This window comes from Ambystoma mexicanum, chromosome 8, assembly GCF_040938575.1.
Source record: "Ambystoma mexicanum isolate Mex_15411 chromosome 8, UKY_AmexF1_1, whole genome shotgun sequence".
In the NCBI taxonomy this organism is placed as follows: domain Eukaryota; kingdom Metazoa; phylum Chordata; class Amphibia; order Caudata; family Ambystomatidae; genus Ambystoma; species Ambystoma mexicanum.
Window position 1 is genome coordinate 951,083,860 of NC_090929.1, and position 71,793 is coordinate 951,155,652.

Consider the following 71,793-nt stretch of genomic DNA (forward strand, 5'->3'; position numbering starts at 1 on the left):
GTGTACCCAATTGCATTTAGAAGTTGCACCCAATAGCCTCTCTGAAAAAAGTTGAATTAGAAGTGTTCCCAATTGCATCTAGAAGTGTACCCAATTGCATTTAGAAGTTGTGACCAATAGCCTCTCTGAAAAAGCTGAATTTAGAAGTGTACCCAATTGCATTTAGAAGTTGCACCCAATAGCCTCTCTGAAAAAGTTGAATTAGAAGTGTTCCCAATTGCATCTAGAAGTGTACCCAATTGCATTTAGAAGTTGTGACCAATAACCTCTCTGAGAAAACTGAATTTAGAAGTGTACCCAATTGCATTTAGAAGTTGCGCCAAATAGCCTCTCTGAAAAAAGTTGAACTAGAAGTGTTCCCAATTGCATCTAGAAGTTAACCCAATTGCATATAGAAGTTGCGCCCAATAGCCTCTCTGAAAAAAGTTGAATTAGAAGTGTTCCCAATTGCATCTAGAAGTGTACCAAATTGCATTTAGAAGTTGTGACCAATAGCCTGAGAAAGCTGAATTTAGAAGTGTACCCAATCGCATTTAGAAGTTGCACCCAATAGCCTCTCTGAAAAAGTTAAATTAGAAGTGTTCCCAATTGCATCTAGAAGTGTACCCAATTGCATTTAGAAGTTGCGCCCAATAGCCTGTCTGAAAAAGTTGAATTAGAAGTGTTCCCAATTGCATCTAGAAGTGTACCCAATTGCATTTAGAAGTTGTGACCAATAGCCTCTCTGAGAAAGCTGAATTAGAAGTATACCCAATTGCATTTAGAAGTTGCGCCCAATAGCCTCTCTGAAAAAAGTTGGATTAGAAGTGTTCCCAGTTGCATCTAGAAGTGTACCCAATTGCATTTAGAAGTTGTGACCAATAGCCTCTCTGAGAAAGCTGAATTAGAAGTGTACGCAATTGCGCTTAGAAGTTGTGACCAATAACCTATCTGAGAAAAGTTGAATTAGAAGTGTAGCCAATTGCGCTTAGAAGTTGTGACCAATAACCTATCTGAAAAAAGTTGAATTAGAAGTGTACCCAAATGCATCTAGAAGTGTACCCAATTGCAAATAGAAGTTGTGACCAATAGCCTCTCTGAGAAAAGCTGAATTGAGAAGTGTACCCAATTGCATTCGAGAAGTTGCGACCAATAGCCTCTCTGAGAAAGTTGGACTTAGAATTGTACCCAATTGCATCTTTAAGTGTACCCAATTGCACATAGAAGTTGTGACCAATAGCCGCAGAAAGCTGAATTTAGAAGTGTATCCAATCGCATTTAGAAGTTGCGCCCAATAGCCTATCTGAAAAAGTTGAATTAGAAGTGTTCCCAATTGCATCTAGAAGTGTACCCAATTGCATTTAGAAGTTGCGCCCAATAGCCTCTCTGAAAAAGTTGAATTAGAAGTGTTCCCAATTGCATCTAGAAGTGTACCCAATTGCATTTAGAAGTTGTGACCAATAGCCTCTCTGAGAAAGCTGAATTAGAAGTGTACCCAATTGCATTCGAGAAGTTGCGACCAATAGCCTCTCTGAGAAAGTTGGACTTAGAATTGTACCCAATTGCATCTTTAAGTGTACCCAATTGCACATAGAAGTTGTGACCAATAGCCTCAGAAAGCTGAATTTAGAAGTGTATCCAATCGCATTTAGAAGTTGCGCCCAATAGCCTATCTGAAAAAGTTGAATTAGAAGTGTTCCCAATTGCATCTAGAAGTGTACCCAATTGCATTTAGAAGTTGCGCCCAATAGCCTCTCTGAAAAAGTTGAATTAGAAGTGTTCCCAATTGCATCTAGAAGTGTACCCAATTGCATTTAGAAGTTGTGACCAATAGCCTCTCTGAGAAAGCTGAATTAGAAGTGTACCCAATTGCATTTAGAAGTTGCGCCCAATAGCCTCTCTGAAAAAAGTTGGATTAGAAGTGTTCCCAGTTGCATCTAGAAGTGTACCCAATTGCATTTAGAAGTTGTGACCAATAGCCTCTCTGAGAAAGCTGAATTAGAAGTGTACCCAATTGCATTTTGAAGTTGCGCCCAATAGCCTCTCTGACAAAAGTTGAATTAGAAGTGTTCCCAATTGCAGTAGAAGTTGTGACCAATAGCAATAGCCACTCTGAGAAAAGCTGAATTAGAAGTGTACCCAATTGCGCTTAGAAGTTGTGACCAATAACCTATCTGAGAAAAGTTGAATTAGAAGTGTAGCCAATTGCACTTAGAAGTTGTGACCAATAACCTATCTGAAAAAAGTTGAATTAGAAGTGTACCCAATTGCATCTAGAAGTGTACCCATTTGCACATAGAAGCTGTGACCAATAGCCTCTCTGAGAAAGTTGGACTTAGACGTGCACCCAATTGCATCTAGAAGTTGTGACCAATAGCAATAGCCACTCTGAGAAAAGTTGAACTTAGAAGTGTTCCCAATTGCATCTAGAAGTTAACCCAATTGCATATAGAAGTTGCGCCCAATAGCCTCTCTGAAAAAAGTTGAAATAGAAGTGTTCCCAATTGCATCTAGAAGTGTACCAAATTGCATTTAGAAGTTGTGACGAATAGCCTGAGAAAGCTGAATTTAAAAGTGTACCCAATCGCATTTAGAAGTTGCACCCAATAGCCTCACTGAAAAAGTTGAATTAGAAGTGTTCCCAATTGCATCTAGAAGTGTACCCAATTGCATTTAGAAGTTGCGCCCAATAGCCTCTCTGAAAAAGTTGAATTAGAAGTGTTCCCAATTGCATCTAGAAGTGTACCCAATTGCATTTAGAAGTTGTGACCAATAGCCTCTCTGAGAAAGCTGAATTAGAAGTATACCCAATTGCATTTAGAAGTTGCGCCCAATAGCCTCTCTGAAAAAAGTTGGATTAGAAGTGTTCCCAGTTGCATCTAGAAGTGTACCCAATTGCATTTAGAAGTTGTGACCAATAGCCTCTCTGAGAAAAGTTGAATTAGAAGTGTACGCAATTGCGCTTAGAAGTTGTGACCAATAACCTATCTGAAAAAAGTTGAATTAGAAGTGTACCCAAATGCATCTAGAAGTGTACCCAATTGCAAATAGAAGTTGTGACCAATAGCCTCTCTGAGAAAAGCTGAATTGAGAAGTGTACCCAATTGCATTCGAGAAGTTGCGACCAATAGCCTCTCTGAGAAAGTTGGACTTAGAATTGTACCCAATTGCATCTTTAAGTGTACCCAATTGCACATAGAAGTTGTGACCAATAGCCTCAGAAAGCTGAATTTAGAAGTGTATCCAATAGCCTATCTGAAAAAGTTGAATTAGAAGTGTTCCCAATTGCATCTAGTACCCAATTGCATTTAGAAGTTGCGCCCAATAGCCTCTCTGAAAAAGTTGAATTAGAAGTGTTCCCAATTGCATCTAGAAGTGTACCCAATTGCATTTAGAAGTTGTGACCAATAGCCTCTCTGAGAAAGCTGAATTAGAAGTGTACCCAATTGCATTTAGAAGTTGTGCCCAATAGCCTCTCTGACAAAAGTTGAATTAGAAGTGTTCCCAATTGCAGTAGAAGTTGTGACCAATAGCAATAGCCACTCTGAGAAAAGCTGAATTAGAAGTGTACCCAATTGCGCTTAGAAGTTGTGACCAATAACCTATCTGAGAAAAGTTGAATTAGAAGTGTAGCCAATTGCGATTAGAAGTTGTGACCAATAGCCTATCTGAAAAAAGTTGAATTAGAAGTGTACCCAATTGCATCTAGAAGTGTACCCAATTGGAAATAGAAGTTGTGACCAATAGCCTCTCTGAGAAAAGCTGAATTGAGAAGTGTACCCAATTGCATTCGAGAAGTTGCGACCAATAGCCTTTCTGAGAAAGTTGGACTCAGAATTGTACCCAATTGCATCTAGAAGTGTACCCGATTGCACATAGAAGTTGTGACCAATAGCCTGAAAAAGCTGAATTTAGAAGTGTACCCAATCGCATTTAGAAGTTGCGCCCAATAGCCTCTCTGAAAAAGTTGAATTAGAAGTGTTCCCAATTGCATCTAGAAGTGTACCCAATTGCATTTAGAAGTTGCGCCCAATAGCCTCTCTGAAAAAGTTGAATTAGAAGTGTTCCCAATTGCATCTAGAAGTGTACCCAATTGCATTTAGAAGTTGCGCCCAATAGCCTCTCTGAAAAAGTTGAATTAGAAGTGTTCCCAATTGCTTCTAGAAGTGTACCCAATTGCATTTAGAAGTTGTGACCAATAGCCTCTCTGAGAAAGCTGAATTAGAAGTATACCCAATTGCATTTAGAAGTTGCGCCCAATAGCCTCTCTGAAAAAAGTTGGATTATAAGTGTTCCCAGTTGCATCTAGAAGTTTACCCAATTGCATTTAGAAGTTGTGACCAATAGCCTCTCTGAGAAAGCTGAATTAGAAGTGTACCCAATTGCATTTTGAAGTTGCTCCCAATAGCCTCTCTGACAAAAGTTGGATTAGAAGTGTTCCCAATTGCAGTAGAAGTTGTGACCAATAGCAATAGCCACTCTGAGAAAAGCTGAATTAGAAGTGTACCCAATTGCGCTTAGAAGTTGTGACCAATAACCTATCTGAGAAAAGTTGGACTTAGACGTGCACCCAATTGCATCTAGAAGTTGTGACCAATAGCAATAGCCACTCTGAGAAAAGTTGAACTTAGAAGTGTACCAATTGCAGTCTAGAAGTGTGACCAGTAGCCACTCTGTGAAAAGTTGGACTTAGAAGTGTACCCAATTGCATCTAGAAGTGTACCCAATTGCACATAGAAGTTGTGACCAGTAGTCTCTCTGAGAAAAGTTAAACTTAGAAGAGTACCCAATTGCGTTCTAGAAGTTGTAACCAATAGCCACTTTGTAAAAAGTTGAATTTAGAAGTGTACCTAATTGCATTCGAGAAGTTGTGACCAATAGCCTCTCTGAGAAAGTTGGACTTAGAAGTGTACCCAATTGCACTTAGAAGTTGTGACCAATAGCCTCTCTGAGAAAAGCTGAATTGAGAAGTGTACCCAATTGCATTCGAGAAGTTGCGACCAATAGCCTCTTTGAGAAAGTTGGACTTAGAAGTGTACCCAATTGCATCTAGAAGTGTACCCAATTGCACATAGAAGTTGTGACCAATAGCCTCTCTGAGAAAAGTTGAATTTAGAAGTCTACCCAATTGCATTTAGAAGCTGTGACCAACTGCATATAGAAGTTGTGACCAATAGCCACTCTGTGAAAAGTTGAATTTAGAAGCCTCCCTGAGAAAAGTTGAACCTAGAAGTGTTCTCAGTTGCATATAGAAGTTGCGCCCAATAGCCTCTCTGAGAAAGCTGGACTTAGAAGTGTACCCAATTGCATTTAAAAATTGCGCCCAATAGCCTCTCTGAGAAAGTTAAATTCAGAAGTCTACCCAATTGCATCTAGAAGTGTTCCCAATTGCAAATAGAAGTTGTGACCAATAGCCTCTCTGAGAAAAGCTGAATTGAGAAGTGTACCCAATTGCATTCGAGAAGTTGCAACCAATAGCCTCTCTGAGAAAGTTGGACTTAGAAGTGCACCCAATTGCATCTAGAAGTGTACCCAATTGCACATAGAAGTTGTGACCAATAGTCTCTCTGAGAAAAGTTAAACTTAGAAGAGTACCCAATTGCGTTCTAGAAGTTGTAACCAATAGCCACTTTGTGAAAAGTTGAATTTAGAAGTGTACCTAATTGCATTTGAGAAGTTGTGACCAATAGCAAATCTGAGAAAGTTGGACTTAGAAGTGTACCCAATTGCATTCGAGAAGTTGCGACCAATAGCCTCTTTGAGAAAGTTGGACTTAGAAGTGTACCCAATTGCATCTAGAAGTGTACCCAATTGCACATAGAAGTTGTGACCAATAGCCTCTCTGAGAAAAGTTGAATTTAGAAGTGTACCCAATTGCATTTAGAAGCTGTGACCAACTGCATATAGAAGTTGTGACCAATAGCTACTCTGTGAAAAGTTGAATTTAGAAGCCTCCCTGAGAAAAGTTGAACCTAGAAGTGTTCTCAATTGCATTTAGAAGTTGCACCCAATAGCCTCTCTGAAAAATTTGAATTAGAAGTGTTCCCAATTACATCTAGAAGTGTACCCAATTGCATTTAGAAGTTGCGCCAAATAGCCTCTCTGAAAAAATCTGAATTAGAAGTGTTCCCAATTGCATCTAGAAGTGTACTCAATTGCATTTAGAAGTTGCGCCCAAGCCTCTCTGAAAAAAGCTGAATTAAAAGTGTTCCCAATTGCATCTAGAAGTGTACCCAATTGCATTTAGAAGTTCCGCCCAATAGCCTCTCTGAAAAAAGTTGAATTAGAAGTGTTCCCAATTACATCTAGAAGTGTACCCAATTGCATTTAGAAGTTGCGCCAAATAGCCTCTCTGAAAAAAGCTGAATTAGAAGTGTTCCCAATTGCATCTAGAAGTGTACCCAATTGCATTTAGAAGTTGCACCCAATAGCCTCTCTGAAAAAAGTTGAATTAGAAGTGTTCCCAATTGCATCTAGAAGTGTACCCAATTGCATTTAGAAGTTGTGACCAATAGCCTCTCTGAAAAAGCTGAATTTAGAAGTGTACCCAATTGCATTTAGAAGTTGCACCCAATAGCCTCTCTGAAAAAGTTGAATTAGAAGTGTTCCCAATTGCATCTAGAAGTGTACCCAATTGCATTTAGAAGTTGTGACCAATAACCTCTCTGAGAAAACTGAATTTAGAAGTGTACCCAATTGCATTTAGAAGTTGCGCCAAATAGCCTCTCTGAAAAAAGTTGAACTAGAAGTGTTCCCAATTGCATCTAGAAGTTAACCCAATTGCATATAGAAGTTGCGCCCAATGGCCTCTCTGAAAAAAGTTGAATTAGAAGTGTTCCCAATTGCATCTAGAAGTGTACCAAATTGCATTTAGAAGTTGTGACCAATAGCCTGAGAAAGCTGAATTTAGAAGTGTACCCAATCGCATTTAGAAGTTGCACCCAATAGCCTCTCTGAAAAAGTTAAATTAGAAGTGTTCCCAATTGCATCTAGAAGTGTACCCAATTGCATTTAGAAGTTGCGCCCAATAGCCTGTCTGAAAAAGTTGAATTAGAAGTGTTCCCAATTGCATCTAGAAGTGTACCCAATTGCATTTAGAAGTTGTGACCAATAGCCTCTCTGAGAAAGCTGAATTAGAAGTATACCCAATTGCATTTAGAAGTTGCGCCCAATAGCCTCTCTGAAAAAAGTTGGATTAGAAGTGTTCCCAGTTGCATCTAGAAGTGTACCCAATTGCATTTAGAAGTTGTGACCAATAGCCTCTCTGAGAAAGCTGAATTAGAAGTGTACGCAATTGCGCTTAGAAGTTGTGACCAATAACCTATCTGAGAAAAGTTGAATTAGAAGTGTAGCCAATTGCGCTTAGAAGTTGTGACCAATAACCTATCTGAAAAAAGTTGAATTAGAAGTGTACCCAAATGCATCTAGAAGTGTACCCAATTGCAAATAGAAGTTGTGACCAATAGCCTCTCTGAGAAAAGCTGAATTGAGAAGTGTACCCAATTGCATTCGAGAAGTTGCGACCAATAGCCTCTCTGAGAAAGTTGGACTTAGAATTGTACCCAATTGCATCTTTAAGTGTACCCAATTGCACATAGAAGTTGTGACCAATAGCCGCAGAAAGCTGAATTTAGAAGTGTATCCAATCGCATTTAGAAGTTGCGCCCAATAGCCTATCTGAAAAAGTTGAATTAGAAGTGTTCCCAATTGCATCTAGAAGTGTACCCAATTGCATTTAGAAGTTGCGCCCAATAGCCTCTCTGAAAAAGTTGAATTAGAAGTGTTCCCAATTGCATCTAGAAGTGTACCCAATTGCATTTAGAAGTTGTGACCAATAGCCTCTCTGAGAAAGCTGAATTAGAAGTGTACCCAATTGCATTCGAGAAGTTGCGACCAATAGCCTCTCTGAGAAAGTTGGACTTAGAATTGTACCCAATTGCATCTTTAAGTGTACCCAATTGCACATAGAAGTTGTGACCAATAGCCTCAGAAAGCTGAATTTAGAAGTGTATCCAATCGCATTTAGAAGTTGCGCCCAATAGCCTATCTGAAAAAGTTGAATTAGAAGTGTTCCCAATTGCATCTAGAAGTGTACCCAATTGCATTTAGAAGTTGCGCCCAATAGCCTCTCTGAAAAAGTTGAATTAGAAGTGTTCCCAATTGCATCTAGAAGTGTACCCAATTGCATTTAGAAGTTGTGACCAATAGCCTCTCTGAGAAAGCTGAATTAGAAGTGTACCCAATTGCATTTAGAAGTTGCGCCCAATAGCCTCTCTGAAAAAAGTTGGATTAGAAGTGTTCCCAGTTGCATCTAGAAGTGTACCCAATTGCATTTAGAAGTTGTGACCAATAGCCTCTCTGAGAAAGCTGAATTAGAAGTGTACCCAATTGCATTTTGAAGTTGCGCCCAATAGCCTCTCTGACAAAAGTTGAATTAGAAGTGTTCCCAATTGCAGTAGAAGTTGTGACCAATAGCAATAGCCACTCTGAGAAAAGCTGAATTAGAAGTGTACCCAATTGCGCTTAGAAGTTGTGACCAATAACCTATCTGAGAAAAGTTGAATTAGAAGTGTAGCCAATTGCACTTAGAAGTTGTGACCAATAACCTATCTGAAAAAAGTTGAATTAGAAGTGTACCCAATTGCATCTAGAAGTGTACCCATTTGCACATAGAAGCTGTGACCAATAGCCTCTCTGAGAAAGTTGGACTTAGACGTGCACCCAATTGCATCTAGAAGTTGTGACCAATAGCAATAGCCACTCTGAGAAAAGTTGAACTTAGAAGTGTTCCCAATTGCATCTAGAAGTTAACCCAATTGCATATAGAAGTTGCGCCCAATAGCCTCTCTGAAAAAAGTTGAAATAGAAGTGTTCCCAATTGCATCTAGAAGTGTACCAAATTGCATTTAGAAGTTGTGACGAATAGCCTGAGAAAGCTGAATTTAAAAGTGTACCCAATCGCATTTAGAAGTTGCACCCAATAGCCTCACTGAAAAAGTTGAATTAGAAGTGTTCCCAATTGCATCTAGAAGTGCACCCAATTGCATTTAGAAGTTGCGCCCAATAGCCTCTCTGAAAAAGTTGAATTAGAAGTGTTCCCAATTGCATCTAGAAGTGTACCCAATTGCATTTAGAAGTTGTGACCAATAGCCTCTCTGAGAAAGCTGAATTAGAAGTATACCCAATTGCATTTAGAAGTTGCGCCCAATAGCCTCTCTGAAAAAAGTTGGATTAGAAGTGTTCCCAGTTGCATCTAGAAGTGTACCCAATTGCATTTAGAAGTTGTGACCAATAGCCTCTCTGAGAAAAGTTGAATTAGAAGTGTACGCAATTGCGCTTAGAAGTTGTGACCAATAACCTATCTGAAAAAAGTTGAATTAGAAGTGTACCCAAATGCATCTAGAAGTGTACCCAATTGCAAATAGAAGTTGTGACCAATAGCCTCTCTGAGAAAAGCTGAATTGAGAAGTGTACCCAATTGCATTCGAGAAGTTGCGACCAATAGCCTCTCTGAGAAAGTTGGACTTAGAATTGTACCCAATTGCATCTTTAAGTGTACCCAATTGCACATAGAAGTTGTGACCAATAGCCTCAGAAAGCTGAATTTAGAAGTGTATCCAATAGCCTATCTGAAAAAGTTGAATTAGAAGTGTTCCCAATTGCATCTAGTACCCAATTGCATTTAGAAGTTGCGCCCAATAGCCTCTCTGAAAAAGTTGAATTAGAAGTGTTCCCAATTGCATCTAGAAGTGTACCCAATTGCATTTAGAAGTTGTGACCAATAGCCTCTCTGAGAAAGCTGAATTAGAAGTGTACCCAATTGCATTTAGAAGTTGCGCCCAATAGCCTCTCTGACAAAAGTTGAATTAGAAGTGTTCCCAATTGCAGTAGAAGTTGTGACCAATAGCAATAGCCACTCTGAGAAAAGCTGAATTAGAAGTGTACCCAATTGCGCTTAGAAGTTGTGACCAATAACCTATCTGAGAAAAGTTGAATTAGAAGTGTAGCCAATTGCGCTTAGAAGTTGTGACCAATAACCTATCTGAAAAAAGTTGAATTAGAAGTGTACCCAATTGCATCTAGAAGTGTACCCATTTGCACATAGAAGCTGTGACCAATAGCCTATGTGAGAAAGTTGGACTTAGACGTGCACCCAATTGCATCTAGAAGTTGTGACCAATAGCAATAGCCACTCTGAGAAAAGTTGAACTTAGAAGTGTTCCCAATTGCATCTAGAAGTGTACCCAATTGCATTTAGAAGTTCCGCCCAATAGCCTCTCTGAAAAAAGTTGAATTAGAAGTGTTCCCAATTACATCTAGAAGTGTACCCAATTGCATTTAGAAGTTGCGCCAAATAGCCTCTCTGAAAAAAGCTGAATTAGAAGTGTTCCCAATTGTATCTAGAAGTTGCGCCCAATAGCCTCTCTGAAAAATTTGAATTAGAAGTGTTCCCAATTACATCTAGAAGTGTACCCAATTGCATTTAGAAGTTGCGCCAAATAGCCTCTCTGAAAAAAGCTGAATTAGAAGTGTTCCCAATTGCATCTAGAAGTGTACCCAATTGCATTTAGAAGTTGCACCCAATAGCCTCTCTGAAAAAAGTTGAATTAGAAGTGTTCCCAATTGCATCTAGAAGTGTACCCAATTGCATTTAGAAGTTGTGACCAATAGCCTCTCTGAAAAAGCTGAATTTAGAAGTGTACCCAATTGCATTTAGAAGTTGCACCCAATAGCCTCTCTGAAAAAGTTGAATTAGAAGTGTTCCCAATTGCATCTAGAAGTGTACCCAATTGCATTTAGAAGTTGTGACCAATAACCTCTCTGAGAAAACTGAATTTAGAAGTGTACCCAATTGCATTTAGAAGTTGCGCCAAATAGCCTCTCTGAAAAAAGTTGAACTAGAAGTGTTCCCAATTGCATCTAGAAGTTAACCCAATTGCATATAGAAGTTGCGCCCAATAGCCTCTCTGAAAAAAGTTGAATTAGAAGTGTTCCCAATTGCATCTAGAAGTGTACCAAATTGCATTTAGAAGTTGTGACCAATAGCCTGAGAAAGCTGAATTTAGAAGTGTACCCAATCGCATTTAGAAGTTGCACCCAATAGCCTCTCTGAAAAAGTTAAATTAGAAGTGTTCCCAATTGCATCTAGAAGTGTACCCAATTGCATTTAGAAGTTGCGCCCAATAGCCTGTCTGAAAAAGTTGAATTAGAAGTGTTCCCAATTGCATCTAGAAGTGTACCCAATTGCATTTAGAAGTTGTGACCAATAGCCTCTCTGAGAAAGCTGAATTAGAAGTATACCCAATTGCATTTAGAAGTTGCGCCCAATAGCCTCTCTGAAAAAAGTTGGATTAGAAGTGTTCCCAGTTGCATCTAGAAGTGTACCCAATTGCATTTAGAAGTTGTGACCAATAGCCTCTCTGAGAAAGCTGAATTAGAAGTGTACGCAATTGCGCTTAGAAGTTGTGACCAATAACCTATCTGAGAAAAGTTGAATTAGAAGTGTAGCCAATTGCGCTTAGAAGTTGTGACCAATAACCTATCTGAAAAAAGTTGAATTAGAAGTGTACCCAATTGCATCTAGAAGTGTACCCATTTGCACATAGAAGCTGTGACCAATAGCCTCTGTGAGAAAGTTGGACTTAGACGTGCACCCAATTGCATCTAGAAGTTGTGACCAATAGCAATAGCCACTCTGAGAAAAGTTGAACTTAGAAGTGTACCCAATTGCATTCTAGAAGTGTGACCAATAGCCACTCTGTGAAAAGTTGAATTTAGAAGTGTGCCCAATTGGATTCGAGAAATTGTGACCAATAGCCTCTCTGAGAAAGTTGGACTTAGAATTGTACCCAATTGCATCTTTAAGTGTACCCAATTGCACATAGAAGTTGTGACCAATAGCCTGAGAAAGCTGAATTTAGAAGTGTATCCAATCGCATTTAGAAGTTGCGCCCAATAGCCTCTCTGAAAAAGTTGAATTAGAAGTGTTCCCAATTGCATCTAGAAGTGTACCCAATTGCATTTAGAAGTTGCGCCCAATAGCCTCTCTGAAAAAGTTGAATTAGAAGTGTTCCCAATTGCATCTAGAAGTGTACCCAATTGCATTTAGAAGTTGTGACCAATAGCCTCTCTGAAAAAGCTGAATTAGAAGTGTACCCAATTGCATTTAGAAGTTGCGCCCAATAGCCTCTCTGAAAAAATTTGGATTAGAAGTTTTCCCAGTTGCACCTAGAAGTGTACCCAATTGCATTTAGAGGTTGTGACCAATAGCCTCTCTGAGAAAGCTGAATTAGAAGTGTACCCAATTGCATTTTGAAGTTGCGCCCAATAGCCTCTCTGACAAAAGTTGAATTAGAAGTGTTCCCAATTGCAGTAGAAGTTGTGACCAATAGCAATAGCCACTCTGAGAAAAACTGAATTAGAAGTGTACCCAATTGCGCTTAGAAGTTGTGACCAATAAACTATCTGAGAAAAGTTGAATTAGAAGTGTAGCCAATTGCGCTTAGAAGTTGTGACCAATAACCTATCTGAAAAAAGTTGAATTAGAATTGTACCCAATTGCATCTAGAAGTGTACCCATTTGCACATAGAAGCTGTGACCAATAGCCTCTCTGAGAAAGTTGGACTTAGACGTGCACCCAATTGCATCTAGAAGTTGTGACCAATAGCAATAGCCACTCTGAGAAAAGTTGAACTTAGAAGTGTACCCAATTGCATTCTAGAAGTGTGACCAATAGCCACTCTGTGAAAAGTTGAATTTAGAAGTGTACCCAATTGCATTCGAGAAGTTGTGACCAATAGCCTCTCTGAGAAAGTTGGACTTAGAAGTGTACCCAATTGCATCTAGAAGTGTACCCAATTGCACATAGAAGTTGTGACCAGTAGTCTCTCTGAGAAAAGTTAAACTTAGAAGAGTACCCAATTGCGTTCTAGAAGTTGTAACCAATAGCCACTTTGTGTAAAGTTGAATTTAGAAGTGTACCTAATTGCATTCGAGAAGTTGTGACCAATGGCCTCTCTGAGAAAGTTGAATTAGAAGTGTACCCAAATGCATCTAGAAGTGTACCCAATTGCAAATAGAAATTGTAACCAATAGCCTCTCTGAGAAAAGCTGAATTGAGAAGTGTACCCAATTGCATTCGAAAAGTTGCGACCAATAGCCTCTCTGAGAAAGTTGGACTTAGAATTGTACCCAATTGCATCTTTAAGTGTACCCAATTGCACATAGAAGTTGTGACCAATAGCCTCAGAAAGCTGAATTTAGAAGTGTATCCAATCGCATTTAGAAGTTGCGCCCAATAGCCTATCTGAAAAAGTTGAATTAGAAGTGTTCCCAATTGCATCTAGAAGTGTACCCAATTGCATTTAGAAGTTGCGCCCAATAGCCTCTCTGAAAAAGTTGAATTAGAAGTGTTCCCAATTGCATCTAGAAGTGTACCCAATTGCATTTAGAAGTTGTGACCAATAGCCTCTCTGAGAAAGCTGAATTAGAAGTGTACCCAATTGCATTTAGAAGTTGCGCCCAATAGCCTCTCTGCAAAAAGTTGGATTAGAAGTGTTCCCAGTTGCATCTAGAAGTGTACCCAATTGCATTTAGAAGTTGTGACCAATAGCCTCTCTGAGAAAGCTGAATTAGAAGTGTACCCAATTGCATTTTGAAGTTGCGCCCAATAGCCTCTCTGACAAAAGTTGAATTAGAAGTGTTCCCAATTGCAGTAGAAGTTGTGACCAATAGCAATAGCCACTCTGAGAAAAGCTGAATTAGAAGTGTACCCAATTGCGCTTAGAAGTTGTGACCAATAACCTATCTGAGAAAAGTTGAATTAGAAGTGTAGCCAATTGCGCTTAGAAGTTGTGACCAATAACCTATCTGAAAAAAGTTGAATTAGAAGTGTACCCAATTGCATCTAGAAGTGTACCCATTTGCACATAGAAGCTGTGACCAATAGCCTCTCTGAGAAAGTTGGACTTAGACGTGCACCCAATTGCATCTAGAAGTTGTGACCAATAGCAATAGCCACTCTGAGAAAAGTTGAACTTAGAAGTGTACCCAATTGCATTCTAGAAGTGTGACCAATAGCCACTCTGTGAAAAGTTGAATTTAGAAGTGTGCCCAATTGCATTCGAGAAGTTGTGACCAATAGCCTCTCTGAGAAAGTTGGACTTAGAAGTGTACCCAATTGCATCTAGAAGTGTACCCAATTGCACATAGAAGTTGTGACCAGTAGTCTCTCTGAGAAAAGTTAAACTTAGAAGAGTACCCAATTGCGTTCTAGAAGTTGTAACCAATAGCCACTTTGTGTAAAGTTGAATTTAGAAGTGTACCTAATTGCATTCGAGAAGTTGTGACCAATGGCCTCTCCGAGAAAGTTGAATTAGAAGTGTACCCAAATGCATCTAGAAGTGTACCCAATTGCAAATAGAAGTGGTGACCAATAGCCTCTCTGAGAAAAGCTGAATTGAGAAGTGTACCCAATTGCATTCGAAAAGTTGGACCAATAGCCTCTCTGAGAAAGTTGGACTTAGAATTGTACCCAATTGCATCTAGAAGTGTACCCAATTGCACATAGAAGTTGTGACCAATAGCCTCAGAAAGCTGAATTTAGAAGTGTATCCAATCGCATTTAGAAGTTGCGCCCAATAGCCTCTCTGAAAAAGTTGAATTAGAAGTGTTCCCAATTGCATCTAGAAGTGTACCCAATTGCATTTAGAAGTTGCGCCCAATAGCCTCTCTGAAAAAGTTGAATTAGAAGTGTTCCCAATTGCATCTAGAAGTGTACCCAATTGCATTTAGAAGTTGCGCCCAATAGCCTCTCTGAGAAAGCTGAATTAGAAGTGTACCCAATTGCATTTAGAAGTTGCGCCCAATAGCCTCTCTGAAAAAAGTTGGATTAGAAGTGTTCCCAGTTGCATCTAGAAGTGTACCCAATTGCATTTAGAAGTTGTGACCAATAGCCTCTCTGAGAAAGCTGAATTAGAAGTGTACCCAATTGCATTTTGAAGTTGCGCCCAATAGCCTCTCTGACAAAAGTTGAATTAGAAGTGTTCCCAATTGCAGTAGAAGTTGTGACCAATAGCAATAGCCACTCTGAGAAAAGCTGAATTAGAAGTGTACCCAATTGCGCTTAGAAGTTGTGACCAATAACCTATCTGAGAAAAGTTGAATTAGAAGTGTAGCCAATTGCGCTTAGAAGTTGTGACCAATAACCTATCTGAAAAAAGTTGAATTAGAAGTGTACCCAATTGCATCTAGAAGTGTACCCATTTGCACATAGAAGCTGTGACCAATAGCCTCTCTGAGAAAGTTGGACTTAGACGTGCACCCAATTGCATCTAGAAGTTGTGACCAATAGCAATAACCACTCTGAGAAAAGTTGAACTTAGAAGTGTACCCAATTGCATTCTAGAAGTGTGACCAATAGCCACTCTGTGAAAAGTTGAATTTAGAAGTGTGCCCAATTGGATTCGAGAAGTTGTGACCAATAGCCTGTCTGAGAAAGTTGGACTTAGAAGTGTACCCAATTGCATCTAGAAGTGTACCCAATTGCACATATAAGTTGTGATCAGTAGTCTCTCTGAGAAAAGCTGAATTGAGAAGTGTACCTAATTGCATTCGAGAAGTTGCGACCAATAGCCTCTCTGAGAAAGTTGGACTTAGAATTGTACCCAATTGCATCTTTAAGTGTACCCAATTGCACATAGAAGTTGTGACCAATAGCCTGAGAAAGCTGAATTTAGAAGTGTATCCAATCGCATTTAGAAGTTGCGCCCAATAGCCTCTCTGAAAAAGTTGAATTAGAAGTGTTCCCAATTGCATCTAGAAGTGTACCCAATTGCATTTAGAACTTGCGCCCAATAGCCTCTCTGAAAAAGTTGAATTAGAAGTGTTCCCAATTGCATCTAGAAGTGTACCCAATTGCATTTAGAACTTGCGCCCAATAGCCTCTCTGAAAAAGTTGAATTAGAAGTGTTCCCAATTGCATCTAGAAGTGTACCCAATTGCATTTAGAAGTTGTGACCAATAGCCTCTCTGAGAAAGCTGAATTAGAAGTGTACCCAATTGCATTTAGAAGTTGCGCCCAATAGCCTCTCTGAAAAAAGTTGGATTAGAAGTTTTCCCAGTTGCATCTAGAAGTGTACCCAATTGCATTTAGAGGTTGTGACCAATAGCCTCTCTGAGAAAGCTGAATTAGAAGTGTACCCAATTGCATTTTGAAGTTGCGCCCAATAGCCTCTCTGACAAAAGTTGAATTAGAAGTGTTCCCAATTGCAGTAGAAGTTGTGACCAATAGCAATAGCCACTCTGAGAAAAGCTGAATTAGAAGTGTACCCAATTGCGCTTAGAAGTTGTGACCAATAAACTATCTGACAAAAGTTGAATTAGAAGTGTAGCCAATTGCGCTTAGAAGTTGTGACAAATAACCTATCTGAAAAAAGTTGAATTAGAAGTGTACCCAATTGCATCTAGAAGTGTACCCATTTGCACATAGAAGCTGTGACCAATAGCCTCTCTGAGAAAGTTGGACTTAGACGTGCACCCAATTGCATCTAGAAGTTGTGACCAATAGTAATAGCCACTCTGAGAAAAGTTGAACTTAGAAGTGTACCCAATTGCATTCTAGAAGTGTGACCAATAGCCACTCTGTGAAAAGTTGAATTTAGAAGTGTGCCCAATTGCATTCGAGAAGTTGTGACCAATAGCCTTTCTGAGAAAGTTGGACTTAGAAGTGTACCCAATTGCATCTAGAAGTGTACCCAATTCCACATAGAATTTGTGACCAGTAGTCTCTCTGAGAAAAGTTAAACTTAGAAGAGTACCCAATTGCGTTCTAGAAGTTGTAACCAATAGCCACTTTGTGTAAAGTTGAATTTAGAAGTGTACCTAATTGCATTCGAGAAGTTGTGACCAATAGCCTCTCTGAGAAAGTTGGACTTAGAAGTGTACCCAATTGCACATAGAAGTTGTGACCAATAGCCTCTCTGAGAAAAGCTGAATTGAGAAGTGTACCCAATTGCATTCGAGAAGTTGCGACCAATAGCCTCTTTGAGAAAGTTGGACTTAGAAGTGTACCCAATTGCATCTAGAAGTGTACCCAATTGCACATAGAAGTTGTGACCAATAGCCTCTCTGAGAAAAGTTGAATTTAGAAGTGTACCCATTTGCATTTAGAAGCTGTGACCAACTGCATATAGAAGTTGTGACCAATAGCCACTCTGTGAAAAGTTGAATTTAGAAGCCTCCCTTAGAAAAGTTGAACCTAGAAGTGTTCTCAATTGCATATAGAAGTTGCGCCCAATAGCCTCTCTGAGAAAGCTGGACTTATAAGTGTACCCAATTGCATTTAAAAATTGCGCCCAATAGCCTCTCTGAGAAAGTTGAATTTAGAAGTCTACCCAATTGCATCTAGAAGTGTACCCAATTGCAAATAGAAGTTGTGACCAATAGCCTTTCTGAGAAAAGCTGAATTGAGAAGTGTACCCAATTGCATTCGAGAAGTTGCGACCAATAGCCTTTCTGAGAAAGTTGGACTTAGAATTGTACCCAATTGCATCTTTAAGTGTACCCAATTGCACATAGAAGTTGTGACCAATAGCCTGAGAAAGCTGAATTTAGAAGTGTACCCAATCGCATTTAGAAGTTGCGCCCAATAGCCTCTCTGAAAAAGTTGAATTAGAAGTGTTCCCAATTGCATCTAGAAGTGTACCCAATTGCATTTAGAAGTTGCGCCCAATTGCCTCTCTGAAAAAGTTGAATTAGAAGTGTTCCCAATTGCATCTAGAAGTGTACCCAATTGCATTTAGAAGTTGCGTCCAATAGCCTCTCTGAGCAAGCTGAATTAGAAGTGTACCCAATTGCATTTAGAAGTTGTGCCCAATAGCCTCTCTGAAAAAAGTTGGATTAGAAGTGTTCCCAGTTGCATCTAGAAGTGTACCCAATTGCATTTAGAAGTTGTGACCAATAGCCTCTCTGAGAAAGCTGAATTAGAAGTGTACCCAATTGCATCTAGAAGTGTACCCATTTGCACATAGAAGCTGTGACCAATAGCCTCTCTGAGAAAGTTGGACTTAGACGTGCACCCAATTGCATCTAGAAGTTGTGACCAATAGCAATAGCCACTCTGAGAAAAGTTGAACTTAGAAGTGTACCCAATTGCATTCTAGAAGTGTGACCAATAGCCACTCTGTGAAAAGTTGAATTTAGAAGTGTGCCCAATTGCATTCGATAAGTTGTGACCAATAGCCTCTCTGAGAAAGTTGGACTTAGAAGTGAACCCAATTGCATCTAGAAGTGTACCCAATTGCACATAGAAGTTGTGACCAATAGTCTCTCTGAGAAAAGTTAAACTTAGAAGAGTACCCAATTGCGTACTAGAAGTTGTAACCAATAGCCACTTAGTGAAAAGTTGAATTTAGAAGTGTACCTAGTTGCATTCGAGAAGTTGTGACTAATAGCCTCTCTGAGAAAGTTGGACTTAGAAGTGTACCCAATTGCACATAGAAGTTGTGACCAATAGCCTCTCTGAGAAAAGCTGAATTGAGAAGTGTACCCAATTGCATTCGAGAAGTTGCGACCAATAGCCTCTTTGAGAAAGTTGGACTTAGAAGTGTACCCAATTGTATCTAGAAGTGTACCCAATTGCACACAGAAGTTGTGACCAATAGCCTCTCTGAGAAAAGTTGAATTTAGAAGTGTACCCAATTGCATTTAGAAGCTGTGACCAACTGCATATAGAAGTTGTGACCAATAACCTATCTGAGAAAAGTTGAATTAGAAGTGTAGCCAATTGCGCTTAGAAGTTGTGACCAATAACCTATCTGAAAAAAGTTGAATTAGAAGTGTACCCAATTGCATCTAGAAGTGTACCCATTTGCACATAGAAGCTGTGACCAATAGCCTCTCTGAGAAAGTTGGACTTAGACGTGCACCCAATTGCATCTAGAAGTTGTGACCAATAGCAATAGCCACTCTGAGAAAAGTTGAACTTAGAAGTGTACCCAATTGCATTCTAGAAGTGTGACCAATAGCCACTCTGTGAAAAGTTGAATTTAGAAGTGTGCCCAATTGCATTCGAGAAGTTGTGACCAATAGCCTCTCTGAGAAAGTTGGACTTAGAAGTGTACCCAATTGCATCTAGAAGTGTACCCAATTGCACATAGAAGTTGTGACCAGTAGTCTCTCTGAGAAAAGTTAAACTTAGAAGAGTACCCAATTGCGTTCTAGAAGTTGTAACCAATAGCCACTTTGTGTAAAGTTGAATTTAGAAGTGTACCTAATTGCATTCGAGAAGTTGTGACCAATGGCCTCTCCGAGAAAGTTGAATTAGAAGTGTACCCAAATGCATCTAGAAGTGTACCCAATTGCAAATAGAAGTGGTGACCAATAGCCTCTCTGAGAAAAGCTGAATTGAGAAGTGTACCCAATTGCATTCGAAAAGTTGGACCAATAGCCTCTCTGAGAAAGTTGGACTTAGAATTGTACCCAATTGCATCTAGAAGTGTACCCAATTGCACATAGAAGTTGTGACCAATAGCCTCAGAAAGCTGAATTTAGAAGTGTATCCAATCGCATTTAGAAGTTGCGCCCAATAGCCTCTCTGAAAAAGTTGAATTAGAAGTGTTCCCAATTGCATCTAGAAGTGTACCCAATTGCATTTAGAAGTTGCGCCCAATAGCCTCTCTGAAAAAGTTGAATTAGAAGTGTTCCCAATTGCATCTAGAAGTGTACCCAATTGCATTTAGAAGTTGCGCCCAATAGCCTCTCTGAGAAAGCTGAATTAGAAGTGTACCCAATTGCATTTAGAAGTTGCGCCCAATAGCCTCTCTGAAAAAAGTTGGATTAGAAGTGTTCCCAGTTGCATCTAGAAGTGTACCCAATTGCATTTAGAAGTTGTGACCAATAGCCTCTCTGAGAAAGCTGAATTAGAAGTGTACCCAATTGCATTTTGAAGTTGCGCCCAATAGCCTCTCTGACAAAAGTTGAATTAGAAGTGTTCCCAATTGCAGTAGAAGTTGTGACCAATAGCAATAGCCACTCTGAGAAAAGCTGAATTAGAAGTGTACCCAATTGCGCTTAGAAGTTGTGACCAATAACCTATCTGAGAAAAGTTGAATTAGAAGTGTAGCCAATTGCGCTTAGAAGTTCTGACCAATAACCTATCTGAAAAAAGTTGAATTAGAAGTGTACCCAATTGCATCTAGAAGTGTACCCATTTGCACATAGAAGCTGTGACCAATAGCCTCTCTGAGAAAGTTGGACTTAGACGTGCACCCAATTGCATCTAGAAGTTGTGACCAATAGCAATAACCACTCTGAGAAAAGTTGAACTTAGAAGTGTACCCAATTGCATTCTAGAAGTGTGACCAATAGCCACTCTGTGAAAAGTTGAATTTAGAAGTGTGCCCAATTGGATTCGAGAAGTTGTGACCAATAGCCTGTCTGAGAAAGTTGGACTTAGAAGTGTACCCAATTGCATCTAGAAGTGTACCCAATTGCACATATAAGTTGTGATCAGTAGTCTCTCTGAGAAAAGCTGAATTGAGAAGTGTACCTAATTGCATTCGAGAAGTTGCGACCAATAGCCTCTCTGAGAAAGTTGGACTTAGAATTGTACCCAATTGCATCTTTAAGTGTACCCAATTGCACATAGAAGTTGTGACCAATAGCCTGAGAAAGCTGAATTTAGAAGTGTATCCAATCGCATTTAGAAGTTGCGCCCAATAGCCTCTCTGAAAAAGTTGAATTAGAAGTGTTCCCAATTGCATCTAGAAGTGTACCCAATTGCATTTAGAACTTGCGCCCAATAGCCTCTCTGAAAAAGTTGAATTAGAAGTGTTCCCAATTGCATCTAGAAGTGTACCCAATTGCATTTAGAACTTGCGCCCAATAGCCTCTCTGAAAAAGTTGAATTAGAAGTGTTCCCAATTGCATCTAGAAGTGTACCCAATTGCATTTAGAAGTTGTGACCAATAGCCTCTCTGAGAAAGCTGAATTAGAAGTGTACCCAATTGCATTTAGAAGTTGCGCCCAATAGCCTCTCTGAAAAAAGTTGGATTAGAAGTTTTCCCAGTTGCATCTAGAAGTGTACCCAATTGCATTTAGAGGTTGTGACCAATAGCCTCTCTGAGAAAGCTGAATTAGAAGTGTACCCAATTGCATTTTGAAGTTGCGCCCAATAGCCTCTCTGACAAAAGTTGAATTAGAAGTGTTCCCAATTGCAGTAGAAGTTGTGACCAATAGCAATAGCCACTCTGAGAAAAGCTGAATTAGAAGTGTACCCAATTGCGCTTAGAAGTTGTGACCAATAAACTATCTGACAAAAGTTGAATTAGAAGTGTAGCCAATTGCGCTTAGAAGTTGTGACCAATAACCTATCTGAAAAAAGTTGAATTAGAAGTGTACCCAATTGCATCTAGAAGTGTACCCATTTGCACATAGAAGCTGTGACCAATAGCCTCTCTGAGAAAGTTGGACTTAGACGTGCACCCAATTGCATCTAGAAGTTGTGACCAATAGCAATAGCCACTCTGAGAAAAGTTGGACTTAGAAGTGTACCCAATTGCATCTAGAAGTGTACCCAATTCCACATAGAATTTGTGACCAGTAGTCTCTCTGAGAAAAGTTAAACTTAGAAGAGTACCCAATTGAGTTCTAGAAGTTGTAACCAATAGCCACTTTGTGTAAAGTTGAATTTAGAAGTGTACCTAATTGCATTCGAGAAGTTGTGACCAATAGCCTCTCTGAGAAAGTTGGACTTAGAAGTGTACCCAATTGCACATAGAAGTTGTGACCAATAGCCTCTCTGAGAAAAGCTGAATTGAGAAGTGTACCCAATTGCATTCGAGAAGTTGCGACCAATAGCCTCTTTGAGAAAGTTGGACTTAGAAGTGTACCCAATTGCATCTAGAAGTGTACCCAATTGCACATAGAAGTTGTGACCAATAGCCTCTCTGAGAAAAGTTGAATTTAGAAGTGTACCCATTTGCATTTAGAAGCTGTGACCAACTGCATATAGAAGTTGTGACCAATAGCCACTCTGTGAAAAGTTGAATTTAGAAGCCTCCCTTAGAAAAGTTGAACCTAGAAGTGTTCTCAATTGCATATAGAAGTTGCGCCCAATAGCCTCTCTGAGAAAGCTGGACTTATAAGTGTACCCAATTGCATTTAAAAATTGCGCCCAATAGCCTCTCTGAGAAAGTTGAATTTAGAAGTCTACCCAATTGCATCTAGAAGTGTACCCAATTGCAAATAGAAGTTGTGACCAATAGCCTTTCTGAGAAAAGCTGAATTGAGAAGTGTACCCAATTGCATTCGAGAAGTTGCGACCAATAGCCTTTCTGAGAAAGTTGGACTTAGAATTGTACCCAATTGCATCTTTAAGTGTACCCAATTGCACATAGAAGTTGTGACCAATAGCCTGAGAAAGCTGAATTTAGAAGTGTACCCAATCGCATTTAGAAGTTGCGCCCAATAGCCTCTCTGAAAAAGTTGAATTAGAAGTGTTCCCAATTGCATCTAGAAGTGTACCCAATTGCATTTAGAAGTTGCGCCCAATTGCCTCTCTGAAAAAGTTGAATTAGAAGTGTTCCCAATTGCATCTAGAAGTGTACCCAATTGCATTTAGAAGTTGCGTCCAATAGCCTCTCTGAGCAAGCTGAATTAGAAGTGTACCCAATTGCATTTAGAAGTTGTGCCCAATAGCCTCTCTGAAAAAAGTTGGATTAGAAGTGTTCCCAGTTGCATCTAGAAGTGTACCCAATTGCATTTAGAAGTTGTGACCAATAGCCTCTCTGAGAAAGCTGAATTAGAAGTGTACCCAATTGCATCTAGAAGTGTACCCATTTGCACATAGAAGCTGTGACCAATAGCCTCTCTGAGAAAGTTGGACTTAGACGTGCACCCAATTGCATCTAGAAGTTGTGACCAATAGCAATAGCCACTCTGAGAAAAGTTGAACTTAGAAGTGTACCCAATTGCATTCTAGAAGTGTGACCAATAGCCACTCTGTGAAAAGTTGAATTTAGAAGTGTGCCCAATTGCATTCGATAAGTTGTGACCAATAGCCTCTCTGAGAAAGTTGGACTTAGAAGTGAACCCAATTGCATCTAGAAGTGTACCCAATTGCACATAGAAGTTGTGACCAATAGTCTCTCTGAGAAAAGTTAAACTTAGAAGAGTACCCAATTGCGTACTAGAAGTTGTAACCAATAGCCACTTAGTGAAAAGTTGAATTTAGAAGTGTACCTAGTTGCATTCGAGAAGTTGTGACTAATAGCCTCTCTGAGAAAGTTGGACTTAGAAGTGTACCCAATTGCACATAGAAGTTGTGACCAATAGCCTCTCTGAGAAAAGCTGAATTGAGAAGTGTACCCAATTGCATTCGAGAAGTTGCGACCAATAGCCTCTTTGAGAAAGTTGGACTTAGAAGTGTACCCAATTGTATCTAGAAGTGTACCCAATTGCACATAGAAGTTGTGACCAATAGCCTCTCTGAGAAAAGTTGAATTTAGAAGTGTACCCAATTGCATTTAGAAGCTGTGACCAACTGCATATAGAAGTTGTGACCAATAACCTATCTGAGAAAAGTTGAATTAGAAGTGTAGCCAATTGCGCTTAGAAGTTGTGACCAATAACCTATCTGAAAAAAGTTGAATTAGAAGTGTACCCAATTGCATCTAGAAGTGTACCCATTTGCACATAGAAGCTGTGACCAATAGCCTCTCTGAGAAAGTTGGACTTAGACGTGCACCCAATTGCATCTAGAAGTTGTGACCAATAGCAATAGCCACTCTGAGAAAAGTTGAACTTAGAAGTGTACCCAATTGCATTCTAGAAGTGTGACCAATAGCCACTCTGTGAAAAGTTGAATTTAGAAGTGTGCCCAATTGCATTCGAGAAGTTGTGACCAATAGCCTCTCTGAGAAAGTTGGACTTAGAAGTGTACCCAATTGCATCTAGAAGTGTACCCAATTGCACATAGAAGTTGTGACCAGTAGTCTCTCTGAGAAAAGTTAAACTTAGAAGAGTACCCAATTGCGTTCTAGAAGTTGTAACCAATAGCCACTTTGTGTAAAGTTGAATTTAGAAGTGTACCTAATTGCATTCGAGAAGTTGTGACCAATGGCCTCTCCGAGAAAGTTGAATTAGAAGTGTACCCAAATGCATCTAGAAGTGTACCCAATTGCAAATAGAAGTGGTGACCAATAGCCTCTCTGAGAAAAGCTGAATTGAGAAGTGTACCCAATTGCATTCGAAAAGTTGGACCAATAGCCTCTCTGAGAAAGTTGGACTTAGAATTGTACCCAATTGCATCTAGAAGTGTACCCAATTGCACATAGAAGTTGTGACCAATAGCCTCAGAAAGCTGAATTTAGAAGTGTATCCAATCGCATTTAGAAGTTGCGCCCAATAGCCTCTCTGAAAAAGTTGAATTAGAAGTGTTCCCAATTGCATCTAGAAGTGTACCCAATTGCATTTAGAAGTTGCACCCAATAGCCTCTCTGAAAAAGTTGAATTAGAAGTGTTCCCAATTGCATCTAGAAGTGTACCCAATTGCATTTAGAAGTTGCGCCCAATAGCCTCTCTGAGAAAGCTGAATTAGAAGTGTACCCAATTGCATTTAGAAGTTGCGCCCAATAGCCTCTCTGAAAAAAGTTGGATTAGAAGTGTTCCCAGTTGCATCTAGAAGTGTACCCAATTGCATTTAGAAGTTGTGACCAATAGCCTCTCTGAGAAAGCTGAATTAGAAGTGTACCCAATTGCATTTTGAAGTTGCGCCCAATAGCCTCTCTGACAAAAGTTGAATTAGAAGTGTTCCCAATTGCAGTAGAAGTTGTGACCAATAGCAATAGCCACTCTGAGAAAAGCTGAATTAGAAGTGTACCCAATTGCGCTTAGAAGTTGTGACCAATAACCTATCTGAGAAAAGTTGAATTAGAAGTGTAGCCAATTGCGCTTAGAAGTTGTGACCAATAACCTATCTGAAAAAAGTTGAATTAGAAGTGTACCCAATTGCATCTAGAAGTGTACCCATTTGCACATAGAAGCTGTGACCAATAGCCTCTCTGAGAAAGTTGGACTTAGACGTGCACCCAATTGCATCTAGAAGTTGTGACCAATAGCAATAACCACTCTGAGAAAAGTTGAACTTAGAAGTGTACCCAATTGCATTCTAGAAGTGTGACCAATAGCCACTCTGTGAAAAGTTGAATTTAGAAGTGTGCCCAATTGGATTCGAGAAGTTGTGACCAATAGCCTGTCTGAGAAAGTTGGACTTAGAAGTGTACCCAATTGCATCTAGAAGTGTACCCAATTGCACATATAAGTTGTGATCAGTAGTCTCTCTGAGAAAAGCTGAATTGAGAAGTGTACCTAATTGCATTCGAGAAGTTGCGACCAATAGCCTCTCTGAGAAAGTTGGACTTAGAATTGTACCCAATTGCATCTTTAAGTGTACCCAATTGCACATAGAAGTTGTGACCAATAGCCTGAGAAAGCTGAATTTAGAAGTGTATCCAATCGCATTTAGAAGTTGCGCCCAATAGCCTCTCTGAAAAAGTTGAATTAGAAGTGTTCCCAATTGCATCTAGAAGTGTACCCAATTGCATTTAGAACTTGCGCCCAATAGCCTCTCTGAAAAAGTTGAATTAGAAGTGTTCCCAATTGCATCTAGAAGTGTACCCAATTGCATTTAGAACTTGCGCCCAATAGCCTCTCTGAAAAAGTTGAATTAGAAGTGTTCCCAATTGCATCTAGAAGTGTACCCAATTGCATTTAGAAGTTGTGACCAATAGCCTCTCTGAGAAAGCTGAATTAGAAGTGTACCCAATTGCATTTAGAAGTTGCGCCCAATAGCCTCTCTGAAAAAAGTTGGATTAGAAGTTTTCCCAGTTGCATCTAGAAGTGTACCCAATTGCATTTAGAGGTTGTGACCAATAGCCTCTCTGAGAAAGCTGAATTAGAAGTGTACCCAATTGCATTTTGAAGTTGCGCCCAATAGCCTCTCTGACAAAAGTTGAATTAGAAGTGTTCCCAATTGCAGTAGAAGTTGTGACCAATAGCAATAGCCACTCTGAGAAAAGCTGAATTAGAAGTGTACCCAATTGCGCTTAGAAGTTGTGACCAATAAACTATCTGACAAAAGTTGAATTAGAAGTGTAGCCAATTGCGCTTAGAAGTTGTGACCAATAACCTATCTGAAAAAAGTTGAATTAGAAGTGTACCCAATTGCATCTAGAAGTGTACCCATTTGCACATAGAAGCTGTGACCAATAGCCTCTCTGAGAAAGTTGGACTTAGACGTGCACCCAATTGCATCTAGAAGTTGTGACCAATAGCAATAGCCACTCTGAGAAAAGTTGGACTTAGAAGTGTACCCAATTGCATCTAGAAGTGTACCCAATTCCACATAGAATTTGTGACCAGTAGTCTCTCTGAGAAAAGTTAAACTTAGAAGAGTACCCAATTGAGTTCTAGAAGTTGTAACCAATAGCCACTTTGTGTAAAGTTGAATTTAGAAGTGTACCTAATTGCATTCGAGAAGTTGTGACCAATAGCCTCTCTGAGAAAGTTGGACTTAGAAGTGTACCCAATTGCACATAGAAGTTGTGACCAATAGCCTCTCTGAGAAAAGCTGAATTGAGAAGTGTACCCAATTGCATTCGAGAAGTTGCGACCAATAGCCTCTTTGAGAAAGTTGGACTTAGAAGTGTACCCAATTGCATCTAGAAGTGTACCCAATTGCACATAGAAGTTGTGACCAATAGCCTCTCTGAGAAAAGTTGAATTTAGAAGTGTACCCATTTGCATTTAGAAGCTGTGACCAACTGCATATAGAAGTTGTGACCAATAGCCACTCTGTGAAAAGTTGAATTTAGAAGCCTCCCTTAGAAAAGTTGAACCTAGAAGTGTTCTCAATTGCATATAGAAGTTGCGCCCAATAGCCTCTCTGAGAAAGCTGGACTTATAAGTGTACCCAATTGCATTTAAAAATTGCGCCCAATAGCCTCTCTGAGAAAGTTGAATTTAGAAGTCTACCCAATTGCATCTAGAAGTGTACCCAATTGCAAATAGAAGTTGTGACCAATAGCCTTTCTGAGAAAAGCTGAATTGAGAAGTGTACCCAATTGCATTCGAGAAGTTGCGACCAATAGCCTTTCTGAGAAAGTTGGACTTAGAATTGTACCCAATTGCATCTTTAAGTGTACCCAATTGCACATAGAAGTTGTGACCAATAGCCTGAGAAAGCTGAATTTAGAAGTGTACCCAATCGCATTTAGAAGTTGCGCCCAATAGCCTCTCTGAAAAAGTTGAATTAGAAGTGTTCCCAATTGCATCTAGAAGTGTACCCAATTGCATTTAGAAGTTGCGCCCAATTGCCTCTCTGAAAAAGTTGAATTAGAAGTGTTCCCAATTGCATCTAGAAGTGTACCCAATTGCATTTAGAAGTTGCGTCCAATAGCCTCTCTGAGCAAGCTGAATTAGAAGTGTACCCAATTGCATTTAGAAGTTGTGCCCAATAGCCTCTCTGAAAAAAGTTGGATTAGAAGTGTTCCCAGTTGCATCTAGAAGTGTACCCAATTGCATTTAGAAGTTGTGACCAATAGCCTCTCTGAGAAAGCTGAATTAGAAGTGTACCCAATTGCATTTTGAAGTTGCGCCCAATAGCCTCTCTGACAAAAGTTGAATTAGAAGTGTTCCCAATTGCAGTAGAAGTTGTGACCAATAGCAATAGCCACTCTGAGAAAAGCTGAATTAGAAGTGTACCCAATTGCGCTTAGAAGTTGTGACCAATAACCTATCTGAGAAAAGTTGAATTAGAAGTGTAGCCAATTGCGCTTAGAAGTTGTGACCAATAACCTATCTGAAAAAAGTTGAATTAGAAGTGTACCCAATTGCATCTAGAAGTGTACCCATTTGCACATAGAAGCTGTGACCAATAGCCTCTCTGAGAAAGTTGAACTTAGTCGTGCACCCAATTGCATCTAGAAGTTGTGACCAATAGCAATAGCCACTCTGAGAAAAGTTGAACTTAGAAGTGTACCCAATTGCATTCTAGAAGTGTGACCAATAGCCACTCTGTGAAAAGTTGAATTTAGAAGTGTGCCCAATTGCATTCGATAAGTTGTGACCAATAGCCTCTCTGAGAAAGTTGGACTTAGAAGTGAACCCAATTGCATCTAGAAGTGTACCCAATTGCACATAGAAGTTGTGACCAATAGTCTCTCTGAGAAAAGTTAAACTTAGAAGAGTACCCAATTGCGTACTAGAAGTTGTAACCAATAGCCACTTAGTGAAAAGTTGAATTTAGAAGTGTACCTAGTTGCATTCGAGAAGTTGTGACTAATAGCCTCTCTGAGAAAGTTGGACTTAGAAGTGTACCCAATTGCACATAGAAGTTGTGACCAATAGCCTCTCTGAGAAAAGCTGAATTGAGAAGTGTACCCAATTGCATTCGAGAAGTTGCGACCAATAGCCTCTTTGAGAAAGTTGGACTTAGAAGTGTACCCAATTGTATCTAGAAGTGTACCCAATTGCACATAGAAGTTGTGACCAATAGCCTCTCTGAGAAAAGTTGAATTTAGAAGTGTACCCAATTGCATTTAGAAGCTGTGACCAACTGCATATAGAAGTTGTGACCAATAGCCACCCTGTGAAAAGTTGAATTTAGAAGCCTCCCTGAGAAAAGTTGAACCTAGAAGTGTTCTCAATTGAATTTAGAAGTTGCACCCAATAGCCTCTCTGAAAAATTTGAATTAGAAGTGTTCGCAATTACATCTAGAAGTGTACCCAATTGCATTTAGAGGTTGCGCCAAATAGCCTCTCTGAAAAAATCTGAAATAGAAGTGTTCCCAATTGCATCTAGAAGTGTACCCAATTGCATTTAGAAGTTGCGCCCAATAGCCTCTCTGAAAAAAGTTGAATTAGAAGTGTTCCCAATTACATCTAGAACTGTACCCAATTGCATTTAGAAGTTGCGCCAAATAGCCTCTCTGAAAAAAGCTGAATTAGAAGTGTTCCCAATTGCATTTAGAAGTTGCGCCCAATAGCCTCTCTGAAAAAGTTGAATTAGAAGTGTTCCCAATTGCATCTAGAAGTGTACTCAATTGCATTTAGAAGTTGCGCCCAATAGCCTCTCTGAAAAAAGCTGAATTAGAAGTGTTCCCAATTGCATCTAGAAGTGTACCCAATTGCATTTAGAAGTTGCGCCCAATAGCCTCTCTGAAAAAAGTTGAATTAGATGTGTTCCCAATTACATCTAGAAGTGTACCCAATTGCATTTAGAAGTTGCGCCAAATAGCCTCTCTGAAAAAAGCTGAATTAGAAGTGTTCCCAATTGCATCTAGAAGTTGCGCCCAATGGCCTCTCTGAAAAATTTGAATTAGAAGTGTTCCCAATTACATCTAGAAGTGTACCCAATTGCATTTAGAAGTTGTGACCAATAGCCTCTCTGAGAAAGCTGAATTAGAAGTGTACCCAATTGCATTTAGAAGTTGCGCCCAATAGCCTCTCTGAAAAAAGTTGGATTAGAAGTGTTCCCAGATGCATCTAGAAGTGTACCCAATTGCATTTAGAAGTTGTGACCAATAGCCTCTCTGAGAAAGCTGAATTAGAAGTGTACCCAATTGCCTTTTGAATTTGCGCCCAATAGCATCTCTGACAAAAGTTGAATTAGAAGTGTTCCCAATTGCAGTAGAAGTTGTGACCAATAGCAATAGCCACTCTGAGAAAAGCTGAATTAGAAGTGTACCCAATTGCGCTTAGAAGTTGTGACCAATAACCTATCTGAAAAAAGTTGAATTAGAAGTGTACCCAATTGCATCTAGAAGTGTACCCATTTGCACAGAGAAGCTGTGACCAATAGCCTCTCTGAGAAAGTTGGACTTAGATGTGCACCCAATTGCATCTAGAAGTTGTGACCAATAGCAATAGCCACTCTGAGAAAAGTTGAACTTAGAAGTGTACTCAATTGCATTCTAGAAGTGTGACCAATAGCCTCTCTGAGAAAAGCTGAATTGAGAAGTGTACCCAATTGCATTCGAGAAGTTGCGACCAATAGCCTCTTTGAGAAAGTTGGACTTAGAAGTGTACCCAATTGTATCTAGAAGTGTACCCAATTGCACATAGAAGTTGTGACCAATAGCCTCTCTGAGAAAAGTTGAATTTAGAAGTGTACCCAATTGCATTTAGAAGCTGCGACCAACTGCATATAGAAGTTGTGACCAATAGCCACCCTGTGAAAAGTTGAATTTAGAAGCCTCCCTGAGAAAAGTTGAACCTAGAAGTGTTCTCAATTGAATTTAGAAGTTGCACCCAATAGCCTCTCTGAAAAATTTGAATTAGAAGTGTTCCCAATTACATCTAGAAGTGTACCCAATTGCATTTAGAGGTTGCGCCAAATAGCCTCTCTGAAAAAATCTGAAATAGAAGTGTTCCCAATTGCATTTAAAAGTTGCGCCCAATAGCCTCTCTGAAAAAAGTTGAATTAGAAGTGTTCCCAATTACATCTAGAAGTGTACCCAATTGCATTTAGAAGTTGCGCCAAATAGCCTCTCTGAAAAAAGCTGAATTAGAAGTGTTCCCAATTGCATTTAGAAGTTGCGCCCAATAGCCTCTCTGAAAAAGTTGAATTAGAAGTGTTCCCAATTGCATCTAGAAGTGTACTCAATTGCATTTAGAAGTTGCGCCCAATAGCCTCTCTGAAAAAAGCTGAATTAGAAGTGTTCCCAATTGCATCTAGAAGTGTACCCAATTGCATTTAGAAGTTGCGCCCAATAGCCTCTCTGAAAAAAGTTGAATTAGATGTGTTCCCAATTACATCTAGAAGTGTACCCAATTGCATTTAGAAGTTGCGCCAAATAGCCTCTCTGAAAAAAGCTGAATTAGAAGTGTTCCCAATTGCATCTAGAAGTTGCGCCCAATGGCCTCTCTGAAAAATTTGAATTAGAAGTGTTCCCAATTACATCTAGAAGTGTACCCAATTGCATTTAGAAGTTGTGACCAATAGCCTCTCTGAGAAAGCTGAATTAGAAGTGTACCCAATTGCATTTAGAAGTTGCGCCCAATAGCCTCTCTGAAAAAAGTTGGATTAGAAGTGTTCCCAGTTGCATCTAGAAGTGTACCCAATTGCATTTAGAAGTTGTGACCAATAGCCTCTCTGAGAAAGCTGAATTAGAAGTGTACCCAATTGCATTTTGAATTTGCGCCCAATAGCATCTCTGACAAAAGTTGAATTAGAAGTGTTCCCAATTGCAGTAGAAGTTGTGACCAATAGCAATAGCCACTCTGAGAAAAGCTGAATTAGAAGTGTACCCAATTGCGCTTAGAAGTTGTGACCAATAACCTATCTGAAAAAAGTTGAATTAGAAGTGTACCCAATTGCATCTAGAAGTGTACCCATTTGCACAGAGAAGCTGTGACCAATAGCCTCTCTGAGAAAGTTGGACTTAGACGTGCACCCAATTGCATCTAGAAGTTGTGACCAATAGCAATAGCCACTCTGAGAAAAGTTGAACTTAGAAGTGTACTCAATTGCATTCTAGAAGTGTGACCAATAGCCACTCTGTGAAAAGTTGAATTTAGAAGTGTGCCCAATTGCATTCGAGAAGTTGTGACCAATAGCCTCTCTGAGAAAGTTGGACTTAGAAGTGTACCCAATTGCATCTAGAAGTGTACCCAACTGCACATAGAAGTTGTGACCAATAGTCTCTCTGAGAAAAGTTAAACTTAGAAGAGTACCCAATTGCGTTCTAGAAGTTGTAACCAATAGCCACTTTGTGTAAAGTTGAATTTAGAAGTGTACCTAATTGCATTCGAGAAGTTGTGACCAATAGCCTCTCTGAGAAAGTTGGACTTAGAAGTGTACCCAATTGCACATAGAAGTTGTGACCAATAGCCTCTCTGAGAAAAGCTGAATTGAGAAGTGTACCCAATTGCATTCGAGAAGTTGCGACCAATAGCCTCTTTGAGAAAGTTGGACTTAGAAGTGTACCCAATTGCATCTAGAAGTGTACCCAATTGCACATAGAAGTTGTGACCAATAGCCTCTCTGAGAAAAGTTGAATTTAGAAGTGTACCCATTTGCATTTAGAAGCTGTGACCAACTGCATTTAGAAGTTGTGACCAATAGCCACTCTGTGAAAAGTTGAATTTAGAAGCCTCCCTGAGAAAAGTTGAACCTAGAAGTGTTCTCAATTGCATATAGAAGTTGCGCCCAATAGCCTCTCTGAGAAAGCTGGACTTATAAGTGTACCCAATTGCATTTAAAAATTGCGCCCAATAGCCTCTCTGAGAAAGTTGAATTTAGAAGTCTACCCAATTGCATCTAGAAGTGTACCCAATTGCAAATAGAAGTTGTGACCAATAGCCTCTCTGAGAAGAGCTGAATTGAGAAGTGTACCCAATTGCATTCGAGAAGTTGCGCCCAATAGCCTCTCTGAAAAAGTTGAATTAGAAGTGTTCCCAATTGCATCTAGAAGTGTACCCAATTGCATTTAGAAGTTGTGACCAATAGCCTCTCTGAGAAAGCTGAATTAGAAGTGTACCCAATTGCATTTAGAAGTTGCGCCCAATAGCCTCTCTGAAAAAAGTTGGATTAGAAGTGTTCCCAGTTGCATCTAGAAGTGTACCCAATTGCATTTAGAAGTTGTGACCAATAGCCTCTCTGAGAAAGCTGAATTAGAAGTGTACCCCATTGCATTTTGTAGTTGCGCCCAATAGCCTCTCTGACAAAAGTTGAATTAGAAGTGTTCCCAATTGCAGTAGAAGTTGTGACCAATAGCAATAGCCACTCTGAGAAAAGCTGAATTAGAAGTGTACCCAATTGCGCTTAGAAGTTGTGACCAATAACCTATCTGAGAAAAGTTGAATTAGAAGTGTAGCCAATTGCGCTTAGAAGTTGTGACCAATAACCTATCTGAAAAAAGTTGAATTAGAAGTGTACCCAATTGCATCTAGAAGTGTACCCATTTGCACATAGAAGTTGTGACCAATAGCCTCTCTGAGAAAAGTTGAATTTAGAAGTGTACCCAATTGCATTTAGAAGCTGTGACCAACTGCAAATAGAAGTTGTGACCAATAGCCTCTCTGAGAAGAGCTGAATTGAGAAGTGTACCCAATTGCATTCGAGAAGTTGCGCCCAATAGCCTCTCTGAAAAAGTTGAATTAGAAGTGTTCCCAATTACATCTAGAAGTGTACCCAATTGCATTTAGAGGTTGCGCCAAATAGCCTCTCTGAAAAAATCTGAAATAGAAGTGTTCCCAATTGCATCTAGAAGTGTACTCAATTGCATTTAGAAGTTGCGCCCAATAGCCTCTCTGAAAAAAGCTGAATTAGAAGTGTTCCCAATTGCATCTAGAAGTGTACCCAATTGCATTTAGAAGTTGCGCCCAATAGCCTCTCTGAAAAAAGTTGAATTAGAAGTGTTCCCAATTACATCTAGAAGTGTACCCAATTGCATTTAGAAGTTGCGCCAAATAGCCTCTCTGAAAAAAGCTGAATTAGAAGTGTTCCCAATTGCATTTAGAAGTTGCGCCCAATAGCCTCTCTGAAAAAGTTGAATTAGAAGTGTTCCCAATTGCATCTAGAAGTGTACTCAATTGCATTTAGAAGTTGCGCCCAATAACCTCTCTTAAAAAAGCTGAATTAGAAGTGTTCCCAATTGCATCTAGAAGTGTACCCAATTGCATTTAGAAGTTGCGCCCAATAGCCTCTCTGAAAAAAGTTGAATTAGATGTGTTCCCAATTACATCTAGAAGTGTACCCAATTGCATTTAGAAGTTGCGCCAAATAGCCTCTCTGAAAAAAGCTGAATTAGAAGTGTTCCCAATTGCATCTAGAAGTTGCGCCCAATAGCCTCTCTGAAAAATTTGAATTAGAAGTGTTCCCAATTACATCTAGAAGTGTACCCAATTGCATTTAGAAGTTGCGCCAAATAGCCTCTCTGAAAAAAGCTGAATTAGAAGTGTTCCCAATTGCATCTAGAAGTGTACCCAATTGCATTTAGAAGTTGCGCCAAATAGCCTCTCTGAAAAAAGCTGAATTAGAAGTGTTCCCAATTGCATCTAGAAGTTGTGACCAATAGCCTCTCTGAAAAAGCTGAATTTAGAAGTGTACCCAATTGCATTTAGAAGTTGCGCCCAATAGCCGCTCTGAAAAAGTTGAATTAGAACTGTTCCCAATTGCATCTAGAAGTGTACCCAATTGCATTTAGAAGTTGTGACCAATAGCCTCTCAGAGAAACTGAATTTAGAAGTTAACCCAATTGCATTTAGAAGTTGCGCCTAATAGCCTCTCTGAAAAAAGTTGAATTAGAAGTGTTCCCAATTGCATCTAGAAGTGTATCAAATTGCATTTAGAAGTTGTGACCAATAGCCTGAGAAAGCTGAATTTAGAAGTGTACCCAATCGCATTTAGAAGTTGCTCCCAATAGCCTCTCTGAAAAAGTTGAATTAGAAGTGTTCCCAATTGCATCTAGAAGTGTACCCAATTGCATTTAGAAGTTGCGCCCAATAGCCTCTCTGAAAAAGTTGAATTAGAAGTGTTCCCAATTGCATCTAGAAGTGTACCCAATTGCATTTAGAAGTTGCGCCCAATAGCCTCTCTGAAAAAGTTGAATTAGAAGTGTTCCCAATTGCATCTAGAAGTGTACCCAATTGCATTTAGAAGTTGTGACCAATAGCCTCTCTGAGAAAGCTGAATTAGAAGTGTACCCAATTGCATTTAGAAGTTGCGCCCAATAGCCTCTCTGAAAAAAGTTGGATTAGAAGTGTTCCCAGTTGCATCTAGAAGTGTACCCAATTGCATTTAGAAGTTGTGACCAATAGCCTCTCTGAGAAAGCTGAATTTGAAGTGTTCCCAATTGCATCTAGAAGTGTACCCAATTGCATTTTGAATTTGCGCCCAATAGCATCTCTGACAAAAGTTGAATTAGAAGTGTTCCCAATTGCAGTAGAAGTTGTGACCAATAGCAATAGCCACTCTGAGAAAAGCTGAATTAGAAGTGTACCCAATTGCGCTTAGAAGTTGTGACCAATAACCTATCTGAGAAAAGTTGAATTAGAAGTGTAGCCAATTGCGCTTAGAAGTTGTGACCAATAACCTATCTGAAAAAAGTTGAATTAGAAGTGTACCCAATTGCATCTAGAAGTGTACCCATTTGCACAGAGAAGCTGTGACCAATAGCCTCTCTGAGAAAGTTGGACTTAGACGTGCACCCAATTGCATCTAGAAGTTGTGACCAATAGCAATAGCCACTCTGAGAAAAGTTGAACTTAGAAGTGTACCCAATTGCATTCTAGAAGTGTGACCAATAGCCACTCTGTGAAAAGTTGAATTTAGAAGTGTGCCCAATTGCATTCGAGAAGTTGTGACAATAGCCTCTCTGAGAAAGTTGGACTTAGAAGTGTACCCAATTGCATCTAGAAGTGTACCCAATTGCACATAGAAGTTGTGACCAATAGTATCTCTGAGAAAAGTTAAACTTAGAAGAGTACCCAATTGCGTTCTAGAAGTTGTAACCAATAGCCACTTAGTGAAAAGTTGAATTTAGAAGTGTACCTAATTGCATTCGAGAAGTTGTGACCAATAGCCTCTCTGAGAAAGTTGGACTTAGAAGTGTACCCAATTGCACATAGAAGTTGTGACCAATAGCCTCTCTGAGAAAAGCTGAATTGAGAAGTGTACCCAATTGCATTCGAGAAGTTGCGACCAATAGTCTCTTTGAGAAAGTTGGACTTAGAAGTGTACCCAATAGTATCTAGAAGTGTACCCAATTGCACATAGAAGTTGTGACCAATAGCCTCTCTGAGAAAAGTTGAATTTAGAAGTGTACCCAATTGCATTTAGAAGCTGTGACCAACTGCATATAGAAGTTGTGACCAATAGCCACCCTGTGAAAAGTTGAATTTAGAAGCCTCACTGAGAAAAGTTGAACCTAGACGTGTTCTCAATTGAATTTAGAAGTTGCACCCAATAGCCTCTCTGAAAAATTTGAATTAGAAGTGTTCCCAATTACATCTAGAAGTGTACCCAATTGCATTTAGAGGTTGCGCCAAATAGCCTCTCTGAAAAAATCTGAAATAGAAGTGTTCCCAATTGCATCTAGAAGTGTACTCAATTGCATTTAGAAGTTGCGCCCAATAGCCTCTCTGAAAAAAGCTGAATTAGAAGTGTTCCCAATTGCATCTAGAAGTGTACCCAATTGCATTTAGAAGTTGCGCCCAATAGCCTCTCTGAAAAAAGTTGAATTAGAAGTGTTCCCAATTACATCTAGAAGTGTACCCAATTGCATTTAGAAGTTGCGCCAAATAGCCTCTCTGAAAAAAGCTGAATTAGAAGTGTTCCCAATTGCATTTAGACGTTGCGCCCAATAGCCTCTCTGAAAAAGTTGAATTAGAAGTGTTCCCAATTGCATCTAGAAGTGTACTCAATTGCATTTAGAAGTTGCGCCCAATAACCTCTCTGAAAAAAGCTGAATTAGAAGTGTTCCCAATTGCATCTAGAAGTGTACCCAATTGCATTTAGAAGTTGCGCCCAATAGCCTCTCTGAAAAAAGTTGAATTAGATGTGTTCCCAATTACATCTAGAAGTGTACCCAATTGCATTTAGAAGTTGCGCCAAATAGCCTCTCTGAAAAAAGCTGAATTAGAAGTGTTCCCAATTGTATCTAGAAGTTGCGCCCAATAGCCTCTCTGAAAAATTTGAATTAGAAGTGTTCCCAATTACATCTAGAAGTGTACCCAATTGCATTTAGAAGTTGCGCCAAATAGCCTCTCTGAAAAAAGCTGAATTAGAAGTGTTCCCAATTGCATCTAGAAGTGTACCCAATTGCATTTAGAAGTTGCACCCAATAGCTTCTCTGAAAAAAGTTGAATTAGAAGTGTTCCCAATTACATCTAGAAGTGTACCCAATTGCATTTAGAAGTTGTGACCAATAGCCTCTCTGAAAAAGCTGAATTTAGAAGTGTACCCAATTGCATTTAGAAGTTGCGCCCAATAGCCGCTCTGAAAAAGTTGAATTAGAACTGTTCCCAATTGCATCTAGAAGTGTACCCAATTGCATTTAGAAGTTGTGAACAATAGCCTCTCAGAGAAACTGAATTTAGAAGTATACCCAATTGCATTTAGAAGTTGCGCCAAATAGCCTCTCTGAAAAAAGTTGAATTAGAAGTGTTCCCAATTGCATCTAGAAGTTAACCCAATTGCATTTAGAAGTTGCGCCTAATAGCCTCTCTGAAAAAAGTTGAATTAGAAGTGTTCCCAATTGCATCTAGAAGTGTATCAAATTGCATTTAGAAGTTGTGACCAATAGCCTGAGAAAGCTGAATTTAGAAGTGTACCCAATCGCATTTAGAAGTTGCGCCCAATAGCCTCTCTGAAAAAGTTGAATTAGAAGTGTTCCCAATTGCATCTAGAAGTGTACCCAATTGCATTTAGAAGTTGCGCCCAATAGCCTCTCTGAAAAAGTTGAATTAGAAGTGTTCCCAATTGCATCTAGAAGTGTACCCAATTGCATTTAGAAGTTGCGCCCAATAGCCTCTCTGAAAAAGTTGAATTAGAAGTGTTCCCAATTGCATCTAGAAGTGTACCCAATTGCATTTAGAAGTTGTGACCAATAGCCTCTCTGAAAAAAGTTGGATTAGAAGTGTTCCCAGTTGCATCTAGAAGTGTACCCAATTGCATTTAGAAGTTGTGACCAATAGCCTCTCTGAGAAAGCTGAATTAGAAGTGTACCCAATTGCATTTAGAAGTTGCGCCCAATAGCCTCTCTGAAAAAAGTTGGATTAGAAGTGTTCCCAGTTGCATCTAGAAGTGTACCCAATTGCATTTAGAAGTTGTGACCAATAGCCTCTCTGAGAAAAGCTGAATTAGAAGTGTTCCCAATTGCAGTAGAAGTTGTGACCAATAGCAATAGCCACTCTGAGAAAAGCTGAATTAGAAGTGTACCCAATTGCGCTTAGAAGTTGTGACCAATAACCTATCTGAGAAAAGTTGAATTAGAAGTGTAGCCAATTGCGCTTAGAAGTTGTGACCAATAACCTATCTGAAAAGAGTTGAATTAGAAGTGTACCCAATTGCATCTAGAAGTGTACCCATTTGCACAGAGAAGCTGTGACCAATAGCCTCTCTGAGAAAGTTGGATTTAGACGTGCACCCAATTGGATCTAGAAGTTGTGACCAATAGCAATAGCCACTCTGAGAAAAGTTGAACTTAGAAGTGTACCCAATTGCATTCTAGAAGTGTGACCAATAGCCACTCTGTGAAAAGTTGAATTTAGAAGTGTGCCCAATTGCATTCGAGAGGTTGTGACCAATAGCCTCTCTGAGAAAGTTGGACTTAGAAGTGTACCCAATTGCATCTAGAAGTGTACCCAATTGCACATAGAAGTTGTGACCAATAGTCTCTCTGAGAAAAGTTAAACTTAGAAGAGTACCCAATTGCGTTCTAGAAGTTGTAACCAATAGCCACTTTGTGAAAAGTTGAATTTAGAAGTGTACCTAATTGCATTCGAGAAGTTGTGACCAATAGCCTCTCTGAGAAAGTTGGACTTAGAAGTGTACCCAATTGCACATAGAAGTTGTGACCAATAGCCTCTCTGAGAAAAGCTGAATTGAGAAGTGTACCCAATTGCATTCGAGAAGTTGCAACCAATAGCCTCTTTGAGAACGTTGGACTTAGAAGTGTACCCAATTGCATCTAGAAGTGTACCCAATTGCACATAGAAGTTGTGACCAATAGCCTCTCTGAGAAAAGTTGAATTTAGAAGTGTACCCAATTGCATTTAGAAGCTGTGACCAACTGCATATAGAAGTTGTGACCAATAGCCACTCTGTGAAAAGTTGAATTTAGAAGCCTCCCTGAGAAAAGTTGAACCTAGAAGTGTTCTCAATTGCATATAGAAGTTGCGCCCAATAGCCTCTCTGAGAAAGCTGGACTTAGAAGTGTACCCAATTGCATTTAAAAATTGCGCCAAATAGCCTCTCTGAGAAAGTTGAATTTAGAAGTCTACCCAATTGCATCTAGAAGTGTACCCAATTGCAAACAGAAGTTGTGACCAATAGCCTCTCTGAAAAAAGCTGAATTGAGAAGTGTACCCAATTGCATTCGAGAAGTTGCGACCAATAGCCTCTCTGAGAAAGTTGGACTTAGAATTGTACCCCATTGCATCTTTAAGTGTACCCAATTGCACATAGAAGTTGTGACCAATAGCCTGAGAAAGCTGAATTTAGAAGTGTACCCAATCGCATTTAGAAGTTGCGCCCAATAGCCTCTCTGAAAAAGTTGAATTAGAAGTGTTCCCAATTGCATCTAGAAGTGTACCCGATTGCATTTAGAAGTTGCACCCAATTGCCTCTCTGAAAAAGTTGAATTAGAAGTGTTCCCAATTGCACCTAGAAGTGTACCCAATTGCATTTAGAAGTTGTGACCAATAGCCTCTCTGAGAAAGCTGAATTAGAAGTGTACACAATTGCATTTAGAAGTTGCGCCCAATAGCCTCTCTGAAAAAAGTTGGATTAGAAGTGTTCCCAGTTGCATCTAGAAGTGTACCCAATTGCATTTAGAAGTTGTGACCAATAGCCTCTCTGAGAAAGCTGAATTAGAAGTGTACTCAATTGCGCTTAGAAGTTGTGACCAATAACCTATCTGAAAAAAGTTGAATTAGAAGTGTACCCAATTGCATCTAGAAGTGTACCCATTTGCACACAGAAGCTAAGACCAATAGCCTCTCTGAGAAAGTTGAACTTAGACGTGCACCCAATTGCATCTAGAAGTTGTGACCAATAGCAATATCCACTCTGAGAAAAGTTGAACTTAGAAGTGTACCCAATTGCATTCTAGAAGTGTGACCAATAGCCACTCTGTGAAAAGTTGAATTTAGAAGTGTGCCCAATTGCATTCGAGAAGTTGTGACCAATAGCCTCTCTGAGAAAGTTGGACTTAGAAGTGTACCCAATTACATCTAGAAGTGTACCCAATTGTATTTAGAAGTTGCGCCAAATAGCCTCTCTGAAAAAAGCTGAATTAGAAGTGTTCCCAATTGCATCTAGAAGTTGCGCCCAATAGCCTCTCTGAAAAATTTGAATTAGAAGTGTTCCCAATTACATCTAGAAGTGTACCCAATTGCATTTAGAAGTTGCGCCAAATAGCCTCTCTGAAAAAAGCTGAATTAGAAGTGTTCCTAATTGTATCTAGAAGTGTACCCAATTGCATTTAGAAGTTGCACCCAATAGCCTCTCTGAAAAAAGTTGAATTAAAAGTGTTCCCAATTACATCTAGAAGTGTACCCAATTGCATTTAGAGGTTGCACCAAATAGCCTCTCTGAAAAAATCTGAAATAGAAGTGTTCCCAATTGCATCTAGAAGTGTACCCAATTGCATTTAGAAGTTGCGCCCAATAGCCTCTCTGAAAAAAGTTGAATTAGAAGTGTTCCCAATTACATCTAGAAGTGTACCCAATTGCATTTAGAAGTTGCGCCAAATAGCCTCTCTGAAAAAAGCTGAATTAGAAGTGTTCCCAATTGCATCTAGAAGTTGCGCCCAATGGCCTCTCTGAAAAATTTGAATTAGAAGTGTTCCCAATTACATCTAGAAGTGTACCCAATTGCATTTAGAAGTTGTGACTAATAGCCTCTCTGAGAAAGCTGAATTAGAAGTGTACCCAATTGCATTTAGAAGTTGCGCCCAATAGCCTCTCTGAAAAAAGTTGGTTTAGAAGTGTTCCCAGTTGCATCTAGAAGTGTACCCAATTGCATTTAGAAGTTGTGACCAATAGCCTCTCTGAGAAAGCTGAATTAGAAGTGTACCCAATTGCATTTTGAATTTGCGCCCAATAGCATCTCTGACAAAAGTTGAATTAGAAGTGTTCCCAATTGCAGCAGAAGTTGTGACCAATAGCAATAGCCACTCTGAGAAAAGCTGAATTAGAAGTGTACCCAATTGCGCTTAGAAGTTGTGACCAATAACCTATCTGAAAAAAGTTGAATTAGAAGTGTACCCAATTGCATCTAGAAGTGTACCCATTTGCACAGAGAAGCTGTGACCAATAGCCTCTCTGAGAAAGTTGGACTTAGACGTGCACCCAATTGCATCTAGAAGTTGTGACCAATAGCAATAGCCACTCTGAGAAAAGTTGAACTTAGAAGTGTACTCAATTGCATTCTAGAAGTGTGACCAATAGCCACTCTGTGAAAAGTTGAATTTAGAAGTGTGCCCAATTGCATTCGAGAAGTTGTGACCAATAGCCTCTCTGAGAAAGTTGGACTTAGAAGTGTACCCAATTGCATCTAGAAGTGTACCCAACTGCACATAGAAGTTGTGACCAATAGTCTCTCTGAGAAAAGTTAAACTTAGAAGAGTACCCAATTGCGTTCTAGAAGTTGTAACCAATAGCCACTTTGTGTAAAGTTGAATTTAGAAGTGTACCTAATTGCATTCGAGAAGTTGTGACCAATAGCCTCTCTGAGAAAGTTGGACTTAGAAGTGTACCCAATTGCACATAGAAGTTGTGACCAATAGCCTCTCTGAGAAAAGCTGAATTGAGAAGTGTACCCAATTGCATTCGAGAAGTTGCGACCAATAGCCTCTTTGAGAAAGTTGGACTTAGAAGTGTACCCAATTGCATCTAGAAGTGTACCCAATTGCACATAGAAGTTGTGACCAATAGCCTCTCTGAGAAAAGTTGAATTTAGAAGTGTACCCATTTGCATTTAGAAGCTGTGACCAACTGCATATAGAAGTTGTGACCAATAGCCACTCTGTGAAAAGTTGAATTTAGAAGTGTGCCCAATTGCATTCGAGAAGTTGTGACCAATAGCCTCTCTGAGAAAGTTGGACTTAGAAGTGTACCCAATTGCATCTAGAAGTGTACCCAACTGCACATAGAAGTTGTGACCAATAGTCTCTCTGAGAAAAGTTAAACTTAGAAGAGTACCCAATTGCGTTCTAGAAGTTGTAACCAATAGCCACTTTGTGTAAAGTTGAATTTAGAAGTGTACCTAATTGCATTCGAGAAGTTGTGACCAATAGCCTCTCTGAGAAAGTTGGACTTAGAAGTGTACCCAATTGCACATAGAAGTTGTGACCAATAGCCTCTCTGAGAAAAGCTGAATGGAGAAGTGTACCCAATTGCATTCGAGAAGTTGCGACCAATAGCCTCTTTGAGAAAGTTGGACTTAGAAGTGTACCCAATTGCATCTAGAAGTGTACCCAATTGCACATAGAAGTTGTGACCAATAGCCTCTCTGAGAAAAGTTGAATTTAGAAGTGTACCCATTTGCATTTAGAAGCTGTGACCAACTGCATATAGAAGTTGTGACCAATAGCCACTCTGTGAAAAGTTGAATTTAGAAGCCTCCCTGAGAAAAGTTGAACCTAGAAGTGTTCTCAATTGCATATAGAAGTTGCGCCCAATAGCCTCTCTGAGAAAGCTGGACTTATAAGTGTACCCAATTGCATTTAAAAATTGCGCCCAATAGCCTCTCTGAGAAAGTTGAATTTAGAAGTCTACCCAATTGCATCTAGAAGTGTACCCAATTGCAAATAGAAGTTGTGACCAATAGCCTCTCTGAGAAAAGCTGAATTGAGAAGTGTACCCAATTGCATTCGAGAAGTTGCGCCCAATAGCCTCTCTGAAAAAGTTGAATTAGAAGTGTTCCCAATTGCATCTAGAAGTGTACCCAATTGCATTTAGAAGTTGTGACCAATAGCCTCTCTGAGAAAGCTGAATTAGAAGTGTACCCAATTGCATTTAGAAGTTGCGCCCAATAGCCTCTCTGAAAAAAGTTGGATTAGAAGTGTTCCCAGTTGCATCTAGAAGTGTACCCAATTGCATTTAGAAGTTGTGACCAATAGCCTCTCTGAGAAAGCTGAATTAGAAGTGTACCCCATTGCATTTTGAAGTTGCGCCCAATAGCCTCTCTGACAAAAGTTGAATTAGAAGTGTTCCCAATTGCAGTAGAAGTTGTGACCAATAGCAATAGCCACTCTGAGAAAAGCTGAATTAGAAGTGTACCCAATTGCGCTTAGAAGTTGTGACCAATAACCTATCTGAGAAAAGTTGAATTAGAAGTGTAGCCAATTGCGCTTAGAAGTTGTGACCAATAACCTATCTGAAAAAAGTTGAATTAGAAGTGTACCCAATTGCATCTAGAAGTGTACCCATTTGCACATAGAAGTTGTGACCAATAGCCTCTCTGAGAAAAGTTGAATTTAGAAGTGTACCCAATTGCATTTAGAAGCTGTGACCAACTGCATATAGAAGTTGTGACCAATAGCCACTCTGTGAAAAGTTGAATTTAGAAGCCTCCCTGAGAAAAGTTGAACCTAGAAGTGTTCTCAATTGAATTTAGAAGTTGCACCCAATAGCCTCTCTGAAAAATTTGAATTAGAAGTGTTCCCAATTACATCTAGAAGTGTACCCAATTGCATTTAGAGGTTGCGCCAAATAGCCTCTCTGAAAAAATCTGAAATAGAAGTGTTCCCAATTGCATCTAGAAGTGTACTCAATTGCATTTAGAAGTTGCGCCCAATAGCCTCTCTGAAAAAAGCTGAATTAGAAGTGTTCCCAATTGCATCTAGAAGTGTACCCAATTGCATTTAGAAGTTGCGCCCAATAGCCTCTCTGAAAAAAGTTGAATTAGAAGTGTTCCCAATTGCATCTAGAAGTGTACCCAATTGCACATAGAAGTTGTGACCAATAGCCTCTCTGAGAAAAGTTGAATTTAGAAGTGTACCCATTTGCATTTAGAAGCTGTGACCAACTGCATATAGAAGTTGTGACCAATAGCCACTCTGTGAAAAGTTGAATTTAGAAGCCTCCCTGAGAAAAGTTGAACCTAGAAGTGTTCTCAATTGCATATAGAAGTTGCGCCCAATAGCCTCTCTGAGAAAGCTGGACTTATAAGTGTACCCAATTGCATTTAAAAATTGCGCCCAATAGCCTCTCTGAGAAAGTTGAATTTAGAAGTCTACCCAATTGCATCTAGAAGTGTACCCAATTGCAAATAGAAGTTGTGACCAATAGCCTCTCTGAGAAAAGCTGAATTGAGAAGTGTACCCAATTGCATTCGAGAAGTTGCGCCCAATAGCCTCTCTGAAAAAGTTGAATTAGAAGTGTTCCCAATTGCATCTAGAAGTGTACCCAATTGCATTTAGAAGTTGTGACCAATAGCCTCTCTGAGAAAGCTGAATTAGAAGTGTACCCAATTGCATTTAGAAGTTGCGCCCAATAGCCTCTCTGAAAAAAGTTGGATTAGAAGTGTTCCCAGTTGCATCTAGAAGTGTACCCAATTGCATTTAGAAGTTGTGACCAATAGCCTCTCTGAGAAAGCTGAATTAGAAGTGTACCCCATTGCATTTTGAAGTTGCGCCCAATAGCCTCTCTGACAAAAGTTGAATTAGAAGTGTTCCCAATTGCAGTAGAAGTTGTGACCAATAGCAATAGCCACTCTGAGAAAAGCTGAATTAGAAGTGTACCCAATTGCGCTTAGAAGTTGTGACCAATAACCTATCTGAGAAAAGTTGAATTAGAAGTGTAGCCAATTGCGCTTAGAAGTTGTGACCAATAACCTATCTGAAAAAAGTTGAATTAGAAGTGTTCCCAATTGCATCTAGAAGTGTACCCATTTGCACATAGAAGTTGTGACCAATAGCCTCTCTGAGAAAAGTTGAATTTAGAAGTGTACCCAATTGCATTTAGAAGCTGTGACCAACTGCATATAGAAGTTGTGACCAATAGCCACTCTGTGAAAAGTTGAATTTAGAAGCCTCCCTGAGAAAAGTTGAACCTAGAAGTGTTCTCAATTGAATTTAGAAGTTGCACCCAATAGCCTCTCTGAAAAATTTGAATTAGAAGTGTTCCCAATTACATCTAGAAGTGTACCCAATTGCATTTAGAGGTTGCGCCAAATAGCCTCTCTGAAAAAATCTGAAATAGAAGTGTTCCCAATTGCATCTAGAAGTGTACTCAATTGCATTTAGAAGTTGCGCCCAATAGCCTCTCTGAAAAAAGCTGAATTAGAAGTGTTCCCAATTGCATCTAGAAGTGTACCCAATTGCATTTAGAAGTTGCGCCCAATAGCCTCTCTGAAAAAAGTTGAATTAGAAGTGTTCCCAATTACATCTAGAAGTGTACCCAATTGCATTTAGAAGTTGCGCCAAATAGCCTCTCTGAAAAAAGCTGAATTAGAAGTGTTCCCAATTGCATTTAGAAGTTGCGCCCAATAGCCTCTCTGAAAAAGTTGAATTAGAAGTGTTCCCAATTGCATCTAGAAGTGTACTCAATTGCATTTAGAAGTTGCGCCCAATAACCTCTCTTAAAAAAGCTGAATTAGAAGTGTTCCCAATTGCATCTAGAAGTGTACCCAATTGCATTTAGAAGTTGCGCCCAATAGCCTCTCTGAAAAAAGTTGAATTAGATGTGTTCCCAATTACATCTAGAAGTGTACCCAATTGCATTTAGAAGTTGCGCCAAATAGCCTCTCTGAAAAAAGCTGAATTAGAAGTGTTCCCAATTGCATCTAGAAGTTGCGCCCAATAGCCTCTCTGAAAAATTTGAATTAGAAGTGTTCCCAATTACATCTAGAAGTGTACCCAATTGCATTTAGAAGTTGCGCCAAATAGCCTCTCTGAAAAAAGCTGAATTAGAAGTGTTCCCAATTGCATCTAGAAGTGTACCCAATTGCATTTAGAAGTTGCGCCAAATAGCCTCTCTGAAAAAAGCTGAATTAGAAGTGTTCCCAATTGCATCTAGAAGTTGTGACCAATAGCCTCTCTGAAAAAGCTGAATTTAGAAGTGTACCCAATTGCATTTAGAAGTTGCGCCCAATAGCCGCTCTGAAAAAGTTGAATTAGAACTGTTCCCAATTGCATCTAGAAGTGTACCCAATTGCATTTAGAAGTTGTGACCAATAGCCTCTCAGAGAAACTGAATTTAGAAGTGTACCCAATTGCATTTAGAAGTTGCGCCAAATAGCCTCTCTGAAAAAAGTTGAATTAGAAGTGTTCCCAATTGCATCTAGAAGTTAACCCAATTGCATTTAGAAGTTGCGCCTAATAGCCTCTCTGAAAAAAGTTGAATTAGAAGTGTTCCCAATTGCATCTAGAAGTGTATCAAATTGCATTTAGAAGTTGTGACCAATAGCCTGAGAAAGCTGAATTTAGAAGTGTACCCAATCGCATTTAGAAGTTGCTCCCAATAGCCTCTCTGAAAAAGTTGAATTAGAAGTGTTCCCAATTGCATCTAGAAGTGTACCCAATTGCATTTAGAAGTTGCGCCCAATAGCCTCTCTGAAAAAGTTGAATTAGAAGTGTTCCCAATTGCATCTAGAAGTGTACCCAATTGCATTTAGAAGTTGCGCCCAATAGCCTCTCTGAAAAAGTTGAATTAGAAATGTTCCCAATTGCATCTAGAAGTGTACCCAATTGCATTTAGAAGTTGTGACCAATAGCCTCTCTGAGAAAGCTGAATTAGAAGTGTACCCAATTGCATTTAGAAGTTGCGCCCAATAGCCTCTCTGAAAAAAGTTGGATTAGAAGTGTTCCCAGTTGCATCTAGAAGTGTACCCAATTGCATTTTGAATTTGCGCCCAATAGCATCTCTGACAAAAGTTGAATTAGAAGTGTTCCCAATTGCAGTAGAAGTTGTGACCAATAGCAATAGCCACTCTGAGAAAAGCTGAATTAGAAGTGTACCCAATTGCGCTTAGAAGTTGTGACCAATAACCTATCTGAGAAAAGTTGAATTAGAAGTGTAGCCAATTGCGCTTAGAAGTTGTGACCAATAACCTATCTGAAAAAAGTTGAATTAGAAGTGTACCCAATTGCATCTAGAAGTGTACCCATTTGCACAGAGAAGCTGTGACCAATAGCCTCTCTGAGAAAGTTGGACTTAGACGTGCACCCAATTGCATCTAGAAGTTGTGACCAATAGCAATAGCCACTCTGAGAAAAGTTGAACTTAGAAGTGTACCCAATTGCATTCTAGAAGTGTGACCAATAGCCACTCTGTGAAAAGTTGAATTTAGAAGTGTGCCCAATTGCATTCGAGAAGTTGTGACAATAGCCTCTCTGAGAAAGTTGGACTTAGAAGTGTACCCAATTGCATCTAGAAGTGTACCCAATTGCACATAGAAGTTGTGACCAATAGTATCTCTGAGAAAAGTTAAACTTAGAAGAGTACCCAATTGCGTTCTAGAAGTTGTAACCAATAGCCACTTAGTGAAAAGTTGAATTTAGAAGTGTACCTAATTGCATTCGAGAAGTTGTGACCAATAGCCTCTCTGAGAAAGTTGGACTTAGAAGTGTACCCAATTGCACATAGAAGTTGTGACCAATAGCCTCTCTGAGAAAAGCTGAATTGAGAAGTGTACCCAATTGCATTCGAGAAGTTGCGACCAATAGTCTCTTTGAGAAAGTTGGACTTAGAAGTGTACCCAATAGTATCTAGAAGTGTACCCAATTGCACATAGAAGTTGTGACCAATAGCCTCTCTGAGAAAAGTTGAATTTAGAAGTGTACCCAATTGCATTTAGAAGCTGTGACCAACTGCATATAGAAGTTGTGACCAATAGTCACCCTGTGAAAAGTTGAATTTAGAAGCCTCCCTGAGAAAAGTTGAACCTAGAAGTGTTCTCAATTGAATTTAGAAGTTGCACCCAATAGCCTCTCTGAAAAATTTGAATTAGAAGTGTTCCCAATTACATCTAGAAGTGTACCCAATTGCATTTAGAGGTTGCGCCAAATAGCCTCTCTGAAAAAATCTGAAATAGAAGTGTTCCCAATTGCATCTAGAAGTGTACTCAATTGCATTTAGAAGTTGCGCCCAATAGCCTCTCTGAAAAAAGCTGAATTAGAAGTGTTCCCAATTGCATCTAGAAGTGTACCCAATTGCATTTAGAAGTTGCGCCCAATAGCCTCTCTGAAAAATGTTGAATTAGAAGTGTTCCCAATTACATCTAGAAGTGTACCCAATTGCATTTAGAAGTTGCGCCAAATAGCCTCTCTGAAAAAAGCTGAATTAGAAGAGTTCCCAATTGCATTTAGACGTTGCGCCCAATAGCCTCTCTGAAAAAGTTGAATTAGAAGTGTTCCCAATTGCATCTAGAAGTGTACTCAATTGCATTTAGAAGTTGCGCCCAATAACCTCTCTGAAAAAAGCTGAATTAGAAGTGTTCCCAATTGCATCTAGAAGTGTACCCAATTGCATTTAGAAGTTGCGCCCAATAGCCTCTCTGAAAAAAGTTGAATTAGATGTGTTCCCAATTACATCTAGATGTGTACCCAATTGCATTTAGAAGTTGCGCCAAATAGCCTCTCTGAAAAAAGCTGAATTAGAAGTGTTCCCAATTGCATCTAGAAGTTGCGCCCAATAGCCTCTCTGAAAAATTTGAATTAGAAGTGTTCCCAATTACATCTAGAAGTGTACCCAATTGCATTTAGAAGTTGCGCCAAATAGCCTCTCTGAAAAAAGCTGAATTAGAAGTGTTCCCAATTGCATCTAGAAGTGTACCCAATTGCATTTAGAAGTTGCACCCAATAGCCTCTCTGAAAAAAGTTGAATTAGAAGTGTTCCCAATTACATCTAGAAGTGTACCCAATTGCATTTAGAAGTTGTGACCAATAGCCTCTCTGAAAAAGCTGAATTTAGAAGTGTACCCAATTGCATTTAGAAGTTGCGCCCAATAGCCGCTCTGAAAAAGTTGAATTAGAACTGTTCCCAATTGCATCTAGAAGTGTACCCAATTGCATTTAGAAGTTGTGAACAATAGCCTCTCAGAGAAACTGAATTTAGAAGTATACCCAATTGCATTTAGAAGTTGCGCCAAATAGCCTCTCTGAAAAAAGTTGAATTAGAAGTGTTCCCAATTGCATCTAGAAGTTAACCCAATTGCATTTAGAAGTTGCGCCTAATAGCCTCTCTGAAAAAAGTTGAATTAGAAGTGTTCCCAATTGCATCTAGAAGTGTATCAAATTGCATTTAGAAGTTGTGACCAATAGCCTGAGAAAGCTGAATTTAGAAGTGTACCCAATCGCATTTAGAAGTTGCGCCCAATAGCCTCTCTGAAAAAGTTGAATTAGAAGTGTTCCCAATTGCATCTAGAAGTGTACCCAATTGCATTTAGAAGTTGCGCCCAATAGCCTCTCTGAAAAAGTTGAATTAGAAGTGTTCCCAATTGCATCTAGAAGTGTACCCAATTGCATTTAGAAGTTGTGACCAATAGCCTCTCTGAAAAAAGTTGGATTAGAAGTGTTCCCAGTTGCATCTAGAAGTGTACCCAATTGCATTTAGAAGTTGTGACCAATAGCCTCTCTGAGAAAGCTGAATTAGAAGTGTACCCAATTGCATTTAGAAGTTGCGCCCAATAGCCTCTCTGAAAAAAGTTGGATTAGAAGTGTTCCCAGTTGCATCTAGAAGTGTACCCAATTGCATTTAGAAGTTGTGACCAATAGCCTCTCTGAGAAAAGCTGAATTAGAAGTGTTCCCAATTGCAGTAGAAGTTGTGACCAATAGCAATAGCCACTCTGAGAAAAGCTGAATTAGAAGTGTACCCAATTGCGCTTAGAAGTTGTGACCAATAACCTATCTGAGAAAAGTTGAATTAGAAGTGTAGCCAATTGCGCTTAGAAGTTGTGACCAATAACCTATCTGAAAAAAGTTGAATTAGAAGTGTACCCAATTGCATCTAGAAGTGTACCCATTTTCACAGAGAAGCTGTGACCAATAGCCTCTCTGAGAAAGTTGGATTTAGACGTGCACCCAATTGGATCTAGAAGTTGTGACCAATAGCAATAGCCACTCTGAGAAAAGTTGAACTTAGAAGTGTACCCAATTGCATTCTAGAAGTGTGACCAATAGCCACTCTGTGAAAAGTTGAATTTAGAAGTGTGCCCAATTGCATTCGAGAGGTTGTGACCAATAGCCTCTCTGAGAAAGTTGGACTTAGAAGTGTACCCAATTGCATCTAGAAGTGTACCCAATTGCACATAGAAGTTGTGACCAATAGTCTCTCTGAGAAAAGTTAAACTTAGAAGAGTACCCAATTGCGTTCTAGAAGTTGTAACCAATAGCCACTTTGTGAAAAGTTGAATTTAGAAGTGTACCTAATTGCATTCGAGAAGTTGTGACCAATAGCCTCTCTGAGAAAGTTGGACTTAGAAGTGTACCCAATTGCACATAGAAGTTGTGACCAATAGCCTCTCTGAGAAAAGCTGAATTGAGAAGTGTACCCAATTGCATTCGAGAAGTTGCAACCAATAGCCTCTTTGAGAAAGTTGGACTTAGAAGTGTACCCAATTGCATCTAGAAGTGTACCCAATTGCACATAGAAGTTGTGACCAATAGCCTCTCTGAGAAAAGTTGAATTTAGAAGTGTACCCAATTGCATTTAGAAGCTGTGACCAACTGCATATAGAAGTTGTGACCAATAGCCACTCTGTGAAAAGTTGAATTTAGAAGCCTCCCTGAGAAAAGTTGAACCTAGAAGTGTTCTCAATTGCATATAGAAGTTGCGCCCAATAGCCTCTCTGAGAAAGCTGGACTTAGAAGTGTACCCAATTGCATTTAAAAATTGCGCCAAATAGCCTCTCTGAGAAAGTTGAATTTAGAAGTCTACTCAATTGCATCTAGAAGTGTACCCAATTGCAAACAGAAGTTGTGACCAATAGCCTCTCTGAAAAAAGCTGAATTGAGAAGTGTACCCAATTGCATTCGAGAAGTTGCGACCAATAGCCTCTCTGAGAAAGTTGGACTTAGAATTGTACCCCATTGCATCTTTAAGTGTACCCAATTGCACATAGAAGTTGTGACCAATAGCCTGAGAAAGCTGAATTTAGAAGTGTACCCAATCGCATTTAGAAGTTGCGCCCAATAGCCTCTCTGAAAAAGTTGAATTAGAAGTGTTCCCATTTGCATCTAGAAGTGTACCCGATTGCATTTAGAAGTTGCACCCAATTGCCTCTCTGAAAAAGTTGAATTAGAAGTGTTCCCAATTGCATCTAGAAGTGTACCCAATTGCATTTAGAAGTTGCGCCCAATAGCCTCTCTGAAAAAGTTGAATTAGAAGTGTTCCCAATTGCATCTAGAAGTGTACCCAATTGCATTTAGAAGTTGTGACCAATAGCCTCTCTGAGAAAGCTGAATTAGAAGTGTACACAATTGCATTTAGAAGTTGCGCCCAATAGCCTCTCTGAAAAAAGTTGGATTAGAAGTGTTCCCAGTTGCATCTAGAAGTGTACCCAATTGCATTTAGAAGTTGTGACCAATAGCCTCTCTGAGAAAGCTGAATTAGAAGTGTACCCAATTGCGCTTAGAAGTTGTGACCAATAACCTATCTGAAAAAAGTTGAATTAGAAGTGTACCCAATTGCATCTAGAAGTGTACCCATTTGCACACAGAAGCTAAGACCAATAGCCTCTCTGAGAAAGTTGAACTTAGACGTGCACCCAATTGCATCTAGAAGTTGTGACCAATAGCAATATCCACTCTGAGAAAAGTTGAACTTAGAAGTGTACCCAATTGCATTCTAGAAGTGTGACCAATAGCCACTCTGTGAAAAGTTGAATTTAGAAGTGTGCCCAATTGCATTCGAGAAGTTGTGACCAATAGCCTCTCTGAGAAAGTTGGACTTAGAAGTGTACCCAATTACATCTAGAAGTGTACCCAATTGTATTTAGAAGTTGCGCCAAATAGCCTCTCTGAAAAAAGCTGAATTAGAAGTGTTCCCAATTGCATCTAGAAGTTGCGCCCAATAGCCTCTCTGAAAAATTTGAATTAGAAGTGTTCCCAATTACATCTAGAAGTGTACCCAATTGCATTTAGAAGTTGCGCCAAATAGCCTCTCTGAAAAAAGCTGAATTAGAAGTGTTCCTAATTGTATCTAGAAGTGTACCCAATTGCATTTAGAAGTTGCGCCTAATAGCCTCTCTGAAAAAAGTTGAATTAGAAGTGTTCCCAATTGCATCTAGAAGTGTATCAAATTGCATTTAGAAGTTGTGACCAATAGCCTGAGAAAGCTGAATTTAGAAGTGTACCCAATCGCATTTAGAAGTTGCGCCCAATAGCCTCTCTGAAAAAGTTGAATTAGAAGTGTTCCCAATTGCATCTAGAAGTGTACCCAATTGCATTTAGAAGTTGCGCCCAATAGCCTCTCTGAAAAAAGTTGGATTAGAAGTGTTCCCAGTTGCATCTAGAAGTGTACCCAATTGCATTTAGAAGTTGTGACCAATAGCCTCTCTGAGAAAGCTGAATTAGAAGTGTACCCAATTGCATTTAGAAGTTGCGCCCAATAGCCTCTCTGAAAAAAGTTGGATTAGAAGTGTTCCCAGTTGCATCTAGAAGTGTACCCAATTGCATTTAGAAGTTGTGACCAATAGCCTCTCTGAGAAAAGCTGAATTAGAAGTGTTCCCAATTGCAGTAGAAGTTGTGACCAATAGCAATAGCCACTCTGAGAAAAGCTGAATTAGAAGTGTACCCAATTGCGCTTAGAAGTTGTGACCAATAACCTATCTGAGAAAAGTTGAATTAGAAGTGTAGCCAATTGCGCTTAGAAGTTGTGACCAATAACCTATCTGAAAAAAGTTGAATTAGAAGTGTACCCAATTGCATCTAGAAGTGTACCCATTTGCACAGAGAAGCTGTGACCAATAGCCTCTCTGAGAAAGTTGGATTTAGACGTGCACCCAATTGGATCTAGAAGTTGTGACCAATAGCAATAGCCACTCTGAGAAAAGTTGAACTTAGAAGTGTACCCAATTGCATTCTAGAAGTGTGACCAATAGCCACTCTGTGAAAAGTTGAATTTAGAAGTGTGCCCAATTGCATTCGAGAGGTTGTGACCAATAGCCTCTCTGAGAAAGTTGGACTTAGAAGTGTACCCAATTGCATCTAGAAGTGTACCCAATTGCACATAGAAGTTGTGACCAATAGTCTCTCTGAGAAAAGTTAAACTTAGAAGAGTACCCAATTGCGTTCTAGAAGTTGTAACCAATAGCCACTTTGTGAAAAGTTGAATTTAGAAGTGTACCTAATTGCATTCGAGAAGTTGTGACCAATAGCCTCTCTGAGAAAGTTGGACTTAGAAGTGTACCCAATTGCACATAGAAGTTGTGACCAATAGCCTCTCTGAGAAAAGCTGAATTGAGAAGTGTACCCAATTGCATTCGAGAAGTTGCAACCAATAGCCTCTTTGAGAAAGTTGGACTTAGAAGTGTACCCAATTGCAACTAGAAGTGTACCCAATTGCACATAGAAGTTGTGACCAATAGCCTCTCTGAGAAAAGTTGAATTTATAAGTGTACCCAATTGCATTTAGAAGCTGTGACCAACTGCTTATAGAAGTTGTGACCAATAGCCACTCTGTGAAAAGTTGAATTTAGAAGCCTCCCTGAGAAAAGTTGAACCTAGAAGTGTTCTCAATTGCATATAGAAGTTGCGCCCAATAGCCTCTCTGAGAAAGCTGGACTTAGAAGTGTACCCAATTGCATTTAAAAATTGCGCCAAATAGCCTCTCTGAGAAAGTTGAATTTAGAATTGTACCCCATTGCATCTTTAAGTGTACCCAATTGCACATAGAAGTTGTGACCAATAGCCTGAGAAAGCTGAATTTAGAAGTGTACCCAATCGCATTTAGAAGTTGCGCCCAATAGCCTCTCTGAAAAAGTTTAATTAGAAGTGTTCCCAATTGCATCTAGAAGTGTACCCGATTGCATTTAGAAGTTGCACCCAATTGCCTCTCTGAAAAAGTTGAATTAGAAGTGTTCCCAATTGCATCTAGAAGTGTACCCAATTGCATTTAGAAGTTGCGCCCAATAGCCTCTCTGAAAAAGTTGAATTAGAAGTGTTCCCAATTGCATCTAGAAGTGTACCCAATTGCATTTAGAAGTTGTGACCAATAGCCTCTCTGAGAAAGCTGAATTAGAAGTGTACACAATTGCATTTAGAAGTTGCGCCCAATAGCCTCTCTGAAAAAAGTTGGATTAGAAGTGTTCCCAGTTGCATCTAGAAGTGTACCCAATTGCATTTAGAAGTTGTGACCAATAGCCCCTCTGAGAAAGCTGAATTAGAAGTGTACCCAATTGCGCTTAGAAGTTGTGACCAATAACCTATCTGAAAAAAGTTGAATTAGAAGTGTACCCAATTGCATCTAGAAGTGTACCCATTTGCACACAGAAGCTAAGACCAATAGCCTCTCTGAGAAAGTTGAACTTAGACGTGCACCCAATTGCATCTAGAAGTTGTGACCAATAGCAATATCCACTCTGAGAAAAGTTGAACTTAGAAGTGTACCCAATTGCATTCTAGAAGTGTGACCAATAGCCACTCTGTGAAAAGTTGAATTTAGAAGTGTGCCCAATTGCATTCGAGAAGTTGTGACCAATAGCCTCTCTGAGAAAGTTGGACTTAGAAGTGTACCCAATTACATCTAGAAGTGGACCCAATTGTATTTAGAAGTTGCGCCAAATAGCCTCTCTGAAAAAAGCTGAATTAGAAGTGTTCCCAATTGCATCTAGAAGTTGCGCCCAATAGCCTCTCTGAAAAATTTGAATTAGAAGTGTTCCCAATTACATCTAGAAGTGTACCCAATTGCATTTAGAAGTTGCGCCAAATAGCCTCTCTGAAAAAAGCTGAATTAGAAGTGTTCCTAATTGTATCTAGAAGTGTACCCAATTGCATTTAGAAGTTGCACCCAATAGCCTCTCTGAAAAAAGTTGAATTAAAAGTGTTCCCAATTACATCTAGAAGTGTACCCAATTGCATTTAGAAGTTGTGACCAATAGCCTCTCTGAAAAAGCTGAATTTAGAAGTGTACCCAATTGCATTTAGAAGTTGCGCCCAATAGCCTCTCTGAAAAAGTTGAATTAGAACTGTTCCCAATTGCATCTAGAAGTGTACCCAATTGCATTTAGAAGTTGTGACCAATAGCCTCTCTGAGAAAACTGAATTTAGAAGTGTCCCCAATTGCATTTAGAAGTTGCGCCAAATAGCCTCTCTGAAAAAAGTTGAATTAGAAGTGTTCCCAATTGCATCTAGAAGTTAACCCAATTGCATTTAGAAGTTGCGCCCAATAGCCTCTCTGAAAAAAGTTGAATTAGAAGTATTCCCAATTGCATCCAGAAGTGTATCAAATTGCATTTAGAAGTTGTGACCAATAGCCTGAGAAAGCTGAATTTAGAAGTGTACCCAATCGCATTTAGAAGTTGCGCCCAATAGCCTCTCTGAAAAAGTTGAATTAGAAGTGTTCCCAATTGCATCTAGAAGTGTACCCAATTGTATTTAGAAGTTGCGCCCAATAGCCTCTCTGAAAAAGTTGAATTAGAAGTGTTCCCAATTGCATCTAGAAGTGTACCCAATTGCATTTAGAAGTTGCGCCCAATAGCCTCTCTGAAAAAGTTGAATTAGAAGTGTTCCCAATTGCATCTAGAAGTGTACCCAATTGCATTTAGAAGTTGTGACCAATAGCCTCTCTGAGAAAGCTGAATTAGAAGTGTATCCAATTGCATTTAGAAGTTGCGCCCAATAGCCTCTCTGAAGAAAGTTGGATTAGAAGTGTTCCCAGTTGCATCTAGAAGTGTACCCAATTGCATTTAGAAGTTGTGACCAATAGCCTCTCTGAGAAAGCTGAATTAGAAGTGTACCCAATTGCATTTTGAATTTGCGCCCAATAGCATCTCTGACAAAAGTTGAATTAGAAGTGTTCCCAATTGCAGTAGAAGTTGTGACCAATAGCAATAGCCACTCTGAGAAAAGCTGAATTAGAAGTGTACCCAATTGCGCTTAGAAGTTGTGACCAATAACCTATCTGAGAAAAGTTGAATTAGAAGTGTAGCCAATTGCGCTTAGAAGTTGTGACCAATAACCTATCTGAAAAAAGTTGAATTAGAAGTGTACCCAATTGCATCTAGAAGTGTACCCATTTGCACAGAGAAGCTGTGACCAATAGCCTCTCTGAGAAAGTTGGACTTAGACGTGCACCCAATTGCATCTAGAAGTTGTGACCAATAGCAATAGCCACTCTGAGAAAAGTTGAACTTAGAAGTGTACCCAATTGCATTCTAGAAGTGTGACCAATAGCCACTCTGTGAAAAGTTGAATTTAGAAGTGTGCCCAATTGCATTCGAGAAGTTTTGACCAATAGCCTCTCTGAGAAAGTTGGACTTAGAAGTGTACCCAATTGCATCTAGAAGTGTACCCAATTGCACATAGAAGTTGTGACCAATAGTCTCTCTGAGAAAAGTTAAACTTAGAAGAGTACCCAATTGCGTTCTAGAAGTTGTAACCAATAGCCACTTTGTGAAAAGTTGAATTTAGAAGTGTACCTAATTGCATTCGAGAAGTTGTGACCAATAGCCTCTCTGAGAAAGTTGGACTTAGAAGTGTACCCAATTGCACATAGAAGTTGTGACCAATAGCCTCTCTGAGAAAAGCTGAATTGAGAAGTGTACCCAATTGCATTCGAGAAGTTGCGACCAATAGCCTCTTTGAGAAAGTTGGACTTAGAAGTGTACCCAATTGCATCTAGAAGTGTACGCAATTGCACATAGAAGTTGTGACCAATAGCCTCTCTGAGAAAAGTTGAATTTAGAAGTGTACCCAATTGCATTTAGAAGCTGTGACCAACTGCATATAGAAGTTGTGACCAATAGCCACTCTGTGAAAAGTTGAATTTAGAAGCCTCCCTGAGAAAAGTTGAACCTAGAAGTGTTCTCAATTGCATATAGAAGTTGCGCCCAATAGCCTCTCTGAGAAAGCTGGACTTGGAAGTGTACCCAATTGCATTTAAAAATTGCGCCCAATAGCCTCTCTGAGAAAGTTGAATTTAGAAGTCTACCTAATTGCATCTAGAAGTGTACCCAATTGCAAATAGAAGTTGTGACCAATAGCCTCTCTGAGAAAAGCTGAATTGAGAAGTGTACCCAATTGCATTCGAGAAGTAGCGACCAATAGCCTCTCTGAGAAAGTTGGACTTAGAATTGTACCCAATTGCATCTTTAAGTGTACCCAATTGCACATAGAAGTTGTGACCAATAGCCTGAGAAAGCTGAATTTAGAAGTGTACCCAATCGCATTTAGAAGTTGCGCCCAATAGCCTCTCTGAAAAAGTTGAATTAGAATTGTTCCCAATTGCATCTAGAGGTGTACCCAATTGCATTTAGAAGTTGCGCTCAATTGCCTCTCTGAAAAAGTTGAATTAGAAGTGTTCCCAATTGCATCTAGAAGTGTACCCAATTGCATTTAGAAGTTGCGCCCAATAGCCTCTCTGAAAAAGTTGAATTAGAAGTGTTCCCAATTGCATCTAGAAGTGTACCCAATTGCATTTAGAAGTTGTGACCAATAGCCTCTCTGAGAAAGCTGAATTAGAAGTGTACCCAATTGCATTTAGAAGTTGCGCCTAATAGCCTCTCTGAAAAAAGTTGGATTAGAAGTGTTCCCAGTTGCATCTAGAAGTGTACCCAATTGCATTTAGAAGTTGTGACCAATAGCCTCTCTGAGAAAGCTGAATTAGAAGTGTACCCAATTGCATTTTGAAGTTGCGCCCAATAGCCTCTCTGACAAAAGTTGAATTAGAAGTGTTCCCAATTGCAGTAGAAGTTGTGACCAATAGCAATAGCCACTCTGAGAAAAGCTGAATTAGAAGTGTAGCCAATTGCATTTAGAAGTTGCGCCCAATAGCCTCTCTGAAAAAAGTTGGATTAGAAGTGTTCCCAGTTGCATCTAGAAGTGTACCCAATTGCATTTAGAAGTTGTGACCAATAGCCTCTCTGAGAAAGCTGAATTAGAAGTGTACCCAATTGCATTTTGAAGTTGCGCCCAATAGCCTCTCTGACAAAAGTTGAATTAGAAGTGTTCCCAATTGCAGTAGAAGTTGTGACCAATAGCAATAGCCACTCTGAGAAAAGCTAAATTAGAAGTGTACCCAATTGCGCTTAGAAGTTGTGACCAATGACTTATCTGAGAAAGGTTGAATTAGAAGTGTAGCCAATTGCGCTTAGAAGTTGTGACCAATAACCTATCTGAAAAAAGTTGAATTAGAAGTGTACCCAATTGCATCTAGACGTGTACCCATTTGCACATAGAAGCTGTGACCAATAGCCTCTCTGAGAAAGTTGAACTTAGACGTGCACCCAATTGCATCTAGAAGTTGTGACCAATAGCAATAGCCACTCTGAGAAAAGTTGAACTTAGAAGTGTACCCAATTGCATTCTAGAAGTGTGACCAATAGCCACTCTGTGAAAAGTTGAATTTAGAAGTGTGCCCAATTGCATTCGAGAAGTTGTGACCAATAGCCTCTCTGAGAAAGTTGGACTTAGAAGTGTACCCAATTACATGTAGAAGTGTACCCAAATGCATTTAGAAGTTGCGCCAAATAACCTCTCTGAAAAAAGCTGAATTAGAAGTGTTCCCAATTGCATCTAGAAGTTGCGCCCAATAGCCTCTCTGAAAAATTTGAATTAGAAGTGTTCCCAATTACATCTAGAAGTGTACCCAATTGCATTTAGAAGTTGCGCCAAATAGCCTCTCTGAAAAAAGCTGAATTAGAAGTGTTCCCAATTGCATCTAGAAGCGTACCCAATTGCATTTAGAAGTTGTGACCAATAGCCTCTCTGAAAAAGCTGAATTTAGAAGTGTACCCAATTGCATTTAGAAGTTGCGCCCAATAGCCGCTCTGAAAAAGTTGAATTAGAACTGTTCCCAATTCCATCTAGAAGTGTACCCAATTGCATTTAGAAGTTGTGACCAATAGCCTCTCAGAGAAACTGAATTTAGAAGTGTACCCAATTGCATTTAGAAGTTGCGCCCAATAGCCTCTCTGAAAAAGTTGAATTAGAAGTGTTCCCAATTGCATCTAGAAGTGTACCCAATTGCATTTAGAAGTTGCGCCCAACTGCCTCTCTGAAAAAGTTGAATTAGAAGTGTTCCCAATTGCATCTAGAAGTGTACCCAATTGCATTTAGAAGTTGCGCCCAATAGCCTCTCTGAAAAAGTTGAATTAGAAGTGTTCCCAATTGCATCTAGAAGTGTACCCAATTGCATTTAGAAGTTGTGACCAATAGCCTCTCTGAGAAAGCTGAATTAGAAGTGTACCCAATTGCATTTTGAAGTTGCGCCCAATAGCCTCTCTGACAAAAGTTGAATTAGAAGTGTTCCCAATTGCAGTAGAAGTTGTAACCAATAGCAATAGCCACTCTGAGAAAAGCTGAATTAGAAGTGTACCCAATTGCGCTTAGAAGTTGTGACCAATAACCTATCTGAGAAAAGTTGAATTAGAAGTGTAGCCAATTGCGCATAGAAGTTGTGACCAATAACCTATCTGAAAAAAGTTGAATTAGAAGTGTACCCAATTGCATCTAGACGTGTAACCATTTGCACATAGAAGCTGTGACCAATAGCCTCTCTGAAAAAGTTGAACTTAGTCGTGCACACAATTGCATCTAGAAGTTGTGACCAATAGCAATAGCCACTCTGAGAAAAGTTGAACTTAGAAGTGTACCCAATTGCATTCTAGAAGTGTGCCCAATAGCCACTCTGTGAAAAGTTGAATTTAGAAGTGTGCCCAATTGCATTCGAGAAGTTGTGACCAATAGCCTCTCTGAGAAAGTTGGACTTAGAAGTGTACCCAATTGCATCTAGAAGTGTACCCAATTGCACATAGAAGTTGTGACCAATAGTCTCTCTGAGAAAAGTTAAACTTAGAAGAGTACCCAATTGCGTTCTAGAAGTTGTAACCAATAGCCACTTAGTGAAAAGTTGAATTTAGAAGTGTACCTAATTGCATTTGAGAAGTTGTGACCAATAGCCTCTCTGAGAAAGTTGGACTTAGAAGTGTACCCAATTGCACATAGAAGTTGTGACCAATAGCCTCTCTGAGAAAAGCTGAATTGAGAAGTGTACCCAATTGCATTCGAGAAGTTGCGACCAATAGTCTCTTTGAGAAAGTTGGACTTAGAAGTGTACCCAATAGTATCTAGAAGTGTACCCAATTGCACATAGAAGTTGTGACCAATAGCCTCTCTGAGAAAAGTTGAATTTAGAAGTGTACCCAATTGCATTTAGAAGCTGTGACCAACTGCATATAGAAGTTGTGACCAATAGCCACTCTGTGAAAAGTTGAATTTAGAAGCCTCCCTGAGAAAAGTTGAACCTAGAAGTGTTCTCAATTGAATTTAGAAGTTGCACCCAATAGCCTCTCTGAAAAATTTGAATTAGAAGTGTTCCCAATTACATCTAGAAGTGTACCCAATTGCATTTAGAGGTTGCGCCAAATAGCCTCTCTGAAAAAATCTGAAATAGAAGTGTTCCCAATTGCATCTAGAAGTGTACTCAATTGCATTTAGAGGTTGCGCCCAATAGCCTCTCTGATAAAAGCTGAATTAGAAGTGTTCCCAATTGCATCTAGAAGTGTACCCAATTGGATTTAGAAGTTGCGCCCAATAGCCTCTCTGAAAAAAGCTGAATTAGAAGTGTTCCCAATTGCATTTAGGAGTTGCGCCCAATAGCCTCTCTGAAAAAGTTGAATTAGAAGTGTTCCCAATTGCATCTAGAAGTGTACCCAATTGCATTTAGAAGTTGCGCCAAATAGCCTCTCTGAAAAAAGCTGAATTAGAAGTGTTCCCAATTGCATTTAGGAGTTGCGCCCAATAGCCTCTCTGAAAAAGTTGAATTAGAAGTGTTACCAATTGCATCTAGAAGTGTACTCAATTACATTTAGAAGTTGTGCCCAATAGCCTCTCTGAAAAAAGCTGAATTAGAAGTGTTCCCAATTGCATCTAGAAGTGTACCCAATTGCATTTAGAAGTTGCGCCCAATAGCCTCTCTGAAAAAAGTTGAATTAGATGTGTTCCCAATTACATCTAGAAGTGTACCCAATTGCATTTAGAAGTTGCGCCAAATAGCCCCTCTGAAAAAAGCTGAATTAGAAGTGTTCCCAATTGCATCGAGAAGTTGCGCCCAATAGCCTCTCTGAAAAATTTGAATTAGAAGTGTTCCCAATTACATCTAGAAGTGTACCCAATTGCATTTAGAAGTTGTGACCAATAGCCTCTCTGAAAAAGCTGAATTTAGAAGTGTACCCAATTGCATTTAGAAGTTGCGCCCAATAGCCGCTCTGACAAAGTTTAATTAGAACTGTTCCCAATTGCATCTAGAAGTGTACCCAATTGCATTTAGAAGTTGTGACCAATAGCCTCTCTGAAAAAGCTGAATTTAGAAGTGTACCCAATTGCATTTAGAAGTTGTGACCAATAGCCTCTCAGAGAAACTGAATTTAGAAGTGTACCCAATTGCATTTAGAAGTTGCGCCAAATAGCCTCTCTGAAAAAAGTTGAATTAGAAGTGTTCCCAATTGCATCTAGAAGTTAACCCAATTGCATTTAGAAGTTGCGCCTAATAGCCTCTCTGAAAAAAGTTGAATTAGAAGTGTTCCCAATTGCATCTAGAAGTGTATCAAATTGCATTTAGAAGTTGTGACCAATAGCCTGAGAAAGCTGAATTTAGAAGTGTACCCAATCGCATTTAGAAGTTGCGCCCAATAGCCTCTCTGAAAAAGTTGAATTAGAAGTGTTCCCAATTGCATCTAGAAGTGTACCCAATTGCATTTAGAGGTTGCACCCAATAGCCTCTCTGAAAAAGTTGAATTAGAAGTGTTCCCAATTGCATCTAGAAGTGTACCCAATTGCATTTAGAAGTTGCGCCCAATAAACCTCTCTGAAAAAGTTCAATTAGAAGTGTTCCCAATTGCATCTAGAAGTGTACCCAATTGCATTTAAAAGTTGTGACCAATAGCCTCTCTGAGAAAGCTGAATTAGAAGTGTACCCAATTGCATTTAGAAGTTGCGCCCAATAGCATCTCTGACAAAAGTTGAATTAGAAGTGTTCCCAATTGCAGTAGATGTTGTGACCAATAGCAATAGCCACTCTGAGAAAAGCTGAATTAGAAGTGTACCCAATTGCGCTTAGAAGTTGTGACCAATAAACTATCTGAGAAAAGTTGAATTAGAAGGGTAGCCAATTGCGCTTAGAAGTTGTGACCAATAACCTATCTGAAAAAAGTTGAATTAGAAGTGTACCCAATTGCATCTAGAAGTGTACCCATTTGCACAGAGAAGCTGTGACCAATAGCCTCTCTGAGAAAGTTGGACTTAGACGTGCACCCAATTGCATCTAGAAGTTGTGACCAATAGCAATAGCCACTCTGAGAAAAGTTGAACTTAGAAGTGTACCCAATTGCATTCTAGAAGTGTGACCAATAGCCACTCTGTGAAAAGTTGAATTTAGAAGTGTGCCCAATTGCATTCGAGAGGTTGTGACCAATAGCCTCTCGGAGAAAGTTGGACTTAGAAGTGTACCCAATTGCATCTAGAAGTGTACCCAATTGCACATAGAAGTTGTGACCAAGAGTCTCTCTGAGAAAAGTTAAACTTAGAAGAGTACCCAATTGCGTTCTAGAAGTTGTAACCAATAGCCACTTTGTGAAAAGTTGAATTTAGAAGTGTACCTAATTGCATTCGAGAAGTTGTGACCAATAGCCTCTCTGAGAAAGTTGGACTTAGAAGTGTACCCAATTGCACATAGAAGTTGTGACCAATAGCCTCTCTGAGAAAAGCTGAATTGAGAAGTGTACCCAATTGCATTCGAGAAGTTGCAACCAATAGCCTCTTTGAGAAAGTTGGACTTAGAAGTGTACCCAATTGCATCTAGAAGTGTACCCAATTGCACATAGAAGTTGTGACCAATAGCCTCTCTGAGAAAAGTTGAATTTAGAAGTGTACCCAATTGCATTTAGAAGCTGTGACCAACTGCATATAGCAGTTGTGACCAATAGCCACTCTGTGAAAAGTTGAATTTAGAAGCCTCCCTGAGAAAAGTTGAACCTAGAAGTGTTCTCAATTGCATGTAGAAGTTGTGCCCAATAGCCTCTCTGAGAAAGCTGGACTTAGAAGTGTACCCAATTGCATTTAAAAATTGCGCCAAATAGCCTCTCTGAGAAAGTTGAATTTAGAGGTCTACCCAATTGCATCTAGAAGTGTACCCAATTGCAAATAGAAGTTGTGACCAATAGCCTCTCTGAGAAAAGCTGAATTGAGAAGTGTACCCAATTGCATTCGAGAAGTTGCGACCAATAGCCTCTCTGAGAAAGTTGGACTTAGAATTGTACCCCATTGCATCTTTAAGTGTACCCAATTGCACATAGAAGTTGTGACCAATAGCCTGAGAAAGCTGAATTTAGAAGTGTACCCAATCGCATTTAGAAGTTGCGCCCAATAGCCTCTCTGAAAAAGTTGAATTAGAAGTGTTCCCAATTGCATCTAGAAGTGTACCCAATTGCATTTAGAAGTTGCGCCCAATTGCCTCTCTGAAAAAGTTGAATTAGAAGTGTTCCCAATTGCATCTAGAAGTGTACCCAATTGCATTTAGAAGTTGCGCCCAATAGCCTCTCTGAAAAAGTTGAATTAGAAGTGTTCCCAATTGCATCTAGAAGTGTACCCAATTGCATTTAGAAGTTGTGACCAATAGCCTCTCTAAGAAAGCTGAATTAGAAGTGTACCCAATTGCACATAGAAGTTGCGCCCAATAGCCTCTCTGAAAAAAGTTGGATTAGAAGTGTTCCCAGTTGCATCTAGAAGTGTACCCATTTGCACATAGAAGCTGTGACCAATAGCCTATCTGAGAAAGTTGAACTTAGACGTGCACCCAATTGCATCTAGAAGTTGAGACCAATAGCAATAGGCACTCCGAGAAAAGTTGAACTTAGAAGTGTACCCAATTGCATTCTAGAAGTGTGACCAATAGCCACTCTGTGAAAAGTTGAATTTAGAAGTGTGCCCAATTGCATTCGAGAAGTTGTGACCAATAGCCTCTCTGAGAAAGTTGGACTTAGAAGTGTACCCAATTACATCTAGAAGTGTACCCAATTGCATTTAGAAGTTGCGCCAAATAGCCTCTCTGAAAAAAGCTGAATTAGAAGTGTTCCCAATTGCATCTAGAAGTTGCGCCCAATAGCCTCTCTGAAAAATTTGAATTAGAAGTGTTCCCAATTACATCTAGAAGTGTACCCAATTGCATTTAGAAGGTGCGCCAAATAGCCTCTCTGAAAAAAGCTGAATTAGAAGTGTTCCCAATTGCATCTAGAAGTGTACCCAATTGCATTTAGAAGTTGCACCCAATAGCCTCTCTGAAAAAAGTTGAATTAAAAGTGTCCCCAATTACATCTAGAAGTGTACCCATTTGCATTTAGAAGTTGTGACCAATAGCCTCTCTGAAAAAGCTGAATTTAGAAGTGTACCCAATTGCATTTAGAAGTTGCGCCCAATAGCCTCTCTGAAAAAGTTGAATTAGAACTGTTCCCAATTGCATCTAGAAGTGTACCCAATTGCATTTAGAAGTTGTGACCAATAGCCTCTCTGAGAAAACTGAATTTAGAAGTGTCCCCAATTGCATTTAGAAGTTGCGCCAAATAGCCTCTCTGAAAAAAGTTGAATTAGAAGTGTTCCCAATTGCATCTAGAAGTTAACCCAATTGCATTTAGAAGTTGCGCCCAATAGCCTCTCTGAAAAAAGTTGAATTAGAAGTATTCCCAATTGCATCTAGAAGTGTATCAAATTGCATTTAGAAGTTGTGACCAATAGCCTGAGAAAGCTGAATTTAGAAGTGTACCCAATCGCATTTAGAAGTTGCGCCCAACAGCCTCTCTGAAAAAGTTGAATTAGAAGTGTTCCCAATTGCATCTAGAAGTGTACCCAATTGCATTTAGAAGTTGCGCCCAATAGCCTCTCTGAAAAAGTTGAATTAGAAGTGTTCCCAATTGCATCTAGAAGTGTACCCAATTGCATTTAGAAGTTGTGACCAATAGCCTCTCTGAGAAAGCTGAATTAGAAGTGTATCCAATTGCATTTAGAAGTTGCGCCCAATAGCCTCTCTGAAAAAAGTTGGATTAGAAGTGTTCCCAGTTGCATCTAGAAGTGTACCCAATTGCATTTAGAAGTTGTGACCAATAGCCTCTCTGAGAAAGCTGAATTATAAGTGTACCCAATTGCATTTTGAATTTGCGCCCAATAGCATCTCTGACAAAAGTTGAATTAGAAGTGTTCCCAATTGCAGTAGAAGTTGTGACCAATAGCAATAGCCACTCTGAGAAAAGCCGAATTAGAAGTGTACCCAATTGCGCTTAGAAGTTGTGACCAATAACCTATCTGAGAAAAGTTGAATTAGAAGTGTAGCCAATTGCGCTTAGAGGTTGTGACCAATAACCTATCTGAAAAAAGTTGAATTAGAAGTGTACCCAATTGCATCTAGAAGTGTACCGATTTGCACAGAGAAGCTGTGACCAATAGCCTCTCTGAGAAAGTTGGACTTAGACGTGCACCCAATTGCATCTAGAAGTTGTGACCAATAGCAATAGCCACTCTGAGAAAAGTTGAACTTAGAAGTGTACCCAATTGCATTCTAGAAGTGTGACCAATAGCCACTCTGTGAAAAGCTGAATTTAGAAGTGTGCCCAATTGCATTCGAGAAGTTGTGACCAATAGCCTCTCTGAGAAAGTTGGACTTAGAAGTGTACCCAATTGCATCTAGAAGTGTACCCAATTGCACATAGAAGTTGTGACCAATAGTCTCTCTGAGAAAAGTTAAACTTAGAAGAGTACCCAATTGCGTTCTAGAAGTTGTAACCAATAGCCACTTTGTGAAAAGTTGAATTTATAAGTGTACCTAATTGCATTCGAGAAGTTGTGACCAATTGCCTCTCTGAGAAAGTTGGACTTAGAAGTGTACCCAATTGCATCTAGAAGTGTACCCAATTGCACATAGAAGTTGTGACCAATAGCCTCTCTGAGAAAAGTTGAATTTAGAAGTGTACCCAATTGCATTTAGAAGCTGTGACCAACTGCATATAGAAGTTGTGACCAATAGCCACTCTGTGAAAAGTTGAATATAGAAGCCTCCCTGAGAAAAGTTGAACCTAGAAGTGTTCTCAATTGCATATAGAAGTTGCGCCCAATAGCCTCTCTGAGAAAGCTGGACTTAGACGTGTACCCAATTGCATTTAAAAATTGCGCCCAATAGCCTCTCTGAGAAAGTTGAATTTAGAAGTCTACCCAATTGCATCTAGAAGTGTACCCAATTGCAAATAGAAGTTCTGACCAATAGCCTCTCTGAGAAAAGCTGAATTGAGAAGTGTACCCAATTGCATTCGAGAAGTTGCGACCAATAGCCTCTCTGAGAAAGTTGGACTTAGAATTGTACTCAATTGCATCTAGAAGTGTACCCAATTGCACATAGAAGTTGTGAGCAATAGCCTCTCTGAGAAAAGTTGAATTGAGAAGTGTACCCAATTGCATTTAGAAGCTGTGACCAACTGCATTTAGAAGTTGTGACCAATAGCCACTCTGTGAAAAGTTGAATTTAGAAGCCTCCCTGAGAAATGTTGAACCTAGAAGTGTTCTCAATTGCATATAGAAGTTGCGCCCAATAGCCTCTCTGAGAAAGCTGGACTTAGAAATGTACCCAATTGCATTTAAAAATTGCGCCCAATAGCCTCTCTGAGAAAGTTGAATTTAGAAGTTTACCCAATTGCATCTAGAAGTGTACCCAATTGCAAATACAAGTTGCGACCAATAGCCTCTCTGAGAAAGTTGGACTTAGAATTGTACCCAATTGCATCTAGAAGTGTACCCATTTGCACATAGAAGCTGTGACCAATAGCCTCTCTGAGAAAGTTGAACTTAGACGTGCACCCAATTGCATTCTAGAAGTGTGACCAATAGCCACTCTGTGAAAAGTTGAATTTAGAAGTGTGCCCAATTGCATTCGAGAAGTTGTGACCAATAGCCTCTCTGAGAAAGTTGGACTTAGAAGTGTACCCAATTACATCTAGAAGTGTACCCAATTGCATTTAGAAGTTGCGCCAAATAGCCTCTCTGAAAAAAGCTGAATTAGAAGTGTTCCCAATTGCATCTAGAAGTTGCGCCCAATAGCCTCTCTGAAAAATTTGAATTAGAAGTGTTCCCAATTACATCTAGAAGTGTACCCAATTGCATTTAGAAGGTGCGCCAAATAGCCTCTCTGAAAAAAGCTGAATTAGAAGTGTTCCCAATTGCATCTAGAAGTGTACCCAATTGCATTTAGAAGTTGCACCCAATAGCCTCTCTGAAAAAAGTTGAATTAAAAGTGTCCCCAATTACATCTAGAAGTGTACCCATTTGCATTTAGAAGTTGTGACCAATAGCCTCTCTGAAAAAGCTGAATTTAGAAGTGTACCCAATTGCATTTAGAAGTTGCGCCCAATAGCCTCTCTGAAAAAGTTGAATTAGAACTGTTCCCAATTGCATCTAGAAGTGTACCCAATTGCATTTAGAAGTTGTGACCAATAGCCTCTCTGAGAAAACTGAATTTAGAAGTGTCCCCAATTGCATTTAGAAGTTGCGCCAAATAGCCTCTCTGAAAAAAGTTGAATTAGAAGTGTTCCCAATTGCATCTAGAAGTTAACCCAATTGCATTTAGAAGTTGCGCCCAATAGCCTCTCTGAAAAAAGTTGAATTAGAAGTATTCCCAATTGCATCTAGAAGTGTATCAAATTGCATTTAGAAGTTGCGCCCAATAGCCTCTCTGAAAAAGTTGAATTAGAAGTGTTCCCAATTGCATCTAGAAGTGTACCCAATTGCATTTAGAAGTTGTGACCAATAGCCTCTCTGAGAAAGCTGAATTAGAAGTGTATCCAATTGCATTTAGAAGTTGCGCCCAATAGCCTCTCTGAAAAAAGTTGGATTAGAAGTGTTCCCAGTTGCATCTAGAAGTGTACCCAATTGCATTTAGAAGTTGTGACCAATAGCCTCTCTGAGAAAGCTGAATTAGAAGTGTACCCAATTGCATTTTGAATTTGCGCCCAATAGCATCTCTGACAAAAGTTGAATTAGAAGTGTTCCCAATTGCAGTAGAAGTTGTGACCAATAGCAATAGCCACTCTGAGAAAAGCCGAATTAGAAGTGTACCCAATTGCGCTTAGAAGTTGTGACCAATAACCTATCTGAGAAAAGTTGAATTAGAAGTGTAGCCAATTGCGCTTAGAAGTTGTGACCAATAACCTATCTGAAAAAAGTTGAATTAGAAGTGTACCCAATTGCATCTAGAAGTGTACCCATTTGCACAGAGAAGCTGTGACCAATAGCCTCTCTGAGAAAGTTGGACTTAGACGTGCACCCAATTGCATCTAGAAGTTGTGACCAATAGCAGTAGCCACTCTGAGAAAAGTTGAACTTAGAAGTGTACCCAATTGCTTTCTAGAAGTGTGACCAATAGCCACTCTGTGAAAAGCTGAATTTAGAAGTGTGCCCAATTGCATTCGAGAAGTTGTGATCAATAGCCTCTCTGAGAAAGTTGGACTTAGAAGTGTACCCAATTGCATCTAGAAGTGTACCCAATTGCACATAGAAGTTGTGACCAATAGTCTCTCTGAGAAAAGTTAAACTTAGAAGAGTACCCAATTGCGTTCTAGAAGTTGTAACCAATAGCCACTTTGTGAAAAGTTGAATTTAGAAGTGTACCTAATTGCATTCGAGAAGTTGTGACCAATTGCCTCTCTGAGAAAGTTGGACTTAGAAGTGTACCCAATTGCATCTAGAAGTGTACCCAATTGCACATAGAAGTTGTGACCAATAGCCTCTCTGAGAAAAGTTGAATTTAGAAGTGTACCCAATTGCATTTAGAAGCTGTGACCAACTGCATATAGAAGTTGTGACCAATAGCCACTCTGTGAAAAGTTGAATATAGAAGCCTCCCTGAGAAAAGTTGAACCTAGAAGTGTTCTCAATTGCATATAGAAGTTGCGCCCAATAGCCTCTCTGAGAAAGCTGGACTTAGACGTGTACCCAATTGCATTTAAAAATTGCGCCCAATAGCCTCTCTGAGAAAGTTGAATTTAGAAGTCTACCCAATTGCATCTAGAAGTGTACCCAATTGCAAATAGAAGTTCTGACCAATAGCCTCTCTGAGAAAAGCTGAAGTGAGAAGTGTACCCAATTGCATTCAGAAGTTGCACCCAATAGCCTCTCTGAGAAAGTTGAATCTGGAAGTGTACCCAACTGCATTTTGAAATTATGACCAATCGCCACTCTGTGAAAAGTTGAATTTAGAAGTGAACCCAATTGCATTTAGAAGTGTACCCAACTGCATTTAGATGTTGTGACCAATAGCCACTCTGAGAAAGCTGATTTTAGAAGTATACCTAACTGCATTTACATTAGGAATGTGCCCAACAGCCTCTCTGTGAATTCAGAAATGTTACCAATTACCAGGCTGGAAAGTTGAATTTAGAGACACGCCCAATAGCCCGTCTGAAAAGTTCCATTAAAGTGTGCCCACTAGCCTTTCGGTGATCTTAGAAAGTGTTCCTAATTGCATCTCTGTGGAAGGTTACCTCTTGAAGTGACCACAATAGCCTCTCTGCAATAATGTAATATCATGCCGGACCAAACCGATCAATATCACTAATAACCTCTTGATACAAAGTATGAAGTAAAATTGAATGAAGTGCTCCTACTAGCGTGCCCTAACTAATCGTATTAATATAACTAACAGTATAGCTGTGTAACATAGAATCTAGACGGCGACTAAGATTCTAATACAAAGTTGAATTAGATGCATACCTAATACCCTCCCTGTATAAAGGTGAATTGGAAGTAGTACTTCCACTAGCTTGCCCTGCTCAATCCTTTAGGATAACTAACAGTTTATCTGTGTAATGTAGAATCTAAAACGGTGACTAATAATCTAATACCCTCTCTAAGTAAATTGAATCTAGAAACTGACCGAATATCTTCTATGTGTACAGGTGAACTCAGAAATGCACCTAATAAACTAATATCTTCTCTGCCGGCAATTGCATCAAGAGAGCATCAAATAGTCTAATATCGTCTCTGACCTGTTGAACCTAAAAGTGTGCCTAAAGGCGTGACACCCCCGATCCTAGAACTACATTCTGGAAACCCTCCTAAATCAACCTTAAAAGTCTGCACCAATCATGAGCGCACCCACCCCACCAGAGTCTCTCAGACACGAGCCTCGTGGACCACCCCCACTCTCCGATCTGCCTTCACTCCCACCCCCTCCGTCCCAAATCACCCCACCCTCCTCCACACTCGCCTCCACTCCCCTCTCCAAACACCAAGCTAGAGGGGCACGATGGCGAGCCGCTCACCCTAAGACCGCTCATCCCCCGAACCCCACCACTGACCCGTCAGCATTGCCCATACCTCCTCCCATCACTATCAGACCTGGCACACCCCACCCCGAAATCACCCACCCACCACCTTGACCTCATACCCCTACCAACTTCCCCCCCGACTGTACTCTTTCCCCTCCCTAAAAACTGCGCGCCTAGCCCTAGCTCGAACCGAAGCTGCTTCCCTCTCCCCCTCTGGCCCCCCTACCCTCTCCCACACACCAGTCGCAGCAAAGAAACTAAAGAGGAAACGCTCCTGGTTCTCCTCGATCTCTCAGCACTCCTCGCCTCCCCTGTCTCGACCCACCACCTCTCTCCAGCAATCTCCGCCTTCCCCATGGCCTCCCCCTTCCTGAAACCCCTCTCCCTCGATTTCTCATCAACTGCAACTGAAACTCCCAACTGCCCACACCTCTCTCTCAAACCCACCGACCCAAACCCGATCATCCTATCACACCCACCCACCCTGCCCCGCCCGAAACCTGCAAATTTTTCCGCCCGCCCTCTAGTCCCTTCTAGCATCACCCACCTTACCCCTCCTCTCCACTCCCTCCTCCACTGCCCCATCCCGCTCCAGCACTGAGACCTACCTTGCCTGCCGATGTGAACTGTATCCTATTTAACACCCGTTCCGTAGCAAAAAACAGACATTGCATCTATGACTTCCTCGCCTCTGTCAATCCTGACCTAGTTTTCATCACTGAAACCTGGTTCTTTGATGACTTCGGCCCAATCGCTAGTGAAGCCTTTCCCCCTGACTACTCCCTCATCCCACTCAACCATCCGTCCAGAGGAGGTGGGGTAGCATTCGTCTTCAAATCTCTCTTCTGCGCCTCAATCATCGACAACCAACCCTCCATCCCATCCTGCGAATCTCTCCTCGTCAAACACTCCCTCTCCCCATCGCTCTCACACACCTTCCTAATAATCTACAGGGCACCTGACTACGATAGACAATTCACAAACAACCTTTGCGATTCCATCGCCACCCTCCAACTAAACCATCCCAACTTCACTCTCTTTGGTGACTTCAACATATGGCTCGACATCCCCACCAACCCTATGACACACTCCCTGGTTGACGGTTTAGATGCAATTAATCTCCAACCCCACATAAACGGCCCGACCCACTACAAAGGACACACTCTTGATGCCATCTTTAGCTCCAACACCCTGATTCATTTAAAGCCCCCCACCCCAATCATCTGGTCCGATCACTTCATTCTCTCGTTCACCATCCAAGCACCCGACCCCCTTCCCGTACTCACATCCGAACCTCTGAAGTTACACAAATGCTGGAAAAAACTAATGATCACCCCGGACCTAGCCGAGGCACTCCTCCAATCTCCACCACCCACCTGCCATCCCAACAGCCAACTAACCCCTGAGGTCTTTGACTCATGGCTCAACGCATCTCTTCTGCGACTCACCCCCGCGTACAAACCATCAACCCGCCATGGCCCTTTCCCCAGATGGTTCACCCCTGAGTTGAAGACCACTAAACGAATTTACAAATACCTTGAACGCAAATGGCAGAAAGAGAAAACCCACGAGAGCAGGACCACCTTGGCCCGACACCTATATCAATACAAGGCCGAAATCCGGAA